This window comes from Cricetulus griseus (assembly GCF_003668045.3).
Source record: "Cricetulus griseus strain 17A/GY chromosome 1 unlocalized genomic scaffold, alternate assembly CriGri-PICRH-1.0 chr1_0, whole genome shotgun sequence".
NCBI lineage: Eukaryota > Metazoa > Chordata > Mammalia > Rodentia > Cricetidae > Cricetulus > Cricetulus griseus.
This window is the reverse complement of record NW_023276806.1, coordinates 55,506,491-55,577,799: the sequence shown is the minus strand read 5'-3', so window position 1 is coordinate 55,577,799 and position 71,309 is coordinate 55,506,491. Positions and strand designations below refer to the sequence as shown.

At 47.2% G+C, this 71,309-nt stretch overlaps 1 protein-coding gene across 1 annotated transcript; it reads left to right on the top strand.

The window, feature by feature from the left end:
• Window positions 1-22,722: 22,722 nt before the first annotated feature.
• On the top strand, window positions 22,723-59,608 carry Igsf3 (immunoglobulin superfamily member 3). Its single transcript, XM_035451309.1, has 11 exons — window positions 22,723-22,780; window positions 23,543-23,920; window positions 26,201-26,611; window positions 31,742-32,131; window positions 33,506-33,565; window positions 35,851-36,252; window positions 39,933-40,337; window positions 51,669-52,079; window positions 54,874-55,281; window positions 57,818-58,291; window positions 59,358-59,608. Exons 1-11 carry the CDS (start codon window positions 22,723-22,725, stop codon window positions 59,606-59,608), a joined length of 3,648 nt encoding a protein of 1,215 aa, XP_035307200.1.
• Window positions 59,609-71,309: the final 11,701 nt, after the last annotated feature.

The window sequence follows — 71,309 nt, the reverse complement described above, 5'->3', positions numbered from 1 at the left end:
AGTAGGTATATTAGTGCACACCTGTGATCTGATCTGTTATGTAGAGACTCAGGCTCCAAGATCATCTGGACCTACACAGTGAGTTCCTGGCCAGCCTGGGATACCAGAGATCCTATTTTTAAAAATGCAAAGCCTTGAGTGTCCAGAGAAGTTTGTACCTGATGTGGTTCACCATGGGTGGACCTGTCTAGCAGTGGTTGGTAGGGTGGATTGATGGAGCCAGTGCAGACAGTGGCAGTGATACTGCTTCCAAAATACAGAAAAACCTTGAAGACTCTTGGTGTGTTGAGGGATTCTGTCCTTAACTGCATTTTCCTAGTGAGTTTGATGAAAGTAGGGATTACACTAATCTGAGGGTGTGTGTGTGTGTGTGTGTGTGTGTGTGTGTGTGTGTGTCTGTCTGTCTGTCTGTCTGTCTGTCTGTCTGTCTGTCTGTTTTCGTGGCCTTGGGAATTAAACTTAGAGTGTCACCATGCCGTTGAGTGTTCTACCACCAGGCTGCATTCCCGAGCCCTTACGAGTATGATTGTAATGCAAGAAGGGCAGCAGGTGTACAGGCTGGCAAGTAAGGAGAAAGGCTGACAGTTTGGGTCTGTTGGACTATGACTCCAGATGCACACTGTATGTGGGGTGGAGACTGATGGGATAGATAGAGGGTTTTACTTGGCAGACATCGGCTATGCAATGAGGCCCCCAAACAAAGCTGTCTTGTATCCCTGGATCTGCTTGCTCCATCCTGGTCAGACCTGAAGAAAAACAGCATGCAGTTCTGACAACACACTGAGGGCCATCGACAGACTGGAGCCTGTTTGCAAGAAGTGGGGAGCGGAACTGGCCCATCAGCCAGCAGACTGTGCCCATGAATGTCCTGGAGTCTCAGTGCCAGTGCCAGCATCCTGTTGATGGTATGCACTCAGCTGCTACCCATTGAATAGATACATGAGATTGTGCTTGTCCCATTTCCAAGATCTCAGAGCCCCGGTGGTGTCTGTTCAAAAGAGGACTTTCTTTTCTCCTCTCCTCTCCTCTCCTCTCCTCTCCTCTCCTCTCCTCTCCTCTCCTCTCCTCTCCTCCTCCCTCCCTCCTCCCCCCCTCTCCTCTCCTCCCTCCTCTCTCCTCCCCTCCCCTCTCCTCTCCTCCCCTCCTCTCCCCTTTCCTCTTTCCCTTCCCTTCCTTCCCTCTTTCTCATCTTTCCCCCTCTCCCCTTGCATTCCTTTCTCTCCTCTCCCCTTCCATCCTTTCTCCTCCTCGTCCTTCCCTCCTTCTCTCCCTGGCTGGAACCAGGATCTTACACATGCTAACCAAGCTCCCTACCACTGAGCAATATCCCCAGCCCCAAAGGAAGAGCTTCCCCCCAGGGCTGTTGTCAATAGAGACCTCAGCTTCATGGAGTGATGATAATAGAGACAGGGCAGCCAAGCTTGGATGGTAGTTCCAACCCTACACCTCAGAAACCCATCCCTTCTCCACTTTGGGGCTTTTTGGTCAGGGAACATAAAGGAGAGTAAGAGAACTCTTTGATCAGTGAGGGCAACTGGCAAACTTACAGGTGTAATCCCACCCCCAAACAATGCTTTTTTTTTTTTTTTGTAACATTTCTAGGTAAAATGCCCTAATTTGAAACAGCACTAGATAGAATTTAAGCTAGTAGTGTGAATTGCAGTCCCATCTGCTCTGTTCCATGGCCCAGTAGATCTGCAGAGCCATTTGTCACAATTTGTTTTAAAGCCTGGAAGATAAATAGTCCTGGAAGCTGTCCAGAGCCTCCCATGGAACCCTACATTTGGACCTGGAAGGGGCGGGCAGTGAGAAACCCGGGGTTGGACAGAGGAGGGTGCTATGTTGCCAGAAAGAGGTACCTGGTATCTCCTTATGGGCTTGCTGGTGATTGCCATGGTGCCTGGTGCAGAGGGGTCTGGGCAGACCCCATCCTTTCTAAAACAGGGTGATGATTTGTTTGTTCATTTGTTCATTCATTCATTCAAGTGACGTTTTTGTTTGCTTGCTTGTTTGAGTTCTTATTATGTGGGACACTACATTCTAGGGACTGGGAAACTAGTACCAGTATTTCTTTCTAGCCTTATGACCTAAGATGCCACATGTATCACCGTTATTTTATCAATGTTGCTTCAGCAAAGCAATTCTTTAGACGTGAGGACCTGAGCTCAGAAATCTCTAGGCTTTGCTCTTGATGCCTAAACAGGAAGATGAGAAGAATTCATGAGGGCACGGATAGCAGAACAGGTGTATGGTGACAGTCAGAGAAGGGTAGAGCTGGCTGCTGGACTGGGCTCTGGGGACAGGGGTTTTGTTTGATGGGATGCCTTCTGGGAGGACCTGTGATGGGGTGCTGGAGTTTGCACTGCTGTGTACTGGGCTGGGCTGCTGGTGATTTTCTCAAAAGCATTTATATTGGGCATCTGCCTCCTGGGACACAGAGGGGACAATAGGACGAGGCAAGATAAGGCTCTGGATGGTGGTGGCCCTCAGCCCAGGGAGGAAGGTGGGTATGGGGGGGGGGTTTATGTGGTGTGGACTCACAACATAGGAGGACTTGCTGATGAAGGAGGTGAGGGTGGTTTGTTTCCTGGCAGAGCAGACAAAGGGGCTTTAAATTGGAACTAGCTGGGAGCTAGGGTCAGGGTGGAGAACAAGCCTTCTCCCAGGTGAAGACCTCAGGGGCTTTGAGGCCTCTGTGGATGCAGGCCAGAGACTCATGGGCTGATGTCCATTTAATTCTTGGAAAGATGGGTCAGTATTTCATTGCCCCTTACCCCCAAGATGGTCATTGTTGTGTTTAAAGAGGAGAATTCTTGGTGCTTGAGCTATTGCCTTAAGTCTTTACTGGAGCATTGTGGGTGGGAAATAAAAAATAGCCCTGTTCTGTCTGTGTGGGGAGTTGGAGAGGGTGATGTTCTGGGAGGCAGTGGCCGCAGCCCCAGGTGCAGGGGTCTGGCTGGGGAAGTGGCCACACTGAGGCAGGGGGATGGAGAAGAGGGCCAGGGCCAAAGGTATCAGGACTGAGCAAAACCCGGGGATGACTCCTGAGTGAGGGTCAAGTTAGGAAAGAACAGACTTTTGAAGGCCAGTGGGTGGGGGAGAGTCGGGGAACCACAATAGTGGGACTGTCTGGAGGGACAGGCAGAGCAGACTAAAGTGGTGAATTTATCTAAGTAGGTGTCTGGAATTGGTGGCTCAAGGCCTTGAAACCAGTAAGCAATAATCAGTGAAGGGAGTCAGGAAGGGGCTAGGTTTCTTGGTCCACTGTGTAGAGGCAAAGGCTGCAGTTACCTAGTACTACTTTAAGTCTTAGTGACTTTCATGAATTCTGAATAAGACTTGAGGAAAGTACTGGTTCTGGCTCCAGTGGCAGACAGGTGTGGGAACACTGGGAACTGGATTTGGGTGCTGGCCCAGGGTTCTTCAGCGTATGGTGAGCTTAGAGCAGTCAGTGTACGAAGCAGCACCTGGTGTCAGATGAGCATCCCAGATTGCCTGTAGAAGTTGTATAGCTTTTATTATCTAGGCTTGAAGTCCCAGAATATGAGTCTATGCTAGAGTCATAGCTCATCAGGTTAAAGAGGAGGGAAACACAGAGCCCACTCCTGCAGTGGAAATCAATGTCCTTTGTCAGGTGGGTGAGGAAGGGTGTTTGTTGTTGCTACTGGCCTGGGAAGCACTGGGTCCAGGTGGGGAAAAGACGATGAGCTGCCTCATTGCATAGTTGGGGTGGAGGAGAGCACCAGGCATTGCCCGAGGATTGGTGGCAGCCAAGAGACAGGAATGAAGGCAGCAGATAACTGAGGGCTCTGCAGGGGGTTGGAGGAGGAAAACCAGGAGGTCTTCTGGGCACAAGTTAGGCTAGATATGGTTACTTATAGGTTACTTATGGTTACTTATAGAGCAAGTGAGGATGGTAGGAGATGGGCTTGGGCAGGACCATGTGCTCTTGTTTTCTAGTGTTTTCTCTGCTTGCTCCAACCACCCCCTCACCTCATTTTTTTTATTACCCAAAGATTTTTAAGCAGTATTTTATTAGGAAAGAGTTTAAATTTATCTTTGTCTGTTTTTACCATCTCCATATATTACTTTAGCTTGAATTTTTATTCATTTATTGAGTAGGCAGTGCCTAAAAGGTACAAGAAAGAGTCGGGTGGGATGGCACATGACTTTAATCCCAGCGTGTGGGAGGTAGAGGCAGGTGGATCTCTCTGACTTTGAAGCTAGCCTGGTCTACTTACTTCCAGGACAGCCAGGGGCTACATAGTAAGACCATGCCTCAAAAGAAAAAAAAAGTACAAAATAGGCAGTCAGCACAGATTAAGTCAGCTTCTCATGACTCCCTCCCCCTTTCCCTAATCCTACCCACCTCCTTGTTTCTACACATATCCTTCATCGGCTTTAACTCTTTGATGTTGATGTGAACTGCCCACGTCTGCAGAGCTGATCTGATCTTGACCCTTTAGGTTCAGCTCCATAGCATGGAGGCCTTGCACGGCCATGGGCATCCACTCCAGACTGGGCTACTTACCTTCAGAGAAGGCACAGCCTGCAGGCTCAGGAATAACCTTGGTTCTGGATTCTGTCCAGGCTTTCCTAAACCTTCAATTTTAAGTGCTGCTTCTAATTCCAGTCAGATCCTTCCTTCAACGATGCTCTTCATCCTGGCTTTCTATGGTTTCTCAGTGTTGTTTTGATCCTGAGCTCATGATTCTGCAGTTTTTCCCCCTCCCATCACTTAAGGGAGCGCCTTTTCCTGGCATAGAGGAGTGTATAAGTTAGGGAAACGCAGGTGCTTTGAATTGCACAGTTCAATTCCTGGAATTACACAATCGTAGAGCTGAGAAGAGATTTTAAGGATTACCTCTCTTCCTTTTTCCGTTTTTTAAAATTGGTATATACAGAATTCATCCCTAGAAAGGAAGTTATAATATCAAATCCCTGTACCCGAAATACAGAATGCCCTTAAACCCAAAGGAACCTTGCTGAACATTGTAGAGTAGATGGTGACATTCTGTGACTGTCCCCTCCCCCAACCAACACTGGAGTAGGAGGAGGGAAACACTTGATTCAGCTATGACAGGAATGTTTGAGCCAGGGCATCTTCAATGGTTGGATTGTGGGACAGTGTGCCCTGCCTAGGCCTGGGGCTGATTTCTTAGCTGGCCTTCAAAGGGACAGATTGCCACTGAACTCTGGGTAATACCCAGATGTAGTTCGAGGAAGCCGAGAGCTGTGTCTCTGCAGTGCGCATCATCGATCCATAGCATTTGAAGCTATTTTTCTCTGCAAGCGTCCACAAAATTCATTACTTTACAATGAGCCTGGCAGGGATCACAGCAGTGGGAAACTCTACACGGCTCCCAGGTTCTCTTTCTTCTGGAATTTTGCCTTGGCAAGTAAATCAAATACACAGTAAACATACTTGTGTCACCATCCCTCAACGGGAGAGATTTAGAACTTCTCCAAAGGGTAGCCTTGTCTGTTCCCCACTGTGGCCTTTGACTTTCCAAGGCTGGGCCTGCTTCCCCCATGTACTGGATCTGGGCCCTGTAGCTGTACAGGTATGGCCAGCTAATCCTGCCAGACAAGGCCAACAACAATTAATGGGCATAATCTCTCCACCTCCACCCCCCAGAGCCAGAACTTCCTTTGATGGTTTGCCTAAATCTTGAAAAGGATTGAGTGGGGAATTGACTTCAGACCCACATACCCATTCATTGCTCTGTGAGTTTGCCCTGTCTGTCCCTGACTCCTAGGGCTGCTCATTCGGAATGCAGAAGCCTTAGGTAGCAGTTATCTTGAAGCTGCTGCCTGAGATGCTGCTTAAATCCTAGTGCTCATGTCACCACCTGATTGCAGTCTGCCTTGCTGTGGAGGGATACTGGTCCCCTTCTCAGATCCCTATCTTACCTTGCTGTACACAGAAGAGCTCTGAAACCTTTTTTTTCCCCCCAGCAGTAGATAGAGTGGGAGTCCTCCAGGGGTGCTGATTGGTTCTGAGTTTTGGTTTCCAGGAAGGCATTTCAAATGTGCTGCCCCATCAGAATGTCGACCTTTATAGCTGCCAGTCATTGATGGGATGGTTTTCTCTCCTGGTCCTGTTTTTTTTTTTTGGGGGGGGGGTGTATGTATGTGTGTTTCTGGAAATGGAACCTGGTCCCCTCCCCTAGGCTAGGCACATGGCCTGCCATTGAGGCCAACCCCCCACTATCCCTCAGCGTCAGCGTTATTTTCCAGCATGAATGTCTCCTTTGTCCTTTCCCTCTCCTCTCTGCCAGCTTTCTGAGTCCTTCCTTGATTGAATGTGTAAATTTGGAGTCCACTGCTTTCCAGGAATGGACTCTGCCTTGGTGACTTTGGCTCTGTCTTGACCTTTGTGGCCAGCAATGCTTATTTGGGAGCTTCAGGGTGTGCAGCTGATAGGGACTGTGAGGGGATCGAATGGCAGGTATTTTAGAGCAGCCTTGAGTTAACTGTCTCCTGGCATCCTTCTGCAATCGATGGACAGGTTATTGTGGCCCGTGAAGGCACCAACTGTCAGGATGCTTGCCATCCTGTCAGCTCTATGATTGTTGCCTCTGCTCCCTCTGTGTTGTTGAGCACTGGCTGCAGGCGAAGAGCTACAAGGCAGGGTGGATTTCTTCCCTGCAGCAGTCAGTCACTCAAGACCTGGGAGGAGGTGGCCCTCAGGACATCCTCTGTACTCCTGTCCACATGAATCTCTCTTGCCCCACTGCCTACCACTATCCCCAGTTCCAGCCTGAGCAGCTCTAGACTTGATCATTTCTTCTAGATCCATCTTCTGAGACACAGTTTGAAGTGCACACCCCACACCTTTCCTCCTCAGTGGCCTTTCACTGTGCACGGCTGAAGCTCCAATTGTCAGGCAGCCCCCTGGGCCCCACATGGATCTGGCTGCTCTCTGCTCTTGCTTCATGGTTTTCCTCTGCCTGTGTGCACCTGCCACTCAACAATGCAAGCCACTGTCCTCTGGACCTCCAGTTCCCCACTGTGGCTCTTTTGTCTTTAGGCCGCCTCTGGTGAGATCCTGTGTCCCTGTGTGGAAATACCAGTTTCCTGAATTTGAATTTAAGCCTGGCACATGTCATTCCCCCCTCCCCCTTACTTCTGTGAAGTCTTTCCTGACTCCTATTCCATCCCTCCTTTATGTCACCTGTAAAATGGGAACAGCATACTTTCCCACAAGATGCTATGCAGCTGCCTGAGGCAGGCCCCCGGGGAACTGGTAATGTAGTAGGTTTGGATGGTGTCTGCAAAGACAGGGACTCAGCCCCATTTCTCCTTCTGGTGAAAAACCTGGCAAAAAGCTGGGAGAAGCGGGGACATGCCTCTGGGGAGCCGGTGACGTGTTGAATGAATGTGTTTGCTTACTTGAGCATTACCATGTCAAGGACAACCCCCTCCCCCATCTCTTCAGACCCATGAGTATGGCAAAGCCTTCCTTTGTTCTCTGTATAGCTACTGACAGTGTGTGGGGGAAATGTCACTGTATCTTCCCCCTCCAAGACACCCATTCCTGAGATGAGCTAAACCTGCTTCCTCACTCCCTGTCTAAAATAAATCCAAATCCATCTCCTCCATTCATCGTAAACTTGATGAGTTTCTGAGATGCTGCCAGTGTGTCTCCATCAGAGCTCAGCACTCACCCTACCCCAGCTCTTCTGTTCATGTCTGTACCTGTCCTTTTTTCATCCCAGTGTTCCCCATGTCTGGTTTCCAGGATCCAGCTTCATGGTTCATTAATCCCAGCACTCAGGAGGCTGAGGCAGGCTGATTTCTGTGAGTAGGACAGCATGGTTTACATACAGTGTTTCAGGCTAGCCAGGGCTAGTAATAGCCTCTCTCAATCCCCACCCCCCAAAACAAAGACAAACAACCCACCAGGAACAAAGTCATGTCCAGATGGCCATATGATAATGCCTTTCATATCTTTTGTTGTCTTCCAAAGAAGGCTTAATTTACCTGAAATTGTAGAGCACAATTTGGGAAGCCCCTGTCAGAGTCTGAACTGCTGCTGCATCGTGGTGGGTGGAGGCTTTGAACCCTCACTGTTAGGTCTGCCCCTGCTGCAGATGTTCACAACCCAAATCTGGCCGTCTCAGTTGCTACAGGGCCCTCATGCTCACCTGGGGTTTAGAAACAGCCTGCACTGTGTGTCACATCCTTGGCCCTGTCACAGTCAGCCAGAGGAAGCCTGCTTTCTCAGGGCTCCTCGGGCCATCTGCCATTCAGGTGCCCTCTTTATTGTCCTGGAAGGCTGATCTGAATCCTGGCTCCTGGTGTCTGTTGATGCTGCTTGGAGACATCCGATTGGGAGATGCCAGCAGCAGAGCTGTGTTACAAGGCTCAGAATGGATCAACGTGGAATTGAAAGTTTAATAACTCAGAAAATAAGGAGTTTCAGGAAAGTGACTGAGCTTAAAAAATATAAGTAATGAGGTCATATCTGTTCATACAGGCCCCTGAGCAGTTAGAATCCGGGCAGAAGGCAACGGACATGCCTAGCTTATCTGGCCAGGCTGGCTCCAGCCATCCTTTTTTTTATTTTTAAGATTTTATTAATTATTATGTATACAACATTCTGCTTCCATGTATATCTGCACACCAGAAGAGGGCACCAGATCTCATAAAGGATGGTTGTGAGCCACCATGTGGTTGCTGGGAATTGTGCTCAGGACCTCTGGAAGAGCAGGCAGTGAGTGCTCTTCACCTCTGAGCATCTCTCCAGCCCCCAGCCATCCTTTTCCTAGCTCTGCTCTCCTGTCCTACCTCAAGCCTTTGGTCACAATTCCCGTCACATTTTCACAACTTCAGGGTAGTCTGCATCAAAATACTGCCCTCTGACTCCTTTCGTGGGTTCTACAAAGCAAGTGATTTGAGAAACTGGCTATGGTCCATTGTTGTGAATTAGAAAACACCGTGCAAGGAAGAAGCCCATCCTTCCTTACTCATTCCTTTCCCTGCAGATGCTAAAAGCCCAGTACTTCCTCCATCATGCATTTGGAGGTGGGGGAGTGGTTTTTTTTTTTTTTTAAATACTTTCAAGTCTTTTTATAGCTTCTTTTCTTTCCCTTCTACTTGGTAACATGACTTAAGCATTGTCAGATGTTTATATTTTCTCTATTTTTTGTTTTTTTTTTTGTGGGGGAGTGGGTACTGGCGACTGAACCTAGGGCATGCTGGGCAAGCACCCTGCTACAGTCAGAGCTAAACCCCCAGTATTTTTTCTGTGATTTTAATGGCCAGATCACTAGTGAAGAGATGCTGTGAGTTACTTAATATGTTCTCTGGCTTGCTTTTTTTTGTTCCAAGGAGTTGAGACAAGGTCTCACTGTGCAGCCCAGGCTGGCTTCAAACTCTTGATCCTTCTGCCTCTGTCTTTGAAGTGCCAGGCTTCCAGGTGTGTACCACCAAGCCTGTCTGAACTGTTGTTTCTTAGTGTGAAGGGACAAGCTCCCCTTTCGGCAGCCATAACGGCCGAACACGTGCTTGTCTGACTTTGTCCTAGACACTAGAAAGTCAGATGCCTGCCTCATGACAAGGAACCAATCAGAAGTTAGCTGGTGGCACAATGCTTTACGACCCTGGGTGTACTTTACGGACAAGCACACAGCAATGATGCACAGAGCATAGCAACCACCCTGGGAGGGACTATGGGCCATAACAACCAGTTGGCCAATCAACACAGGGCAAGTCTGGAGGCACACCAATCATGAGCCTGTGTGTACCCCTAGACACTCCCCTTACGCTGCCCTGCAAGATCTCTATGCAGCCCCTTCGAGCTGTCTTTGCTAGCCATCCGCCATGGCGGGTGGGTGAAAGACCTGCGCTAACATAGGGTTAGCTCGTTAAAAAAAAAACAAAAAAACAAAAAAACAAAAAAAAACAATAAAGCCTCATGCAGTTTGCAGCAAGCTCTCGAATCCCCCTGGTGATTGGGGTGATGGCGGTTGTGGCCTGGGACCCCGGATACCTGAGTTTTCCGGGGGTCTAACAAGTGGACCTCTGCTTTCTCTTGTGAGCTCCTCCCATGGTGTAGTCTGATACTTTCACCCCATGTATCCACCGCTGTCTTGTCTGGATTGCTGCAGACTTCATCTCTGCCCCAGGGCTACTTTGCATGTCTATGATGCTGACTACTTTCTGTCCCTCAGAAGAACAAGCCAGATGGGCCCACAGCTCACTACCTATGTGTAGTCACGCTCAAATCTTCCTTGAATTGTGTGACCCCAGGGCTTCTCACAGATGAGGGCGGTGTGCAACAGCCTGCACCACTAACAGCAGACACCAGGGATGAGGGAAAGGGAAGAATGATGAATGTCACCATAAGCAACAGGTGTGTGGGAAGTCCCCGAGGATCTGTATCAGTGCCTGAGACTATTTTTCTGTTGAGTGCAGAGATTGCTCTCTGGAAAATGCTAAATGTGTTTCAGGGGCCTAACCATCCGTGCTTAAATCCCTGCCCTAAGCAGTTAAGTCTGGTTGACAAGACTCCAGGTGCCCATCTGACCACACACTGCTTGACTTGGGTAGAACAAATACATGCCATAATGGATCCATGGTTTGGAGGACCATTTTAAAAGAAAAAGCTTGGGGAAACCCCCAAAACTGAGCCATTGAGATGGCTCAGTGGGTTACGGCTCCTACTGCACAGCTTAGAGATCTGGAAGACACGGTGGAGGAGAGAACAGACTCCAAAAAGTTGCCCCATTATTTCCACACATGTGCCATAATACACCTGCCCACATAATCACGCACACATTAATACATGCACTAATAAAAACAACTACTAATGGCCATGTTGAAGCTGTCTGGATACCTGAGCTTGGCCTAGAGAATTTGTAGATACAACAGTCACAGCAGTGAGCATGTGTGAGCAGAGCCCTTGGAGCTCACACTGGCTGGGTGAAGGACATGCCCTAGAGGACAGAGTGTCAGGGAGGCCCTGCAAGCCTCACTGTTGGTGGGGGAAACAATTATTTTAAGGTAAAGAATGAAATGTGGGTCGGGGTACTTTAGCAGGACCAGGTCAAATATGCAGAGTTTGACCTTGTGGTTTATTTCTTGAGCATAATAAAACTTTGGAAAGAGGTTTCCATGCAACAGTTATCACAAAGCTTTAGGCATTGCTACATAAACTCCCTAGCAAAGCACCTTCCACCTTTACAATAAGAATGGGTTGTATTGGCTGATCAACAGAGCTCAGGGCAAAGGCCTAAGGAAGATTTTTAATAAGTACAGAGATAGATTTTTGTTTATGGAGGATGCAAAGTGCAGTGGGCCTCTTTCTTAAGGGTGGGATCTACTCAATGAGAGACAAAGCTCTGGATCCCGGCCTAAATGATGCTCAGGATTTGGGGGGCTTCAGGAAGGCTGGCTCTATAGAATAGCAGAAAGATCACTAGGTTATACAACAGCCACTCCAGCCTTCCCAGTGACTGGGCCTCCGTCATTTTCTTCCTTTGAAGAAAATAGGTCCATGTGTTTAACAAGCCTGGTTCCTCCAATGCTTTCTCGAAATTGTACCTTCTACAGCACAGACGCTTGGCTGAGCAGGGATCCGAGCTCTAGAACTTTTCTCTTGTTATCCTTTGGGCTGCTCTGAGATTGCCATGCATTGACTCATGTGCACTGTCTGCTGTTTGTCCTCTGTGTTTTTCCCCTCACCTCAGACACTAAATGGTTATCAGTATGGGCCCATCCTTGGTCATTCCACCCAACTACCGGGAGGCCCAGTGCAGCGCTTCCAGGGCACCAGAGGGACCTTGTCAGGAAGGCACTGTCTAGCAGAGTCTACCATGGAGTGCAAAGAGCACTGGAGATTTGCACAGGGGAATCTTTGAGAGCTAGAGGGGCTTTCTGGAGTAGGAAATGCTCCGCTCCTCTGACCATCCCTCCTGAGAGCCTATGCATTCCTTGAGGGCTATATACCTCATTTTCTTGGTACCAGGGGACAGAATGAAGACTGTGTTGATGAATGTGGCAGACTTAGTTCCCCTTGGTTTCCTGGAGCAGTGTACACCTCTTCATAGCCAGGCCTTGTTCCTGAGGCCATTGGAGAAGCCCTTCCCAGCCTGCTGCCTGCCTCTGGTGCCTGAGTGAGTGACCTTTTGACACTGCCCAGGGAGACTGCCCACCAGTCTGTTTTCAGCAAGGGCCAGGTCTAGCTTCAAGTGGCCACACTGGGCATCCTGCATTAGGGACCTGCAGATAACACCCTGAATCTTTTGGGAGGGCACACAGGAAGTACTAAAAGGCAGAAGCTGAGGAGGGGTTAGTTCTTCTGAGGCTCCTTGTTTAGGTGGGGTGGTGGGGCCAGTGAAGGAACAGAAACACAGCAGGGACTTTGCCAGACTGGGGATATTGAAGTCCAAAGCCTGAAAGAGTGACAGCAGGAGTTGTGTATGACCTGTGACAGGGAGTCTGACTTGTGCTGGTTCTCTGGGCAGTCCTTTACAGGAAGTCACACAAAGCTTGTGGTCCATGACTCCCAGATAGTGGTGCCACGAGGCTGCCCTTTGCAAACCCAGCCCATTTCCGTCATTTCTGAGACTAGAGAAAGAGTGGGCAGGGTAATTATAAGGCGCACATTTACAGGCAAGTAATCTGATCCATCTGTTAATTCCCCCATCTAGAAAATAGAAAGCATTCAGATACAGAAGCATCCAGCATATAGATATATTCGGACAGAAACACTGCGGTTGTCTGTAAGTGGGGTGGAGGGAAGTGTCTGCCCTGTAGCTGTAGGCACTGGGTTGGCAACAGACTGCAGATTGTTCACTGCTTCCCATCCTTCTGGAAGCTTCTTTCCTGCCGTCTTTAGCATGGGTGTGAGGGGGAGAGAGGGATGGAAGGAAGTAGAACTCTGAGCTACTTCCCTTACCTCTTCAGGAGGGGCAGAATTGAGAGTGCAGGAGGTGTGGTCTTTAGGCTGTGTGATGCTCAGCCTGATGTGAGGTCCTCCACCAGGGAGCCTGAGTAGCAGAAAGACAGATGTTGCTTTGGGGATGGTCCTTTACTTGAACTCACACTAAGTGGTCACTGACAAAAGCAGGGGGACCGAATCAATTCAGATGAGGAAAACACACACATACACACAAAAAGGTTTATCAGTAATAAGAAAAAATGCATACATATGTATATGATCTATATACTCATCAATATGAGATGACCCTGTGAAGGAATATTATAGCTATATAAGGAGTGTACACCATTATAAAGTATATTTAATTTTTTAAAAATTTATTTTCCTGTATGTATGTATGTGCATCGCATGTATGCCTGGTGCCTTCGGAGGCAGAAGAGAGTACTGGATCTCTTGGAACTGGAGTCTTGGCCAGTTGTGAGCCACCACATAGGTGCTGGGAATTGACCTCGGGTCCTCTGTAAGAGCAGTCAGTGCTCTTAACCTGCTGAACCATCTCTCCAGTCCCTAAAGTATAATAGTTATGGGAGAATTCTGAGCAATGCTGTATGTTTTCAGTAGTTATATACACACAGCCCTGTATCAAAGGTCTGAGAGTGTTGTCCCTAAGGTACATTTGTGACAATCTGAGAAGATGAAGAACAGGATCAGTATAGTGATCAGAAGACTTTTGATACTCTGATTTAAAAAAACTAAAAAAGTCAAACCAGTCTTCTGTCTAAGTAAAGAGTGCAGTGTCTCCAGCTGTAGTTTAGCAGCAGCGCAGCGCCAGTGTTCACTCATGATGGACTGAATGCATGGAAGCAGAGACCCTGCCTAAAACAGTAGCTGAGTGCCTGTGTGTGGGAACGGCCATGTGCCAGTCATTCAGCACTTCAGGTGTCATGACACAAAGTCATCTGAGGCAAAATGAGTCATTGGTAGTTATACCTTCTTAGAAATGGTGTTAATAATTTAACATTTATTAATCATCTTTAGGCCATTTCTATTTTAGGCACCATTGGAGGAGATTCACATTTTTTTTTTTTAAGACTGAAAAGATGAATGGATGAAACTTGTGCCCTTGAATCTCTCAGCAGGCCAAGTCTCCTGCTGGTTGCCTTGACTGTTAATTTGGTATCCCTGCTTCTAGCCTTGCCCTCTGCTCTGTCTTCCAGCTGCCCCTAGAGCAATGATTCAGAAATAGGAATCTGCTCTGTCTCCCTATTTACCTTTGTGCCTTCCTCAGTTCTCCAGTCCTGGAGGAAGATTGCCTTTATTAATGTCTCTCAGTGCCCTCTCCTAACTGAAATTGAGGTGCCCCGTAGTCACAGGACAGACCCAGGCCAGCTTCCTGCTCAGCCTGGGACTATAGCTATGCTCTCATGTGGCATGCCCTGCTTTGAAACAATTCAGATGCCACTAAGTCTGTGGAGCTGTTGTGGACCAGGCCACGGTGGTTTCACCTGGGACCTCGCTGCCGCCGTCATGCCCTGTTGGCTGGCAGTCGTCAGTGTCATTTCTGACAGGAATAACAGCTTAGATGAAACCATTTTATTTATTCTTCCCTCACATTGTTGTCTTGGTATCCATCATCTGGTAGGTTCTGAAAGCACAGTGAGTGAAAGAGTAGCATGTGCACTGGTTATCTATGCTGTGTAACAAATCATCCCCAAACCAAGCGACTTAAAACAGTAACTGTGTTGAGCTTACAGAACCAGAACGTGCAGATTGGAAATTTTAGGCCCAGCACAGTGGACTTGGCTAAGGCCCTAGCCAGGGAGGCTCCTACAGCTGGGAGATATATTGCATACTTTGATCATATTTGTCACTCCTAATCTTGTTGTCTTTCCTCCCCCACCTCTGTTCTCTTCTGAAGGGGCCATTTTGATGAAAGTGAGGACTCAGATACATGTCCATGTGCCTGTGGTTTTGCACAGTGAGCCTTGACTATCTTTGCACCCCACATGTCATATCTGGACTTAGTTAGCCTGTTTCTGGGTGGGCATGGCACTGACCAAGCCATAACCTTCATTTTGAATGTACTTTATTTAGTGCAGGTACATTTAGCCCTACTCCTCTCACTCCCTAACCTTCACCTAACCTGCCATAAGGATTAAATCAGGTCATCTGTGCAGAGGATGTAGAACAGTCCCACATACTGTTCAGGGCTCAGTGTGACCAGCTGACAAGCTATGTGTCTGCCTGTCCCCTGACCTGCAAGAGGGTCTGACAAAGGATCAGTTTAGCTTATCCCATTTCCGGTCCTCCCCTGGCTGAAGGCTCACAGTCCGGACTTGCCAGATGCTGTCACTGATGTGTTGGTTGAAATGCCCTTTGGGTCTTTTCTATCTGGAGACTGTCTTGACTCTCTTAGCTGGCCTGGTTTAGGTTCCCCTAGACATCTGGGCTCTCTAGGTTCCCCATCATTTCCTTCAGGCCAACTAGGCTAGGAGGCAGATAGGTGCTTTATCACTCATCTCTGATACTCCTCGAGCCTCGGCGCCAGGGAAAGCCATTAGTCATGTTGTGTGCAATGGAGAAAGTTACTTAACCTCGAAGACCATTTCCTCCTCTGGTAAGTGTAGCTATAATGAAATTGGCCTCATTCAGTCCAGGATGAGTCCAGGTTAGGTCCGCAAACTGTGAGGGCAGGGCCCTTCCCTGGCCTCATTCATCTTCATCTTCAAATGCCATATACTTGCTAAATTTAAAACCTGGAGAAAAATGAGAAAATGGGGAGCAGGAGATGTTTTGGTTTTTGTTAACAGGTGAGAGGCAACCCTGCCCTCACTACTTAGCAACTCAATACAATATTGTGAGTGCTTTGTTATTTTCTAGGGACAGGGTTTCCAGCATATTTCATTGTGTACATATGCTGTTTTGCATCTTTAGCCCAAAGTTAAACATTAATGTTCCTTTTATTATGCCTATACTTAGAGCTGTCATGAGACCCATTTTTAGATCGATATCTCATGCTGGTAGAAGTGAGATGAAATTTTAAAATACTCATTTGTTGGCTTTCCAGTATTATTTGCTCTTCAGGGTTCCCCAGGAGACTGGTACATGGCGCATTACATCATTCCTATACTTCATTTCTATGCATGTATATATGTATGCATATATGTATGTATGTATCTATATATGCATGCATTGGGGTGTGTGTGTGTGTGTGTGTGTGTGTGTGTCTGTGTCTGTGTGTGTGTGTGTCTGTCTGTGTGTGTGTGTGTCTGTGTCTGTGTGTGTGTGTGTGTCTGTGTGTGTGTGTTGTATGCATACATGTGCACACCTGGAAGTCAGAAGTCAACCTTAGGTGTTATTCCAAAAGCACTGTTAACCTATTTATTTATTTATTTATTTATTTATTTATTTATTTATTTTTATTAGTTCAAGTTAGGGAACAAGCTTGTTTCACATGTAAGTCCCTTCTCCCTCTCCCTCCCCTCACCCCATCCCTCCTCCCCACCCCAACCTACCCCCACCCCATCCACCCACCACTCCCCAGGCAGGGTAGGGCCCTCAACAGGGGCTCTGCAAAGTCCACCAAATCTTCCTGTGCTGGGCCTGGGCCCTTCCCCATGTGTCCAGGGCCAGAGTGTAACCCTTCATGTGGGATGGGCTCTCAAAGTCCCTTCTTACACCAGGGAAAAATACTAATCCACTACCAGAGGCTCCCTGGAGTGCAGAGGCCTCCTTATTGACATCCATGTTCAGGGGTCTGGATCAGTTTTGTACTGGCCTCCCAGACAGCATCTGGGGTTGATATGCTTTCCCTTGTTTAGGCCAACTGTTTCTGTGGGTTTCTCCAACCTGGTACAGACCCCTTTGCTCTTCATTCCTCCCTCTCTTCAACTAAATTCCAGATTTCAGCTCAGTGTATATATGTGGATGTCTGTCTCTGCTTCCATCAGCCACTGGATGAGGGCTCTAGGATGGCATAAAGAGTAGTCATCAATCTCATTTTAGGGGAAGGGCTTTTAGGTTATCCTCTCCACCATTGCCTGGATTGTCAGATCGTGTCATCCTTGTAGGTCTCTGGAGATCTCCCTAGTTCCAGATCTCTTCTCAGACCTATAGTTGTTCCATCTAATATGGTATCTCTCATCCTGCTCTCTCTACCTTTTTATTTTTTATTTTAATTTTCATTTATATGTATAGGTGTTGTGGCTTCATGAATGTCTGTGTACCATGTGCATGCCTCATGTCTGCAGAGATTAGAAGAGGTTGTTGGATCCCCTGGAAATAGAGTTAACAGACAGTTGTCAACTAACATGTGGGTGATGGGAATTGAACCAAAATCCTCAGAGAACAGCCAGTGTTCTTAAAACTGATGAGCTAGTTCTCCAACCCATGAACCTTGTGTTTTTGAGATAGAATCTCTCACTGGCCTGCAGCTTCCCAAGTAGGTTAGACTGGCTGGTCAGCAAGGCCCAGGGACCCGCCCATCTCTACCTCCCCAAAGCTGAGGTTACAAGTGGACACTGTCATGCCCAGCTTTTTTTGTTGTTCTGGGCATCAGAATTGAGTCCTCATGCTTACATGTCAAGCATTTTGCTGACTGAGCTGGTGTTTTGGTAAATCAGTGTGCCTGAGTCATGCAGAATCCAGAGTGTTGAGTGAACATTGAAGGGTGGGGCTTGAGCTAAGGTCCTCAGACTTTTGCAATAAAACAGGAACAGGAGGGGGCTAGAATAAGTTCAATGGCCAATAGCCACTGATTTAATGAGGCATGCCCCTAGTGCAGGACCTTTGTGCTTCTCTTGGGCACCATCTCCTGGCATAGTGTATCCATGAACCTAGAAGGCATCCTAATCCACCACCAAGGTGTTCTTTTTCTCATCCATCCATCCATCCATCCATCTATCTATCTATCTATCTATCTATCTATCTATCTATCTAGATATCTATCTAATTTTTAAAGATTTTATTTATTTATTATGTATACAACATTCTGCTTCCTTGTATATCTGCACACCAGAAGAGGGCATCAGATCTCATAACGGATGGTTGTGAGCCACCATGTGGTTGCTGGGAATTGAACTCAGGACCTCTGGAAGAGCAGTCAGTGCTCTTAACCTCTGAGCCATCTCTCCAGCCCCTATTTATTTATTTTTGAGATAGAATTTCACTGTGTAGCTCTGACTGGCCTGGAGCTAGCTGTGTAGATCAGCTGGCCTCGAACTCATGGAGGCTTGCCTGTTTTTGTCTCTGCCTCCTGAGAGTGTTGGGATTAAAGATGTATACCACCATGCCTGGCCATCACTGAGGGTTTCTGTGTAGGGTTTCATTACATGGGCATGCCTCATTAAATCAGTGGCTATTGGCAATTAAACTTACTTTAGCCCCCTCTTGTTCCTGTAGGTCTCAGATGGAGCTGAAATTTCCAACCTGCTACTCATTGCCAACTTATTGAAAACTCTAAGGGCCCACCTTGATTCATTTCATTAGCACAAATTCTGACATGGTTGGAAGAGGCTCATCAGGTATTAGAAGCCTCCTGTCACTAATATTGCAAGGGAGTTAGGAGCTCAGGAATTAGGACTTAAACCAAGGGTATGAAGTCTATGCATATATATCATGTATATGTATATGTATATGTATATATACACACACATATATATGTGCTGCAATATAGATAGTGCATGCAAATGTTTATACTATACTAGTAACTAAAGAGGACATTTTGTACCGCAGTCAGGTATCATTTTTATTTTGGGGTAAAGCTTTGGTTTATACTCCTTGCGGAGGAGTGCAATATAAAAAGGGAAATAAAATCACTTGTCATCCTATTGCCTGGTATTTATTTTCTAGTCCTTTTTATATGACTATATATGACACTCTGTCTTGCTCTTCTCATTGCAGAAGTGGTATTTGCCTATTACAAAGCAATCTGAAGAGTACAGAACACCTGAAGTTGTAATTATTATTTTTTTAAGAATTGTTCCTCATGGGGAGGAACCTGCTGTTGTAGGCTGAGAAGGGTCAGGTGGATGCCATGGGCAGAGTTGGAAGACTGCAGAGTGTGGAAGAGATTAGTCTATTAAGAAAGTTCACTTTATTTCTGTGTTAAGGTGTACTCCCTGCTGTAATCCCAGCATTTGAGAGGCTGAGGCAGGAGGATGGCCAAAGGTTCAAAACTAGCCTTGCTAACTAATGAACAAGACCATATCTGAAAAACAAATATAAACAAACAAACAAACAAAAAACCTTTCTAAGAACAACCCCATTTTCAGGGATGAAGAGCTATTTGTAGGGTGGGAGGGAATTACAGAGTTAATGAACAGGTATGGCTGGTGTGGCTAATTTCCAGGACAGTGTTTGTTTGTTTGTCAGGATTGATTGTAATCTGCTTCCTGTCTGGATGGACGGGTTGTTCTGATCCCGTTGCCTTGCTCATTCAGACACTTAACACTGTTGACCCTTTGTGGGGGTGGGGTATAGGATCTGTGCCTGTGTAAGATCTAGTTAAGCTCATTGTCATATATTGTATCAGCTGGGGCTCAACTGCTTTGTTGGACAAGAAAAGACAAAAGGAGATTGGCACTTGGTGCAATCTTCAAAACCCACTGTTGAGAGTTTTCAGTTAGAATATATTCATTCATTTGGGCACCTGACTGGCTCTATTCAGAAAAGAGACATCTTAAGGCCGACAGTTGTGTGTGTGTGTGAGTGTGTGTGCATGTGCACACACGTGAGTATGCACTTGAGGCCATCATTCAACATCAGATATCTTCCTTGATTGCTTTCAGCTTTATTTCCTTTGAGACAGGATCTCTTACGGAGCCTGGAGCTCACTGATTCTGCTAGATGGGCTGCACCTATCTGCACCTTCCCAGCACTGAGATCACAGGTGTGTGCCCCTGTGTCGGCTTGTACATGGGTAATGGGAATCTGAACTCAGGTCCTTATGCTTGTATGGACAATGAAGTCATCTGCAACCCCAAAGCACACAGTTCTTAAGTCTGATATGCAGAGAACTACTTGGGGACAATTAAAAATCTTGATGCCTATGCCAAACTTCATGGGGCTGATGAGATGGTAAGGACACTTGCCATCAAGCCTTGTGACCTGAGTTCAATCCCTGGAAACCACATGGTACAAGGAGAGCATCAGCTCCCCCAGGCTGCAGCACAGATTGATGACATCATAGGATGCATCAAGGCACTGACTGTTATTTCCTGAAGCTTCTCCTACCTCAGTGCCTCTCTGATTCCATCGTGGGTTCAAAGATGAGCAGCAGTCCAGAAAGGGAGGTGTTAGAGTTCTCTGACCTGCCCCGTCCCTGTTCTTTGCAACGGGCAGGGCATGTTTGTAGCTTTTCAGGGGCAGATCATACAAAGCAGACTGAAGTACAAGGAGCCTAAGGTTATGATTGTAGTCAAGTCGTTTTCATACTGTTGTGCATTCCAGGAGTGCTCAAGTGTTTGATTGGACTGTCACAATGTATGTGTATGTGCGTATTTAAGTTTCATAAAAGTACCCAAAACTTGCTGGGAGGTGGTGCATAAGCCTTTAATCCCAGCACTTGGGAGGTAGAGGCAGAGGCAGGTGGATCTCTGTGAGTTTGAGGCCAGCCTGATCTACAAATCAAGTTCCAGGACAGTCAGGATTGTTACACAGAGAAACTTTCTGTCTTGAAAAACAAAACAACAAAAATGTACCTAATAGGTGCCAAATTTTAACATTGAAAATTTGTCTTCTCTGTGGCTTTAAATATAGTAATGACTGTCACCAAGCAGATTTACATGTTACTTTGTCCTGCTTAGGTAGTCTCTTCCCGTGTGTGTGTGTGTGTGTGTGTGTGTGTGTGTGTGTGTGTGTGTGTGTGTGTGTGTGTGTGCAGGGGGTGCTGGGGTGGAAGGAGTTTCAGTTCAGGGTGTGTGTGTGCACACGCATAGACATACATGAACATGTATACGGAGGGAAAAGTCTATGATGGGTATCTTCCTTAATCACTTTTTTGTTTTGTTTTGGTTTGGTTTGGTTTTTTGAGACAGGGTTTGTCCTTGTAGCTTTGGAGCCTATTCTGGCACTATCTCTATAGGCCAGGCTGGCCTCAAACTCACAGAAATCTGCCTGCCTCTGCCTCCTGAGTGCTGGAATTCAAGGCATGTGCCATCACCGCCTGGCTCCTTAATCACCTTTAGACCTTATTCTTTGAGACAAAGTCTCTTATTATATCTGGAGCTACCCTTGCTGTGCCCACACACAGAAGTTGGCTAACTCTGCTGGCCAGCAAGCCCTAGGGCAGCCTCCTAACACTACCTTCCCAGTGCTGGGATTACAGATGTGGGCTATCGTGCCTAGCCAGTGGGTGCTGGAGCTAAATTCAGCTCCCTATTTTCGTGTGGTAACCAACTAAGCTCTCTCCTTAACCCCTCCCTGCCCTTTGTAAAACAAACAAAAACAAATTATTATTTCTTTTTGTTTGCATAGCTGACCTTTGGGAGTCTGTTGTGCTGCAGACTAGAGGCCCTCTCGGCTGGACTGAGCTGTGCCGCTTAGGATTAACGTTATCCCTCCTCTGTAACAGTCGAGTTGGCTTGAGCTAAGTTTCTGCTGGGCAGAAGGAAAGGTTTCATGGCAGTGGGCTGCAGCTTTGGGTAGTGTGAGCAACCATGATGTGCTCATTCATAGGAGGCTACCAGAATGTCCTTGAGTGGTTGTCAAACAAGGTCTGTCTCCAGATCCAGGTCCCTTGTGTGCTTCAGCCACTTTGAGACAGCATCTTTTTATTGAGTACTGATTGGTGAGAGGCTTTATAGACATCCCATCTTTTTCATCTTGCACACGAGGAAACTGAGGATTGGAGGCCTTAAGAAACTGATCCAAGGTTTCAGCTGGTAAGGGACAAAGCCAGTGTTGCAACATTGTCTTCTCTGAAGTCCTTTTGTAAGATGAGACCAAGGTCTGGAGACAAATGCATGCCCACGATGACACGGCTATGTCTGGTCTGAGCTGTGCTGACTTCTGAGGCCAGGTCTCAGATGCTCTTTCTGCCATGCATTGCTGTCTCTGCCATCTGCCACACCCAGCTGCTGCCCAGGGAGCATGCAGAGAGGTGCCTCTCCATGTTTGAGTGGCTCAGGAATGGTCAGCTACAGCAATCCATTTTCCTCCTCCTCCCATCTTAACCCTCCTTCCTCTTCTTTTTTAGTTTTTTGAGACAGGGTTTCTCTATGTGTAGCCCTGGCTGTCCTGGAACTTGCTCTGTCTCTAGTCTGAGGCTGGTCTTGAACTCACAGTGATCCACCTGCCTCTGCCTTCTGAGTGCTGGGATCAAAGGTGTCTGCCTCTACCACCCAACTAGCAATCCGTTTTCTACTGTTGTAATAAAATCCCCAAGCGGAATGTTTTATTTTAAAAAGCAGTTTGTTTAGCCCATGCTTTTAGAGAACAAAGGCCAAAGACTGTTTGTTGGCCCTATGTGTTCAGTTTCTGGTGAGGACCCACTTGACTGTGTCACAATGTGGTGATGGTACCCTGGCAGGAAAATGTAGTGTGCAAGAGTGAGGAACCATCTTATAGTGAGGTAGGAAGCCACAGATGGAGGATTTGGGTTTTTTGCTTGTTTGCTTGTTTTTCAATAATAGTGCACCCTTGTGGAAGCTAACTCATCCCAGCTATTTGCATTGATCCCTTCCAGTGTTCCCCTGACCTCTTGACCTTGCCCTAGTTCCCAGCTCTTAAAGGTTCCAAACCACTCTCTTCTCCCTGCAAAGGCTCAGCTTCCAGCATATGAACCCCTTCCTTGTGGAGTACATTCAGACCCTGTCAGAAGCATAGCAGATGGCATGGGCCGAGAAACTTCAGTCTCCATGTTTAACTTCTGCCCCTGCAAGAGGATACAATGTGAGGGGCATAGAGGGGGTAGGCAGAGTCAGAAGTGACCTTGGGGAGCTATGCCAGAACCAGGAGGCAGGGGCTTGGTGGGCCAGTCAGAGCTAAGGGCCCAAGGGCAGCTAACTGTGTTTCTAGTCTTCCCATGCCCTGTCCCTCTCTGCTTTGTCAGCTGGTGGGAGTCTACTCAGTTTCACATTCCTCATTCCCTATAAACCAGCAGCCATCGCAGGATCTGCTTGCCTCCATCTGTATAGGGAAAAGGAGATGCTCCTTGGGATGAGCTGGAAATAAAGAACGCAGCCAAAGAAAGACTCAATGACTTTCTTGGGCCAGCCCTGCTAATCATGGGAGAAACATTTAATTTCAGCCAGATTACAAGACAGTTGCTTTTATTTGTTTTTGGCTGGATTTGTGCCAAGGATTCAACTTTTCCTGTTCATTTTATTAAAAACTTTATAAACAGCATTAATAAATAGATATAAAACTGCCTTATAAATGACAGAGAGACCAAATGAAATTCACAAGGGTCAGTGTTGAATAAGTAACAGAGCCTCGTCCTTGTGCGATCAAATTCTCATATATGCAAATTAGATACAGAGCTTTACTACAGTGTTTTAATTAATATTTATAAATCACAGAGTGCCTTAGAAAGGGCCAGTAACCTATTTATATTGCCATAATGTCACACAAATAACAAATCCTCTGGGGACTGTGGTCTGTTTTGCATTTGGTCAGAAAAGTAAACATATTGTTGTGTCTGTCTCCCCTTAGGTGCGGTGTCAGCACAGCGACAGGTCACCGTCCAGGAGGGACCCTTGTATCGCACAGAGGGCTCCCACATCACCATTTGGTGCAATGTGAGTGGCTACCAGGGCCCCTCTGAGCAGAACTTCCAGTGGTCCATTTACCTGCCCTCTGCCCCTGAACGCGAAGTGCAGATTGTTAGCACAGTGGACTCCTCCTTCCCTTATGCTATCTACACCCAACGAGTCCTAGGTGGGAAGATCTACGTGGAGAGAATCCAGGGGAACTCAGCCTTACTTCACATCACAGAGCTGCAAGCCCGGGATGCAGGGGAGTATGAATGTCACACCCCTAACACTGATGAGCGCTACTTTGGAAGTTACAGTGCCAAGATGAACCTAGTGGGTAAGGAAACACTACTTCTGGGTGGCCAGTGTCAGGCCTGAGTTCCTTCTGTTGCCATACACCTTTGCTACCTACTGTATGAATAAAAAAAAAAAAAAATTCCCTAAATATCTTAGAATGCATTAGGAAGCATAAGTGAATACAGTTTCTGTGTACACTTGTGAACACTGTTTTAAGGCTGGCACTTGGGAAAGTTCTCATGCAAACATTAAGAACTTCAGTAGTTAACCAGACCTTTCCTGGTGAAAGGCAACATGAGTATATAAAGGCAAGATCCGAGTGTGGTGCTGCATGCCTATAACCTCAGCATCCAGGACTGCCCTGTAGCAAGGACGTTTGTGGGTGACATTTTGGATGCATGGCTTGAAGGTAAAGTGGGTGAGATCAGCAGGAAGGAGGCAAAGCCCCTGTAGAGCAAGGGCAAAGCTCCCACCCCTGCAGAAGGAAGCGACGGTAGATCTAACAGGAAGATCACAACAGGAGTGCAGTAATGTGTATGAGGGAAATCTCAGGGGAGTTTCTGCTCACATACTGTGAGTTCCAGATGCTCAGAGGGGAGAGAGAGTGAGAAGGGAATGAGACTATTTTGAGGTACAGTAAATGATTTTAGTGGACAGCCTGGGTGGATTCTCAGACAGTCGTAGTAATGGTTCTTTTAGGAACCAAGTGGATTTCAGAGACAGACAGTAGCTTGTGACTGAAGCTGACCAAGAGCAGGTGTGTTTTTTAAATTTCTGCCCTGTCGATATGCGTTTAATAGCAAATCCAGACAAGAAATAGTAAGAGCTTTAGCAGGCCTGATGTTTGGGCAGACAGGCACTGGAATATCGCTGCTTGAAGCATCTACCACTATCCAGAGGGCCTTACTTTGATATGAGGTAATCGGAACACTCAATTTTGGGTCCTTACTTCGGGGTGAAATGGCCTGGACTCCATCTCTCAGAAATGATGAGCAAAAAGGACAGGTTTTGAGGTGCAGGGCGAGAGTAGGGCTCCAGGTACCCAGAGCTCCCTGGCTGCATGCTAAGAAGCTGTGAACTGCCAGTCTCTCTCAATGCTCTCTGTATGCTGGAGAAGATGTAAGCTGGAAGAGAGGGGAACATTTAGTGTGGACAGCCCTGGCTACCCAGTGCTGGTGAGAAAGGACAGCCAACAGCAAGGCTGCTCTGGTTTGTACCCACGTCCTGATCTCTACTTTTCATTTTCATGGTGAAGCAGCATGTGTCGGTAGGTCTTTTGTCAATAAGGACACTACCTTTGCTTATGTTTTACTTCTGTAATGAGCCTGTATCTTTGTAAGAGGACTTTAAGCCTCAATCTTGGGACAGGCATAGGGAGGAAAACCTACCTTGTCATGACTGGAGCGCCTTTATCAGAGTGGGGGTGGCAGTTAATCTTCAGAAAGATAAAAGGTCGGAATAAAACTCCAGTGATGGGACCCAGCAGTGGCTTCATTCGCCTGAGTCCTCTGAGTGCTGTGGCTTCCTTCTGCTGTGGGCCACATTGATGAATCATGAGAAGGCACAGGGGAACAGGCCAAGCTTAGTGGTGCCCATTTGTAATCCAGCCGCTTGGAAGGTTGACACTGGAAGATCACAAGTTCAAGGCCACCTTGGACAACATAGTGAGACTTTGTCTACAAATTGAAGAGGCAGAGTCTGGGTTGTAGCTCAGTGGTGGCGCACTTGCCTGTTAGGCATGAAGTCCTAGGTTCTATTCCCCTGCCCCTGTACAAGGGGAAAATAGGGAACGTTGATGGCTTTCTGTGTTCCCACTCCCCATTGTCGTTCTGAGCACCATGAATTGATGAAGTAAAGTGGGAGATGGGATGGAGAGTGGGCCAAGAAGGGAAAAGGGAAGGTTAGTATGGGAATGAAAGGCAAAAGGCCCAGGAGCCGTTCCCAGTCAGAAGTGAGATTAAGGTATCTCAAAGCAATACCCAAATCAACAATGCAGATCTCAGCGATTACTCTTATACCATATTCTCAGGGAGTTCTTTGTTGTATACATTTTCAAAATAAAATCCATCTTTTCTCTGAGTGTCATTAAAATATTAAGCAGGCATCAGCCAATGCCAAAAATATTGGCTATCATACAAAAGGGTATTTAGGTTTATATGCCTTTTGGGGTTGTCTGTGGCCTTGAATTGATTGTCAGAGCTGCCTCTGTTGAGGCAGTAACAGTGGTTTCTGTGTGAAGTAGGGCCCTCACCTCTTGGAAAGTAAGTCTCAGATTCTGTAGCCTTGTAACTATCCTCTGTGGGAACATTCTATGTTACAGTGATCCCAGATTCCCTGCAGACCACAGCTGTCCCCCAGACTCTGCACAAAGTGGAACACGACCCATTGGAGCTCAGTTGCGAAGTGGCCACTGAGAGCGAACAGCACAGCCACCTCTCAGTATCCTGGCTTCGGCGGAAGGGTGGCGAGAAGCCTGTGGAGGTCATTGCCCTGAGCCGAGACTTCATCCTACACTCCAGCAGCGAATATGCCCAGAGGCAGAGCCTCGGGGAGGTGCGGCTGGACAAGCTAGGGAGAACCACCTTCCGCCTCACCATCTTCCACCTGCAGCCTTCGGACCAGGGCGAGTTCTACTGCGAGGCTGCTGAGTGGATCCAGGACCCAGATGGCTCTTGGTACGCCATGACCAGGAAGCGCTCTGAGGGTGCTGTCGTCAACATCCAGCCTACCGGTCAGTCACTCTCAGCTTCTCATCCTTTACCTGGTGGGGAGTTAGACACGAGGAGGGTGTGGGGACACCTTGTCTGGGTGACATGACCAGGTAGCAGGGTTTTTCGTGAGGTTAGAGATGGTTGTAATGTCAACTGGAGAAAACAAGCATACACAGACCTAACTTGCCATGAGCCACAGACAGCTGCCCATACTGGGTCCCTGCTCATTGCCATGTTTCTTTACTATATGGCATCATACATTATTTTTAATAAGAAATTTGTTTTTTACCAAATAAGAGATTTTGCAGAAAAATGTGGCTGGAGAGAAGGCTGGAGAGTGGCCCAGAGCACTTAGTGCTCTTGTAGAGGACCCAGGTTCACTTCCTAGCTCCGACTTAGTTGTTCACAACTATTCCTAACTTCAGTTCAGGGGATCCTTTGCCCTCTTTTGATCTCCAAGAACACATGTGATATACACATACACATGTAGACAAGACACTCACATGTAAAATAAAATGAGTAAACCTTTTTAATAATTTTTCTTTTAAATGAGAGATTTCACAGAAAATCTTTGTGTCCCATTCCTGTTAGCCATGAATGCCACTCAGTTTGATGATGTTTCGATTGTAGAGGACATTTGAGGTGAAAAGCCTTCTGTTGGATGTGTGAAATGACAAACAAGGGAGATGTTAGTATATTATTATTTTTATATGAATATTCCTGCCATTTTTTTTTTTTAGAACTTGTAAAATGTTTTAAGGCATATTGTCATGTCTGTGAGGCGAATTATATGGCTTCCTCACACTGTAGGTGAACATAGTGAATGCAGAACATGCTGTGTGGTGTGACCCGGGGAATAATCAGATTGTGTGCCATGAGGCCGGTGTAGAGTATTAGGTTCTGCTGTGGACATTTTGTCAAGGGAAGGCCTGGGTAGGGTCCCTGAGGTGGAAGATTGGTGTTCTTAGGGCTGAGGTAGTGATGGTGGCCTGGCAAGCCGAAGTCCTCCACAGCTTCTCCTGGTGTTTCCTGAGACTCCAGGTTCTACTCCAGGTTCTTGCCCCTGCAGAGTTCCAGTTAGAATGGATGTGTTGTCAGCTGCATTGGCCGAGCTGGGGCAGGCTCTCCTGTGGGCTTGGCTTTGGTTGGAGGATGGTCATCGTGTTGTCACTGGGGTGGTGGAGGACCTTTTCTCCTCTTTCTGCTGAGGGCTGTTGGTCCTGATGAGGAGAGGAAGTTTCTGCATCACAGGTGGTGGCGCTCTTGTCAGAACCTGCCTCTTGTCCCCCTGTCCTGGTGGTCACTTACCTTGGTCCTTGCACGGTGCTGTGGCATTTGAGAGCAATGCTTCAGAGTCACCTAATACCAAACCCTCCTCAGAGACTGCTGGGGGTGGGGCTGGGAAGCTGTGTTTCTGATGTACTGACTTCCCACATTGTTCTTTACCTGTCTCCTGTTGTAATTTAAAAACAGTAGCTTGAGAGAGAGAAGGACACCGTCTGACAGGATTCAAACAGAGCGGTTTTTTTTTTTTTTTTTTTAATTAGGGAAAGAGATCATATAAAATGGAAAGGGGAGGGGGGAGACTGTCCCCTGAACAGGTGGTTGGTTCTCTTGATGGCTGCAGCTGAGGGTGTATCCTGCCAGAACCCCAAGGACAGGCCAGTACAGATGCCTGAACACTAACAGCTACATTTTGTCTTGCACAGCTCTAGAGGAAGCAGGGCAAAGAGCATCCTTTGGACACCTAGTGGGTATGAAAGAAAGCAAAAGAAGGTTGGATTCTTGGTGAGAAGGGCACACTTGATCCATACTTAGGACCAGGGCTCTTAGTGGCTTCTGGATCTTCTAATATTAAATTTATCCAAGAGGCTTTAGTTCCTGTTTATCATTTTCCTTCCTGGTTGGTTTTAAGGTCAGTGTCAAAAAAGTCTGGGCCTAATTTCAGGACTTAATGCTTTTAAATTAGGTTGCATCAGCTAATCTTCTTTATTTTAATCTTACCAATTTAGAATTAGGATAGTTTGAATTTGTCCTGCAAATATTTCCAGACTAAGCCAGCAAAGGAAAATATTAATGGAAAAAAATGTTGATAACTTCACTGTGTGTTTCTGTACAGGCTCCAGGAGTTTCACTCCAGTCTTTTTCTTCATGTTTATTTTCACAGACATTAGTCTTTATTGCATTGAAGGTGTGGTGCGAGCATCGGGGGATGCCAAGGTGAATGACATTGCTCTGTGCACTTAGGGTGCTAAGTGCTGGGTGAATAGTGAAAGCTGTTTCTGCTCTATGTTTTCTTTGCATAAGGTGGCTGTTATAGCAAATCTGGGAATTCCAGTTTCTCTGGTGACTTGATCTGTGTCAAGGTTGAGCAGACAGCAGCAGGAAATGTGGGAGGGAATAGGTCGTTTGGTAGGTGGCGGGCAGAAGAAAGTCAAGTGACCAGATGTTGAGATCTAGATTGAGCAGTAGGGAAGGGAAGGGAGGGTACTTGCAGCTATGTGCTATGAAGTAGAGCATGGACTTGACACTGGATCAGGCGTTGTCAAGCAATTCTTGGAACTATAGGGGGTCACATGCACGTGTGGGAACTAATGGGTAGAGGACAAGAACCTGTCTACCCCTCTTTTGCTTTAGCCAAATGTTTGCCCTATTGATCAGTAGAAGATTTTACATGAAGAACCTCTTGAAGTTTGAAAACTCTCACTGCAGGGAATAGAGATTTTGACCAGGAATTGACCACCTGATTCGGTAATTTAGAAGGAAGAGCTCAGGCTTGTGTGTGTGTGGGTCATGTGTAAAGTTATTAGAAAGGGTGGTTATGAAGTCAAGAGACAGGGTTGTGAAGAACTCATAGGGCCAGGCTGTGGTGGTCTGGGAGGGGGGACCTGGTGTTAGAGGCAGAAGGAAAGAGAGGCGATGAAGGAATTGTCTGTGATTCACTGAACTGTGGGAAGAAAAAGCAGATGAAGGGTCATGAGGACAAGCAGAGCCCTGCTGGGAGGTCTGCTTACTTGTTAGTGGCAGCACTGGTTGTCTTAGTAACCAAGTAGAGGGATCTACCTTGTAAGCAGACTCTCAGAGACATTCACAGCACCACATAGCCGTTGTGTCATTGGACATGCACATCTGGAGCTGTTAAAGACAGAACCTGCAAGTGAGGAGGGCTCTGAAAAGCTCATGGGGCAAGAATAGGAACAAGCTAGAGAGATCCATGGCAGTAGGAGGTGGTCAGAGAACAGGCCCCATTGTGAATGGAGCAGAACGGTCAGGCAAGGCAGGGGAAAGGCAGAAGGGACATGTCTTGGAACTGAGGGAGGAGAGCAATCCCAGAGGCTGGAGCTTGCTCTTGGGGGGGTGAGGATCAGGTCAACCATTGACATCGCTCACTAGGTCAGTGGCCAAGGGACCAGGAAGCCGGATTTCAGTAGGCTAGGAAAAAGGGATATAGAATAGCTTAACATATTCCATAGTCAATTGGGCATAAGCAAGAGCAAATTGCTCTGCAGAAAGGGGGTTTGCATCTATAGCCAGGGTTGTGAAAGCTACATGGAACATGGGGCATTCTCATGGGATAAGCAGTGTCTAGGGCTGCCAAAAGAGGAAATCCAGAGTGATAACCCACTTTGCCTAGGACAAAGGAGAAGATCTGAGGTTCTGGGATCCCCTGGTATACCATTCTGGCAGGCACCTGGATTTAGGGTTACTGGTGGATTATTAATTACTATATTTTATTGATCAGAGGCCTAATGACAATGGATAACATGGATACCGTCTTACCTGGGTGTGTCCCCCTAGCAGACAGTAGTAGAATAAAACCTGCTGCTTTTTGCTGTTCTCTCCCAGGACTGTTTTGTTTGAGATGGGGAGGAGGCCACAGCTGACATATCTGAGGTGTTGTTGAGAGGGCTTTGCTCTGTCAAGAAATTTGGGTAATACAGGGAAAAATTAGTCACTGGCAAGAAATGGTGTCTGGCTCAAGAGACTGACCTGTGTGAGCTGGACTGGAGTAGAGAAGTACTTGCTTGGTTCACACAATCCATTTCCACAGGGAAAGTGGACTCTCACATGCTTCGAGAGCATGGAGGATGGGTTGGAGATGCCTGAGGCGTGGATCTTGAATATGGTAGTGATGGCCTGGAAATGCCCCAGAGAGAAGGCCATTGTGGTGTGGAATCCTTCCTTAGAAAGTTCACACACCACTGTAATGTGATTTCCTCCCATAGTCTGTCTCTACAAGAACATAGCTAGAACTGGAAGGAGCTAGGAGCTACAGGCTCCCACAGCAAGGGGAGATGATGCCACTTCCTCCCAGTCTTAACTTCTCTTCCTATCCCCTCACTTCCACCATGAGTGTGCCTCCTGATACAAGGTGATGTTTCTTGAGTCGACCATGTACTGTTTCTTGGAGATGTGTGATGCTGTTTGCAGTGATGATACCTGCCCCCCCCCCGCCCCCCGCCCCGTGCGCTACTAGATAGATGGAGCTCTTGGAAGAATTCCTGCCTTGATCCTTGGCCATTTTCAGAGGTGCCTGGCTGTTAGTGGCAGTAGATTCTTTCTGCTGTCTTCTTAAAGTCATGACCTGGCAGGTTGTAGGCTAGTACAAAGACATTCTGTGTGATACAGCTAGTTTGCCTTGCCCATATTTAGTTTTCAGTGTTCTTGTTAGAGTGGTAGAGAGAAGAAGCTCAATCAATTCATCTGACTGTTGACTAAAATTGGGGTCAGCACCTAGACCACTCTAATTTTGTCTCATAGACCTCTGTGAGGTATCTGCTGAACAAACAGACATACATGTAATCATGTTTCTCTAGCAGAGCTTAGGCCTGACCTTTTCTGCCTGCCACCTAAGTGAGGCTAGGCTTGTCTTCAGGCACTGAAGGGTGTAATCTAGTAACATACTCCTTGACAAAGCTTTATTGGTCTAGATGGAAGCAGTAAGCTCCTAAGACTGCCTGGGTTTGGCTGGGACTCTGGTATTTAAGGATTTGTATGGCTGGATTTGGATTTTCTCTCAAGATGAATACTGAGTCATCTCTGTGGTTAGTATCATGAAGAAGTTCAGGGGAATGAGGATTTCCTGAAGCAGTTTGGTGGACTGCAGCCCTCATTTGCCCAGAATGCATCCAGTTTGTTTGTGTTCCCAGACAAAGAGTTTACTGTGCGTCTGGAGACCGATAAGAGGCTGCACACAGTGGGTGAGCCGGTGGAGTTCAGATGTATCCTAGAGGCTCAGAACATTCCCGACCGCTACTTTGCCGTTTCCTGGGCCTTCAACAGCTCACTCATCGCCACCATGGGACCTAATGCTGTGCCAGTCCTCAACAGTGAATTTGCCCACCGTGAAGCCAAAGGACAGCTTAAAGTAGCCAAAGAGAGTGATGGTGTCTTTGTGCTGAAGATATACCACCTCCGCCAGGAAGATAGTGGCAAATACAACTGCCGGGTGACTGAGCGAGAGAAGACTGTCACTGGCGAGTTCATCGACAAGGAAAGCAAGCGCCCCAAGAACATCCCCATTGTCGTCCTTCCTCTCAGTAAGTAGAAGTGCGTCGCTTTCTAGTTCCCAGTGCAGTGGCTAGTGACATCTTGGAGAAGTTATGGGAGAGAGGATAGCTTTAGGGACAAGGGGCAGAATTTGGGCTAAAGATGACCAGAGAGAGGGGCCTCTCCATCTCCTTCAGGCCCAGGTCTACAAAACCTGGAGCTGAAGATGTCTTGGCTGGAGATGGTACCTGCAGACTTGAGCTCAAACAGCTTGGTGTAAAACATCAGCCTTGCCAGCTCAGCTTGGAGGAAGACCAGGAAGTCATTTGCTTCTCTGGGGGAATTAAATCCCAGAAGAAGTTGGGCAGAGGCCTGCCTTGAAATCTCACTTAAGGAGAGCTCATCTCTTACGGGAGGATTTGGGTATCATCTACTGCATTACTAAGAAGGATTTGCTGTCTGGGCTTTTCCAGGTATCAAGGCAGGTATTTCCCTAATTGTCTCTTCTGCACTGAAATTGCATTGCTAAAAGTCAGTGGGTGGTAGATCACTCGCCAGCACAGATGAATTGTTAGGTTCATCCTAATGTGACGAAGTTTGTCAGTGGACGGGGGTCTCTGTCTTCCTGGAATATGCTTCGAGAGCTTGGACCTCTCAGGGCAGTCCCAGGGACTCTGCCTCCATGCACACTGACAGTGTCAGGATGGGTGGTACTCTTCTGGGAACTCCAGAGAACAACAGTGTATGCATGCCGAGTTTAAATGTTCATAGTGTCAAGACGTTCTTATTAATCTCTTTCCTCTCACAGTTCTGTTTTTAGCAAAAAGTTAATCAAAACTTAACAATGCTCTGATTTTAAACAAGATGGTCTAGTTTAAGAACTAACCTTTAACTTTTCTTAGCTCCCAGGACTGTTCCTCCTCTTAGCTTTGTAATGATTTCCTTTACATTTTTATTTACACATCTGTGTATTCAAAATGTTCTGTTAAGTGTGAAGTCCAGAGCAGATGGAGGGGGGCTGTCACCCTTCTTTCTTTTTTCATCAGTGGGATTGTACTTTGAACACACACACAGACACACACACACACACACACACACACACACACACACACACACACACACACACACCCCTTGAACTCTTGTGCTTTCCTCGCAGTTGCATGGTGCTTTGCATAGAGTAGGTGCTTGCTAAATATATGTACAGTTGGAACTATCAAATTGAATGCCCACACTCTTTATCCTGTTGTCCTGTGCTTGCCCTAACCACAGACTCAATACTTTCAACTAATCATTCATTGTTTCGTAAGGATGGCATGAAGGGCAGCCACACTGTTTGCTTCCTTTATCTTTTGTACTAAAAGATTTCCCCCAGCCCTTCCAAGAACTTGTTTGATGATCTGTGGCCTGCTATATTGCTTTTCCAGCAGATAACTGGGTAGTTAAAGTCCCCCAGCAGCACCAGATCCTGCCCCAAGGCCACTTGGGTAAGTCTACTGAAGAACAACAATCAATCGGTAATGGTGATAATGCCCTGGACTTTAATGGCACCTTTCCTCCTAAGAACCCAAAGTGCTTCTGCATAAATGATCTCTCTGCTCTCAAGCCTCCAATCCCTGTAGAAGCTAGTGTTACATCCATCTTGTGAACGGAGACGTCAGAACACACACAGGGAAGTGTCTGATCCGGTTGTTCAGTTAGTGGTTGAGCTTGCAATTGCATTAGGAACATTTGCTCTAACTCCAAACCCGCTGCTCTGCGCTTAGCCTGTGCTCCGCTAGCAGCCTCCTGAATGGAAATTTCATTTATGAACACACATTCAGATTTTCATTAGTTCTGTCTTAGTTTTCATTCAGTGTGGAGGATTTTAACTTGTTGGCTACCTTGTTATAAACCTGGGAACCTGTATAAATTGTTACAAAGGGCAGTGCAGCACCAGATCTGTGTTTGCCCATGCTGTGGCTGCCAGAAGGCTCTTCTTCTCTCCAGGTTTATAGCCTTTCTCCAAAAAGCCATCCAGAATGTCCTTAAGAGTTCATTGGGGTGACAGTAGGGCATACAACTGATGTCCTACAGGTCATTCTGTATAAGACAGACAGAAGGTTTTCTTCCTTGATGCTGAAGTGGCCTTTTTCGTCTCCCACCTTGAGTTGAAAGTAGTGAGGAAAAGTGTTGACAATGACAAATAAAGCACAGGGCTGTAACTCAGTAGTAGAATGGCTGCAGAGCACTGTTCAGCCCTCAGTTCTGCCCACCTCCCCGTTCCATTCTCTCTGTGTCATGACGCTAAGTAGGCACTAGTAGAATTCCAGCTGTGCACATGAGAAATTGACTCTTGGGAGGAACACCAAGATTCCACAGTCAAAAGGTGGCGCAGCCAGCTCTGAACCACCAGTGCTATGGACAATGGCTCTATAAGAGCCTTGTCCTGGGCATCTGTCCTCCTGAAGACTGCTGTTCCCACCTTGTCCAGACCCCCCTTTGTGGGAAACAAGCACAGCACACCCACTATGACAAAAGCTAGGCTCGGAGGCCTGGTGCTCTTCTCTTCTGTTTCTGTCTGTGGGGGAAATGACGGGGAGAAGAATAAAGTGGATCAAAGGCTGCAGTAATCGGGTGTGCTTCTTGATCTGGGGTTTGACTTAATCGATTGTCAGTGGTGCCTAGAAAATTGAATCCAAATTGATTATGACACCATGTTTTGTGTTGGTTAATTCTTATGAGCTCATTGAACTCAATATAGGTAATTATACAGAATAATATATGCATGATTAAGAAAGTGTTAGCCATCCTGTTTATGAAAGGGAATAAGTAAAATCAGTCATGATTGTGGGTAGCGCCTTTGAAAAAGTACTGTGTGTGTTACACAATCTGTGTGCATTGTCTTATTTGTCTTTTAATCTTTTGTAAGTTAAAAATGCTATCTTAGAAAGCTGAGGCTTATAGAGTTTAAATTATCCCCTTGACTGAGACTAGCTATACAAAGGAGCGGCAAAGGCTAGACCAAGCTAGCCCGGGAGTGGGGTTCTTACCCCCAAGCTTTGCTTGGCAGACTGTCAGGGTGGAGAGCAGAGGTACCCCAAGCCTGAGGGAGCGAGTATAATAGGAGAACGGTAGATGGTGAGCCACTGGCTGGGGCTCTTTCTTCTGTGTAAATGAAAGTGTGACACTCTGCTCTCCACGCACTCTGTGAGACTAAACCATCTGTGTCCCATTTCCACTCGCAAGCACATGCCATCTTCCAAATACTTCCTGACATTTTTTCCTACTTCCTAATATTTCCCTGAAGGATTCAAATGGCACGCTAAGGATGTTTATAGCTTTTGTTTGACTGCTGTAGCTCCAAGTTGTGGAAGATTGAGGTGCAGTAGGATTTGGAAGTTATTCTTCACACCGAAACTCCAAGCCCAAAGCCCTGAACTGCATCTGAACAGGTCACCCATGAATCGTTTTATGCTAGCAACATCCTGTCATTATATTATATTTCTCAGGTTCTGATTTACTCTTAGCATTTAGGACCTCATTATCCCATTACACTACCCAAAGCAAAGAACAGTCTAGGCTACCTGATCTAGGGAGCAGTGCTCAGTTTGAACCATCCAGATCTTATAACAGTAAGTTGTGTTTCAGAACAAATCACAGTGTTTTGAATCTTTTGGGCTTCCCTGTCAGGATCATGGGATTTGGTCTGCGCCCTTCTTCCTGTGTCATCTGTAAGGTAGTCACCATGGAGACTGTAAACCCCCAGTGTGGCACTCTCTCTTCTCCTCAGAAAGCAGCATCTCTGTGGAGGTGGCCAGCAATGCCAGCGTCATCCTTGAGGGTGAGGACCTGCACTTCTCCTGTAGTGTTCGCACAGTGGGCAGATTGCAGGGCCGCTTCTCTGTCATCTGGCAGCTTGTGGACAGGCAGAACCGCCGCAGCAACGTCATGTGGCTAGACCGGGATGGCACCGTGCAGCCAGGCTCATCCTATTGGGAGCGCAGCAGCTTTGGGGGCATCCAGATGGAGCAGGTGCAGCCCAACTCCTTCAGCCTGGGCATCTTCAACAGCAGGAAGGAAGATGAGGGCCAGTATGAATGCCATGTGACGGAGTGGGTACGGGCCGTGGATGGAGAATGGCAGATCGTGGGAGAACGCCGTGCCAGTACCCTTGTCTCCATCACAGCTCTTGGTGAGTGAGCAGTGGGACCATGTCAGATGCTTTTGTGTCAGGCTCCTTCTCTTCTTAGCAGTGTTCTGGTTGGAGGGAGGGCCTGGGGAGATGCCTCAGTGGTTAAAGTGTTTATTCTGTAAGCATGGAGATCTGGAATTCAGGTTCACAGAACCCCAGTAAAGTGTTGAGTGGGCTGGACATCATGCCTGTAATTCCAGCCTCAGAAGCAGACATGGGCTCCTTACAGCAAGCTAGTTATCGAGAGCAGCCATACCAGTGAACTCTGGGTTTGATTAACAGACCCTGCCTCAACGAATAAGGGGAAAGAACAATTGAGGATTCCTGACATCAATCTCAGGCCTGTGCATGCATGCATATACACATACAACCACATACAAACATACATATACTCATATATGCATCTCAACACACACACACACACACACACACACACACACACACACACACACACACACACACACACACACAGTAAAAAGGGAAACAAGTTCTGACTGGAGATAATGGTATCTTCTAGAGGTTTTCCTTGAAGGGACTCTAGGTGAGTATGTGCAGAGCTGAGGAAACTAACAGTAGATGGGGGGTGACATACGGGCTAGTGACTCCTGTAGGCTGTTACCACCCCTGGAGCTGGGGGTGTCAGGATTCTAGCCAGATTAGTGTCAGCAACTAGCAGGACATGGCTGTGGCAAAACTGGCCTGGAAGACAGAAATGACCAGGTACAGTGACGAGTTTCTTCTGTCTGTAGGGTGTCTTGCCCAGCTGCTCACAGCCCAGCCCTCCCAAAAGTGGCTGAACAGGATGGAAATCCCATTGCCAACAATACAGCATTTGCCCTGTGTCTCAGCACTCATCTCAGTTGTCCCATTTAGTGTGTTTTTATCTCCTCCTCTGTAAAGCCCCCCACTTAAGAAAAAAACATTTCCTCATTTGCACGGAGCGAAAAGATACCTTGAGATTTGCAGAAACCAAGTAATATTAGATTTGCTTCTCACGGGGTATCCAAAACGGCTTCTACCCGTGTTATCTGCCAGATGTAATCGGTCTATCACATTTTAAAAGACCAGCCTGCTACTTTGCTGGGAAGATAACTTATTTTGTCAGGCCTTCTGTTTGTCAAGAAGCTTTGTCAGTCCCCATTCCCTCAGGTAAGGCTGGTGATGCTGTTGAGCACCCAATAAAGATGACAGCACAAGGTAGAGCTGCTCACAATCAAGTCCGTGTTCTCCCTTCCAAGATTAGGATTGCATTTCCTTTATTCTTAAATGTCTGTTTTCAATTGTCTGGTAATAAAACTTTTTCCATTCGATCTTTAAACCCCCCATGTCAGGGCTTCCTTCAGGCTGCCTCGAAAAGGGGAAAGCTACATGCCACATGGATCCTTGAGCTTTTCAGGGTAGCAAGGTGTCTCCTCAAACAAGACATTCAGTAAAAAGAAAGAAACACGCAGTAGGGAAAACAGTAAGCTGCTCTAGACCCCTGGTGTTCTGTGGTGCCGTTTGGTCAGACTGGCTTGCTGTCTGGGACTTGGAATGGACACAGCATCATGTAAACCCAGATGCAGCCTGTGTCTTCATCCACCTCACTGCGATTGCATCTGCTTTCTGAAAGCTTCATACGAAAGATGGGCTTGCCTTCTGCAGTCATGAGGCAGCTCAGATTCCTGTTTCTGGAAACTTCCTCCAGTGATGATTGCAGTGTCTGTTGCCTATGTTTGGCACTGCTGTGGACTCAGACAGGGTAACTTGCGAGATGGTTCTGGGATCTGCTACATGTAGTGTTTTTGTTTTTGTTTTTTTTTTCCATCCTGGGAGGTTAGGGGTATCAAGGCGAGGGTGATTCAGGGTTCTTTCCCTGGAAGTAATTTTTACACTTTTAGTTTATTTGTCCTGGGAGTATTCTTAAACTCCTCCCACAGCCAGGGCAGGCTGAATAGTCTTGTTCCCCAGAATCCGGAGGCTGGATCTGCTCACTTGACAGTCTCTCTAGATCCCCTTTGGAACTGGGACCATGGTTGTCCTGCCAGCCATAGTCTTTTATCTAAATTAAACAGAGACACATAAAAATTTCTGTGTTGCTACAATTAGGTATGGATCTCCCTCAGTGGTGACAGATGTGTGGATGAACTAATAGGGTGCCCGCACCACAGAGCATTGTGTCTGTGGAGGGTTACCTCAGCCACGTGCACTGTGGTCTGTGTCCACAGTGTAGGCCTGTGTTGGGCCTGGGCACCATGGCTTCATATGTGAAGCCAGGAACACCCAGTGCAGGGCCTGTTCCCTGGCATCTCTAACCTGCACCACTCTTGTGGCATGTGTGCTACACACCACTGCCTAAGTGACCGTCACAGCCACACAGGGTCAGTCTCTGTGTCTTCAATTTTTAAATTGAAGATCCATAGAGTTCAGCAATTTTTGACAGCCTATTCTCTAACAATTCCCTGGGGAAATCCTGAAGACTCTTTGTATGCCTCGTGTTTCATCGGCAGACTTTACAGTATTTCATCCCTTTGGTTTCTTAAACAAGCTACATATTTTCTAGACAATATACAGTGTGCTGCATATTCTTTCAACCTTCACAAGGGCCCTTTATGGAAAGGAAAACAGAGGCAGAGGGGGTTATTTGCTTAATGTCACGCAGCTAGGAAGTGTCCCAAGAAGCTGACTGCCTACAGAGTTGGTGCCTTTGACCAGGCAAAGCAACCCCAGGTAGCCCTGGAGTGAGGTGCACATAGGTCTGTGGCCTGACTCTACCATTTACTACACTCAATATCAGGTAGTTTACTTGACTTCTCTGCACCTGTAAAAGGGGTGGGTGGAAAGCCTGTCTGAACTATAAGTGTTGATCCAGTGAGAGGGGTAAAGGTGGAGCCTTCGACACCAGGCTTGGCATGCAGCATTCAGCACATACTGCCACCCTTACTGCTTTGATCATAGCCGAAGTGTTCATCCACACTGAAGGAACTGTGAGTCCTTGCACTGGAAAATGAGTGTTAGAGGCCAGAGATGCTTTCCCATCAGTAAGGAATATTGAGAGGCCACAGCCCACTGAGACTGCAGGGACCTTAATTTAGGAATGATGCCTCACTCTACCTCAGGTGTCCATCTGCTGAAGACCAGGCCCTCCTGTCCTTTGTCCCTTACTACCTTTCTAAACCTAGGTTTTGTTGGGGAATTAGAGGAGGGGTTGGCAGGCTTCTCCACCTGCCTGTTTCAGGATGTCATGCACTAGAGGACCAGGGACAGGTATCTGTTGGGTACGTGCAATAAAGGAAATTGGCTATGGAAGGTTTTTGTTTCCTTCCAGTTTTGCACAGAATCCTGGGATTGCTAGGAATGATCCTGGCTGTGTGGTATGAGCCCTGGGAGGGCTCTGGTGTCTCACCCTAGAGGAGGATGTACTGTAAACCCACATGAGGATCTTAGGTGTCACTGGGAGGAAATAGGGCTGGGTTGCTCAGAAGAATAGGCCAGTCCCTCTTTGCATGAAGTCTTAAGAAGAATCGTGAGTTGGGTCTCAACACAGTACCTAAAGAAATAGCTTGCTCATGACAAGCAAGCTTGAGAACTTGCAGCCTCTGCTCTGACTGCCAGCTTTGCCAGGAGGCCCATATTTGATGACACACTGCCCCAGAAAAGCAAGATGCTGTCTCTTCTTCATTTCTCTGCTCTTCCTGCAGAAACGGGCTTTGCGGTCACAGCCATCTCCCGGACGCCAGGAGTGACCTACAGCGACTCCTTTGACTTGCAGTGCATCATCAAACCCCACTACCCTTCCCGAGTCCCCGTGTCAGTGACATGGCGGTTCCAGCCAGTGGGCACACTTGAGTTCCATGATCTGGTGACCTTTACTCGGGATGGAGGGGTTCAGTGGGGAGACAGGTCATCCACTTTCCGGACTCGGACTGCCATCGAGAAGGCTGAGTCCAGTAACAATGTCCGCCTGAGCATCAGTCGGGCCAGTGACACAGAGGCAGGCAAGTACCAGTGTGTGGCAGAGCTGTGGCGGAGGAACTACAACAACACCTGGACAAGGCTGGCCGAGAGGACCTCCAACCTGCTGGAGATTCGGGTACTGCAACCAGGTAGGTGTTCAGGCTCCAGGGTCTCCCTGCTGTAGGGCCTATGTGTATCTACACAGTGTGGTGAGACACTTGGGTGTGTGCTTATGTGATCTGGTGGGACTGTGAGGATGTATGCTTATGTGGTAGGAGACATGATATATTGTGGAGTGACAGAGTGAGGCAGGGGGATGGCTGCTTATGTGATACAGTGAGACACAGGGATGTGTGCTTACATGACACAAGACATGAAGTTGTGTGCTCATATGACATGAGATACTAATGTTCTTACCTGACATAGTATAGTATGTGAAGGCATGTTCTTCCATGATACATGAGCCATGAGGATGCCTGTTTATGTGATATGGTAAGGCATGAAGGGCATATGCTTGCAGTACTGGGAGATGTGAAGAAAGAAGGAATGTTCTGAGCCCTGGTGCAGCATCTGTTTCCCAGCCCTGAGAAATTTAGTCACAGGGACTCCTTTCCTTGGTGGACAGGTCATGTCTTACTGTACATGTTTTCTGCTTGCTGTGTATACCCCCCCTCCCTTGCATTCCAGAGTAGGTGGAGGGCACTAGGACATTTCATAGATCCTCCAGCATGTGACCCGTAAGAACAGGACATTGTCCTACCCAGCCACAACCCCATTGTCGTACTCTGGAATTCAGCATTGGTACAGTTTTATTACCCACAATTCCCTAGTTGTCTCATCAGTGTTCTTCAGGGTAACCCCCCACCTCCAAGAAGACCTCAGTTAGGGATCATATGGCACTTTGAGTTATATTATCTCTTTGCACTTTTCTTAATCTAGAATGGTCACCAGCACCCTCTTCCCCCTGTGTTAAGAGATTGGCATTAAAACATGGGCAGCCACTTCAGTTTTTAAACCGGTCTCTTATCCTGGCAGTAACTTTGTGGGGTAGGTTTCCTTGTCTGCTATTTAGATAGAGGAACTTAGAGGAAAAAAGGAAGGCAGTGGCATTTGTTGAGCTTCTTTGCCCCATAGAGAAGAACAGCCCTTTGATTAGAATTTCATATTCCCTAGAAGAATTAAGGGGCTAGCCTGAAGTTGTGGGGCTGGTCGCTGAAGGAACCATGTGGTCTTTTTCTGTAGTCTTCTTTTGGCTGAGTTTGAATTTCTTTGTCTTCTGGGAGCCCGTTCATCCTGAAGGCACTAACTTGAGGAGTGTTCTGCAGTGGGGGTTCCTCCAGACACCTTTATTAGATTGTCATATGGTTTGAGGAGTAACTTGAATTTTTCTGTCTGTCCTTGTGGCTGGCTAGGTTGGAACCTGATGGAACAGCCCGCCCAGTCTAGGATACTGCACCCCCAGAATAGAAGAGGCACCCACACAGCCAATGGTGGTGGATAGACCCTATACATAGTTTTTTTTTTTCCCCTGTCTTTCTGACCCACTCACTTTGCAAACATGGTTTGGACCTGTCCTACTGTGATTAGTGCCCACCAGGTCACTGCAGAGGGCCACAGATGGGGGGAAGTTTGCAGCAGTGTGAGGTTAAAACGTGGTAAGTTCTGAGCTTCCCCTTCTCCTTGCCTGACCCCATCACAGAGGCCTCTTCGTTACCACATTTGGAACAAATGGGCTTTCTAAATGTTGAGTCTGTATCTGGCCAATTAGAGTTGAACTGGGCCAACAGGATGCTGAGGAAGAGGCCGTTCTTCAGTGGATGTTCAGGTTAATGGAGGGTTAATCGGAGACCCCATTTGCTGTAAGCACTTGTGGAAGATGTGGAGATACATACCAGCTGCCTTACGGAGCAGAGTACTTATGGATGGTAATTGTGCATTTTTGTTGTCTGTCATTCAAGGTCAGTGTTCTGAGCAGCAGTACCTGTCACGTGATTTTGCAGCTTGGGGAGGTAGCAGAGACAGTGACCCTCAGGCCTGGCTTACCATTGCCCCTGTGAATAAGCCCCTACTGTTTGCTTGTTTCTGTTACTACTTGGAATCAACTAGAGCCCCAAAGCACATGTGTACACTTAGTTCATTAAGTTTCTCATTGCTTGGATTCTGATTCAAATTTATGGTGACCTCTTTGACCACTATGAGCGTGACAAAGGCTAGTTAAGTGGCGGAGCTGAGTCTCAGCCTGAGATGAGAGCCCAGATCCCTTTGACTCCACATATCTGCCTTTTCCATCTTACCATCTTATTGGCTCCCATCACTGCAGGGTTAGGACTGCCTTCATGTCACATACACATGGGAGTGAGGGGCAAGTCCTACTTTCCAAACTTGGACTGCCATTGAGAAGGCTGAATCCAGCAACAGCCTCTGCCTGAGCATCAACATTCCACTGAGACTACTTGTGGTTTCCCTGGGAAGTGACTACAAGTAGTGGTTGACACTGGGGACTTTTGAGCATTCCAAACTGCCACCATCTTTAGGAGGCTGCTGGGCCTACCTGCAAAAGGTAGCTATACCTGGGCTTGTTGGCGCTTGACTTTGCCTCATTGAATGAGGGCCAGGAAGGGGTCATGGGACCCTCACCTGAGTTTCCAGGAACCCCTCCCAACTAGTTGTATTGCAGTTCTGCATTGATTGCCAGTGGTCCCATGGGCAGGCTAGAGTAGACTACATCTACACAGGTGTGGTAAACCACCATCCCTTCGGAGTACAGACCTTCCAGTGTGACTGCTCTGCAGTTGTCCCTGCTCCTGTCTTTAACCCCTCACCTACTGCTCTGTAAGTAAGTTGAATAAAATCACTAATTCTTCCAGGTGAGCTTTGGTAGTGTTGGATTCTGATTTGTTATTGGGACCTTAAGGTGAGGGGGAGAAGTGTCACTTTGTCCTTCCTAGGGCAAAGGTTCTGGCCATAGCTGTCACAAGGCCCACTCTTATAGGTAGACAGAAGCATATATGCTGGCCCTCTGGAGACTGGGAAGAGCAAAGGGAAGCCATGGAGCAGCGTGTGGTTCCCAGTGTGGCTAAGGCGCCACAGAGTGCATCTTGTAAGTGGTAATTATTTATGCACTTATCACTGAATACTTGCAGAGAGCTTCTCCCTAAAATGCACCAGCTAGTGCAGTTTTGTTCATTTGGGGACAAGGAGACTGTGTGCTGGAGACAGTATTGGGGCCTTGGCGTGTGCTCTCTTACTGGGTCTTTGTGTCAGTAACCCCAGGAGGAAAGTATTTAGTTTCCATTTGATGAGTGAACAGTCAAACAGTGCCCCGCCCCCAACTTCACCACCATCAGCAGTGAGTGGGAGATTGAAGTTTGAACCCAGGTATGACTTAAGGAAAAGCACTGGTAGTGGAAAGACTGCCCTTTTTTGGAACAGCGTAATCACATCTTGCTCCTTCTGCATTCAACCTCATGACATCCTTTATGGAGGATATTTTTCCTTGCAGGTCCCTTGTGTGTGGAAGCAGCACACTAGGTAGGATTAATAACAGTAGCAGGGTGTGGCTGTCACCATTGTAAACGCCTTACTTCTGATAACTTACTTCATTCTTCCTTAACCCATGTAGGGTCAGTGTGTGGGTGCCTGACACAGCTTACAAAGGAGGACTCTGCCACCCAGGGTGAATAAGTTGCCCAGTGATTCATGAGTGGCAGAGCCAGGATTCAAGCCTAAACAGGCAGTCTGGCTGCAGAGCTAAATTTTGAATTTTATTATATTATGTACTTTGTAGACAATGAGCCAAATTTATACTTGTTTTCTTCTCCCTCCTGGCATCCTTTAGTACAATGTGTGTGCGCGTGCGCATGTGTTGTGTGTGTGTGTGTGTGTGTGTGTGTGTGTGTGTGTGTGTAATGCAGGACTTGGTGTGTACTAAGCATTTTACTCCCAGGCTGCACTCAGCACCAGGCACTTTCTATGGGTCCCCTGTCTGGTTTTGCCATCCAGATTCCCTGGATCTTTGCTTTGTAAAATTAAGGTCACAAAGCATTTGGAGCTTCCTTGAGTTGAAGACAAAAGGTTCCTTTATTCTAACTTCTGCCACAAGGTGGCTCTAGGACCAAGGGGTCACCAGTGCCAGACTCCTTCCTCCCACCCTCCCCATGGAGCCTTCCCCTCCAAGCCTGGGTTAGCATCTTCCAAAGTGATGCTATCCACCCCTAAAGACTATTTTAGTGAATGTTCTTATCTGAGGAGAATCAACAAGAACCCAGGCACTGGTGACTGGTACAGTCCATTTATCATCAGCTTCCACCGCTGCCAAGTCCTTTGTCTGAGTAAGTGACAAAGTACCCAGACTGCTTCCTTCTAGAGCCACTGGTGGTGATCACATCACTGCTGTTTACTTCACCCAGCTCCCTGGTTAACTGGCATGGGTGACTTGCTGTCAGAAGTGAGTTGCCATGGCTTTATCATTGGCCACTTCCAATCCATTGGCATGCTTAGGATCCTGTGATCCCCAAGGCAATTGTTAGCCTCCCTTTCTGTCCTCTATTTTAGTGGAGTCTTACCTGAATGATCCCATACTGTGATCCCATGGGGCATTTAGGCAAGACTTGGCCAATCCAGTGCGCTCCATTCTCGTTCAGGTTTTTTTTTTTTTTTTTTTTTTCTTTCGACTGTGAAGCATCATCTTGCTTCCTTTTGATTTCCTTCAGTTCCAAAAACACCCTCCAATTTCACATGGCTAAATACAGAAGCAATAAGGGAAATGTCAGCATTCACTTTGCGAATGTTTATGACTATCCCTTGGTCTGGCTATTAAATATTGTGCATTAAAATTGACAAAGCAATAAACAAGCCTCCAGGCGGACAGCGTCCGGTGGTAGAAGGCTGCTTGTCAGTGGGTGTATTCTGCTGGGATCGGACTGATGGGCAGGTGGATGAATATTTAATGCCCTCTGCATGTTGCCAAATCCGTTTTCTTTGCATTTGCGTTGCTGACCTGGCAGATTGGGCTAGCTGAGGGCCCTTTCTCTGACTGTGGGAGTCGGGGTATGTGAACATGGGCTGTCCTTGTCAGATAAGTGGCTCTGCATTTTCCCAGGGCAGCCTCGGTTCTCATCCTTCCTCTCCACACAGCTTCTGCCTACTTGTTGTCTATGTAGGACGGAGCAAGCGTTGAGTATAAGAGCCCAAGAGTTCTCAGTGTGTCATTCATGCTTCAGCATTGTTGCCATTGTGGCAGCAGGTGTCTACCTGATATTTGTTACTGGTGTCAGCTAGTTAGGGTCACTGCTCTGTCTGCTGACAGTCAGGCAGGGAAGGGTGTGCCTGGGTTTCTCCTAATTAGCTGTTTCACCTCCCAACCCTTGCTGCTTTCCCTTTGCCTCACCCCTCCAATACCCCCGTGGGCATTTTGAGCATGTGCTGGGACCGCAGAAGTGGGTGTCACACAGGACTCCAGTTCAGACTGTCTGGAAGAGTTTACAAGTGGGAGTAGGCAGTGCATTCAGATCTTCCGGATGTGGACTTGAGCCAGCACAGGGAATGGACGTGTGGGGGTGGGGCATGCATACTTTTTAAAAGTGAGGATGAACCAGATGGCCTGAGTGGAGTTCCAGGTCTACCAGATCACTGTGACTGAGAAAGAATCTTTGTAGAGATGGGACTAATACTTACTTGATAGGCTGAGCAAGGAGCACATAGTTAATATTTGTAAAGAGCTTAGGGTAGAAGGTAGCATGGGATGAGTTTGTTAAGTGGGAGTGCCCTAAACTGGGGAATTAGGCATTTGGTCATATGTAGACCATATACCCCTATTAAACATTTCCTTTTTACTGTGTGTGTTTATATGTCTATGTGTGTGCACCTAGGAATATAGGTACCCGGAGAATCCAGAAGATGTTGTCAGATCCCTTGGAGCTGGAGTTCAGGTGGTTGTGAACTGCCTGACCTGTGCTGGGAACTGAGCTAAGGTTCTCTGCAAGAACAGTATGCACTCTTAATTGCTGAGCCGCCTTGCCAGCCTTCATGTACCCCCTTTTAGATGACAGTTTGTCTTACTAACCTGAAATGAAGTTAAATGAATTCAGTGTAACATTTCTAGTCACATAACTTTTAAACAGGGTCAGGTTCCCCAGTGGTGCTCTTTGTTTGTTCGGTTTGGCTGGCCTCAAATGTGTGATCCTCCTGCCTCAGCCTCCCAAGTTCCAGAACTATAGGTATGTGCCACCACATGTGGCTAGGAGGAATATATATGTATGTGTGCATGTATGTGTGTATATATATATATATATTAAAGTTTTTGTAGCAAAATGCATCTCAGCATAAATAAGTACCCAAAGACAGTGGCAAGGGGGAGCACAGTCCTGGCCAGAGGGGCTGTGAATGCTGCCCTTAACTGCAGAGTGAGTGACAGCCACTATAAAGGGGTGACTGAAGAAGATGAAGATCTCTCCTGGCTGACCCTATATATTAAAAACCTGGGGGAAAGAGAGTGCTGTGTTTACTGCAAAAGTGAAGTAGCCTTAGGCTCAAAGGCAGAATTCTCACTCTTATGAATGTCATTTGAAAGTGATGCAGGACACAGGACAGAGCTTTCCTGGAGAAAATTTGAGCCATTAAATATCTCCCACTCCCTAAAACAGTTTGCCACTCAAAAGACTTGCTGCCTCCAGCTTCCTGTGAATATGTGCTTTGTGCAGAGTTGTCTGCCCTGTGGAGAACTGCTGTCCTTGGGAGTGGCTACTCCCCTGCTTACCCTTTGGAAAGATGTCCCTGGCTGAGGCAGAGCTGGCAGGCTGAGGAAGAGCTTATTAGGGACTGGATAGGTGACGGCTGTGCAGAGGGAGAATAGCAGTAACTGGGGCATGACAGGGACAGTGGCACTTCAACTGCAGTAACTTCATGAGTGGCAGCTGCTTTTGCTGCTTGCTTCCCAGGTTGTGCGTGCATGTGTTCGTGTGTGTCGAGGGAGGGATGCTGTCCCCAGAGCTCTCCATTCTCCCCTAGTCTCCTGGGTGACATGTTTCCATGCATGTGGGGCATCTCTCCTGCCCCAGCCACTGGCTCCCTCCATCCCTGGAATTCCTGTCAGATGATTTAGAGAGAACGGAGTCTCCCTTCCTCATCTCATTCTCTACACATCCCTCCTCACCTCTCTCCTGCTCTCTCCTTGTTTGCTGCACAGAATCTGCCATGCTGTTTCAACTATGGCTTCTCACACCTGAATGCACTAGAAGAGCCTTCAGGCTCGTAAACCCACAGGTCCCTGGGTATCCCTCTTCCACGTTTCTGACCCATTATAGTTCTAGCAAGTTCCCAGGTAGCTTTGTTACTTATGCACCAATTCCTCTCTGAGAGCTACAGGTGGGCAGGATCAAGAACCAGTCCTGGGACCCCCACAGTCTCGGCCACTCCTGCACCACCGTGCCTGACCACTGGCTCTTCCCTGACCAGCACCCGGAGAAGTTGGCCTCGTTGCCTGCTCTGCATGCCCTTTCCCTTTGGATTTTCACCTGTTGAACACTTGCTCATTTGTTTTTCAGGGCCCAGCTCACAGGGATTGCAGTTTTTTGCAAGGTTCTCTCTCTTTCATCACAGTCAGAATTAATGAAGCCTCTTTTAAAAGATTAATTGGGTTTTTATTCAATCACCCATTTATTAATGTGATTAGCAATGATTGGTTCTTAGCTCTTTTGCCCAGCCATCTGCAAAAAGAGAGGCCCTTTTAAAAATGACCCTTGGTGTAAGGCAGCTATGGTTGCGTTTAAGGAGAATCGTTTACTGATGGAGTAAGTACATTTTGTGTAAGCAGTACATGTGTAAAGCCAGTCAAAAGGATGGGTAGGTAGTCTGGGAAGCAGCTGCTACTCTCTGCCACTGAGCCCTCCGCTTTCACGCTCCTTCCTCCATGTAGCGCTGTTCTCATGGCTCGGCAGCCTGTCCTTTCCTGGACTGACAGACTCTCCTAGCTTTGATCCAAAGCCTGGGGTGAAAACTTTCCAGCTGCAGCAAGAAAGGGCATTCCTGGGAATGATGGGAGCAGCTGGACGGCAGCTGCTGCTGGTGTGTGAGTGTGCTGCATGGCCAGCCATCCGGCAGGCCATCGACATCCGGCCCCCCCGACCCTTCTCCTGCTTCCTGCTGCATCTTCTCTTCTCCCGCTGATTGACTGGGGGGTTAACTGAGCCTCACTTCTGAGTCTTTACTTTTGCCTCTGCATTTGTGGGCTCTCCAAGTCCATTTGCTGAGCAGCCAGGCCCAGCATTTCTCTGGTTGAAGGCAAGTCTGAATCTCCTCCCAAGGATGGAGATTCTGACTTAATGGGCCTGAGTCTGTTTCTGAGAAACCCCCACCCACTTGATCTCATGCTACTGGTCCACAGCACTTAGAATTTTTTGTATATAATTATTTTATGTATATTGTTGTTTTGCCTGCATGTATGTCTATGTACCATGTGTATACCTGGTGCCAGAAGAGGGTGTTGGATCTCTTGGACCTGGAGTTGTAGCAGTTGTGAGCCTCCTTGTAGGTTCTAGGAATTGAACCCAGGCCCTCTAGAAGAGCAGTCAGTGCTCTTAACCACTAAACCAGCCACCTCTCCAGACTTATGATTTATTTTAGTGTATGTGTCTGTCTGTCGGTGTGTGTGCGTGTGCATGTGTGTATGGGGTAGAGAAAGTAGGTATGTGACATAGCACACCCGTGGAGGTTGGACAACTGATGGGAGTCAGTTCTTTGCAACCTTGGGTTTGAACTCAGGTCTCCAGGTTTGGTAGCAGGTGCCCTTATCCTCTTAGCAACTTGATGACACTATCTACAGCACTTTTTAAAAAGTTCAGTTGCCACTTATATCAGTGTCCCATCTAATTATGAGCTTTGATATTGGGACCAGAAATAGAAACCAGAAGGGAATAAGAAGAGCTAAAACTTCCCTAGTATTCAGGGGACACCCAGCCTGGTACTAAACTCTATAGCTACTGCATTTAATCTGTGGGCCACTCAGGGTGAATTAGATGCACACTTCTGGTGCTCTTATTTGCACATGAAAACACTGGTCCTTAAAAAGTCCAGGCTGTCCTAACTGTGGAGAGAGATGAGGCTGGCAGACGCACCTTGCCCTGGGCAATGCTGAAACAGGCTTGTGAATGCTTCCTAATTAGCTGTGGAGAGTCCTAGCTCCTCCAGGCTTCAGGACATGTCCCCATACCCCTGAAATATGGGAGGAAATACAGAGCTTACAGTAAGAGCTGACCCCCTGCCCATAGTCAGACATTCACCAGATTTCAAAAGGGCCCCTCTTTTAAGCTCCCCAACACTTCATAATATTTTGACATGGGATGGCAAAAAAAGAAAAATTGGAAATGCTTTGAAATATTTCTCTTCTTTGGCTTCTGGTTTTCTGACCATGTGACTGAACTGAAGTTGAGTCATAGGATTCCAGTTTAACATATGCGGTTACTATAGCAATTGAGGTTTCCTTAGTAACAGTTGCAAAAATAATCTGGCCCCAATTAATAATACATTTTAAAGCTCTTTCTACTCCACACAGAACAACCCAGTTCATTTGGCCACACACCAGCTAATTCAGGTGGTGTTGTCTGCACTGATTGAGATACCATTTGCATGTGGTGAATTGGGTCGGAAAGGGATGAAAGGGAACAGGTTGTTTCAGGCCTCACAGGAGTCCACTCAGAAAAGTTGACCAGCAGGCTGATGCCAGCCCAGTCTCCAGGATTCCCAGTGTGCCCCGAAGGACTTTGTATTTGAAGAAAGGAGAAAGTGGAAGACTGGAGAAAATAGATTTAACTAGAGCATGAGGCCATGGCCCATCTTGATGAGTTCTCCATGGCTCGAGGTCTGTGTGTGAATTCAAAGGTCCTTCATGAGGAGAAAGTCCACCTCAGCAACACAAGACAGATCCTCAGAGATGCTTTTGTAGTAATGGTGCTTGTGTGGGACCCTGCTATTCCTTCTCATCAAAGCCTCAAATCCATCCTGAATATTTGTCTGTGTGTTACCCGACACAGAGGAGCCGTTTATGGATGTCAAAGCTCTCTTTCCTCACATACGGGACTCAGCCCTTGAAACCTCTAATGAAACAGGCCAGATAGCTGGTCTGAATCCCAGGGACACAACCCTGGGCAGTTTCTGTGAATTCTAACTGCTGGACTCAAACCTTGAGGAAACAGGCTGCCCAGCCTGGCTTGGAGGTGGGCCTGGCCAGTCAGCAGAGGCCCTAGCTGTTTCCTTGCTGTTCGTCCTGTACTGTACCCTGTTTTTCTCAGCTGGCAAAGTGGTCTAGAACCAAGGGTGAAGAGAGGAGTAGGGTGAACCCCTGCTTTCATTATCAGTTCACTGAGAGAATTGCCTTGTCTTTTCTTCTTTTTGTTGTATTCTGTTTTTAGTAGGAAGAAGTAGGTTGTAGGGTAAGATTCTCCAGTTATCATCCTTAGATATATTCTACTAGAGTTTGGCTTCTTGGCATCTTAAAGGTGAATATCGTCTCTATTATCGAGCAGGGATATCTGAAGTTGGCCATCCCTATTACTATTATATAAAGTTAGCCAGATAATTCCTATTGCTTCTGGACTGAGATAGTAAGGGAAGTGAGGCTGGTGCTGGCTTGGCTCTGTCCATTACTGTCCTCTGAACTAACCTCCCATAACTGTAGCTACATTTCCAATATCCTAGCAAACATCAAGGGAGGGCTTTTTGCTTTCCAAAGCCTAGACACTGCTAGGCTTTGGGATACAGAAATGAGGAATTCCACCAGCAGTTAGCACTGTGAGGCTGGGACTATCCTACTCTCAGGGTGTACTCAGCTTTTTCAGCTTTACTGGGACAGTGGGTAATGGAAAATATCAGCTGGCTGAATGGAAAAGCCTGGTCTCTGTTTCTGGGAGCTTGGTCTAGGGGAAAGGAGAGATGGGGGTTGAGGGGGATACCAGCATGGGTATCAGAGGACAGCAAGAAAGGACCTTGCCTGGTGGGATGGGAGACAGAAAAGGTCAAGAGATTGAGTGGAGAGAAGAGTCTGGCAGGAAGGTAGCAGAAAAGACAGAACAACAGGGGCAGTGGCCAGAACTCAGGGTAAAGGGGGGGTCAGGGGAGCCAGAGGGTGGGGGGGGGCTGAGTCCTAGGAGATGAGTCAAGACAGTTAGACAGGGTCAAGTTCTGGAGGTGCTTTGTGCTGGCCAGACTTTTATTCTTTAGAGTCTATAGGCAATTGGGAGCCATTACACTTTTTAAGCAAGGTCAAGGTATGGGCAGATTGGCTTCTTAGCTGGGGGTGGGCAGTGGTGCAAGAAGAATGGACAGGGCACGGGAGGTGACAGGAGGCTAACACTGGGTGAGGTTTTGAAGGATGTTCATGGTATATTCCCTGTTGGACAGACCCAGTCTTTCAGCAAATGATCTTGGGATGGGCCTCATTTCCAGGACTGTGTCAGTCCTTCTAAGTTGCCTTCTTCCCTTCACAGTGACAAAGCTACAGGTGAGCAAGTCAAAGAGAACGCTCACACTGGTGGAAAACCGGCCAATTCAGCTGAACTGCTCAGTTAAGTCCCAGACCAGCCAGAACTCACACTTTGCCGTGCTGTGGTATGTTCACAAGCCCTCAGACGCAGATGGCAAGCTCATTCTCAAGACCACGCACAGCTCAGCCTTTGAGTATGGAACCTATGCTGAGGAGGAGGGCCTGAGAGGCCGGCTGCAGTTCGAGAGGCATGCATCCGGGGGCCTGTTCAGCCTCACTGTGCAGAGAGCTGAGGTCAGCGACAGTGGTAGCTACTACTGCCACGTGGAGGAATGGCTGCTGAGCCCCAACTATGCCTGGTACAAGCTGGCCGAGGAGGTTTCAGGGCGCACAGAGGTCACTGTGAAGCAGCCAGGTAAGAATGGGGAGAGTGGCTATCGTGGACATGTTGATTTCCTGTAGAGACCCCAGGGCCTGGGGAGCTCTCTACCACCCCCTTCCACTCCCACCCCCAGCACACACACACACACACACACACACACACACACACACACACACACACACACACACACACACACACACACACAGAGGCTGCCCTGGGTATGGTTGCAGGTACACAGACTGTCAATTCTGGTGCCCTGCAGGCCGTGTACTAGATCTGCTATGGTCCTGCTCCTGATGCTGATGGGATTCAAGAGCATCCTCAACTCTCTCATAGGAGCTTCTTCAATGAGATACTGAGGCCATCAAAGCAGTGGGACCAGGGATAGAAGTCCATATGTGGTCTGATACATTCCGGATGCAAGGACACCATTCCCTTCCTTTCCCTGAGGATGTCCTGTGTTCTGGGATCTGTCTGATCACACAGTGACATGTTCTAACTGTGCCACTGGTGCATAAAGCAGGAAGTCCATCATTGAGTGACTTGTGTGACTGTCACCATGGTCTGGGTTCTGACTGCCTGCCAGGTCACATTCTGATCATCTAAATTACTCAAGGTGCACTCAGACCCACTATGTAAACCAGGCAGGCCTTGACCTTGAAACCTTCTTGCTTCAGCCTCCCAAGTAGCTGTGATCGCAGCCTATGCTGCAGTGTGTCACTGGGAAGGGTCTTCTGAGAGTTGACTGACAGCTGCTGCCAGGCCCACCCGAGCTCTTACTTGCTCTGCCTCTGCCTTCTATCCCATCTTGTCTCCATTAGGATAATGTTACTTTTGCCCCTCTGATCCCTACCTCCCAAGGATGATGTTATTTTTGCCCCTCTGATCCCCACCTCCCAAGATCTCTTCTCTAGTCACCAGTCTTTTTCCTTTCCTCCTTTGGTTTGATGCCAAGAAGGTCTTCGTAGGTCCTAAATATATTGAAGGAGTTTTGCTATCTAAGGCTGCTGTTAAGCTAAGTGAGAAGATACAAAAGGGCCACAAGGATCTCTGTCAACAAGCACAGTGTCATCTCTCCTATAGTGAATATTAGTACAGAAAACTCACAGGATGATGACCACAACAGCTTTTGCTTTTTCAGTTGGTTTTATGGTTTGCATCTCTTTCTTCCTTCCTTCCTTCCTTCCTTTCTTCCTTCCTTCCTTCCTTCCTTCCTTTCTTTCTTTCTTTCTTTCTTTCTTTCTTTCTTTTTGTTTCTTGTCCCTGTCCCCTTTTTCCTGATGAGAAAGCATACATTACTGAATCTTTGAAGGGGACCCACAATGGAAAACATCATAGTCTTGCAACTCAGATATAGTGCCAGCATTAAATCTTATGTGTATTTTGGCCAAACGGTTTAAAAATAGAATCATTTTGATTTTTAGCCTTTTCTTTGCAACAGCAATCTTCTGTGTGGTAGAAAACACTTCAGACAACACTGTAGTGAGGGTGAATGTGTCAGGCTCTCTTTCTCTTTACAAGTCACTCAGGGATGCTGGTCCCAAGGCTCTTTTGTGTGTTTATAGTCATGACTATTAGCATCTTCTGGTACAGAGGTTCATTGGGTCCTTTGTGAAGCTGCAGGGACACTATTGGCAAGAGGGATGGTTCTGACACATCTACCATGTAGGGAAACCTGTTTGTGGCTGTGTGCACCCCCAGCCCATCATAGCATCCTTTCTGTGCTGATGTCTCATTGTCCTCTCTCTGCCATGAAAACAAAGTGATTCGGAGGCCCATTGTCTGTGCATATTAAACTGAGTTTTCCTTGCCAGTTCCTTTATGGTTTTGGCTCTCTGCGTAGTCCTTCTATCATGTGGTCAGACTTAAAAGTTTACTCCTATCACAGGCCTGATGGTGTGGGCCTATAATCCTAGGTTCTCAGACAGCTGAGGTAGGAGGATCCCGAGTTCAAGGCCTATCAGGCTACAGAAGCTCACGGCTGGCATGGACAATGTAGTGAAACCTTGTCTCAAAACACAGTTTTCAAAGGGTTGGTGATTGTCCTACTTACTGTTCTATTGTGGTAAAGAGACACTGTGACCAAGGCAACTTACAAAGGAAAGCATTTAATTGGGAGCTTGTTTACAGTTTCAGAGAGTAAGTTCATGACAATCATGTTAGGGGAGCATGGCAGCAGGCAGACAGGCATGGTGCTGGAGCAGTAGGTGAAAGCTTACATCTGATCCACAAACCCCAGGCAGAGAGAGAGACTGGGAATGGTATAGGGTTTTGAAACCTCAGAGACCACACCCAGTGACACACCTCCTCTAGCAAGGACACCCCTCCTAATCTTTCTCAAATAATCCTACCGACTGGGAACCAAACATTCAAATATATAAGCCTATGGGTGCCATTTCCATTCAAAACACCAGAGTGTTATTTTGGTAGTATAGTACATGCTTAGCATGTATGGAACCCTGGATTCAACTTCAAGTTTACTTCTGCTGGGAGAGGGCTGTCACTCTGCCTTTGCCTGCCCCTTCTCTTGCTAGCTACCTCTTCAGTCAACCACACATTTTGAGGTCTGTGTTGTTAGACTTTTATTGCTCATTTGTCCTCCCCCAAACATCTAAACCCCTTAGGGAAGGGTTCTGAACCAGAGACAGACAATGTTGCTGAACATTGGACTCTCACAGCACCAGGGATTCAATGCATTTAGGGTGCCATGTTTGAGATATATGTATAAGATACTCTCTGTGATCCAAGGGCACCTGTTCAACCACCCTCTCGAGGGTGCTGTGACCTGCTTCCAGTTATGTCTCAGTGTCTTTTTCTCCCTGTTCAGACAGCCGCCTGAAGCTCAGCCAAGCCCAGGGGAACCTGTCTATTCTGGAGACCCGGCAGATACAGCTGGAGTGTGTGGTCCTGAACCGTACCAGCATGGCCTCCCAGCTCATGGTGGAATGGTTTGTATGGAAGCCCAACCATCCAGAGCGGGAAATAGTGGCCCACCTGAGCCGAGATGCTACCTTCCACTATGGTGAACAGGCCGCCAAAAACAACCTGAAGGGGCGGCTGCACCTGGAAAGCCCGTCTTCTGGCGTGTACAGGCTCTTCATCCAGAATGTGGCGGTCCAGGACAGTGGGACCTACAGCTGCCGAGTAGAGGAGTGGCTGCCCAGCCCCAGTGGTGTGTGGTATAAACGGGCTGAGGACACAGCTGGGCAGACAGTCGTCACAGTCATGCGACCTGGTAAGGCCCCTAGCCTTCCTTGTTTCCCTGTTAAAAATATTTTGGATGTTTGTATAGATCCTTATCTCATCACAGTGACCAAAGAAGCAGTTGAAGGAAGGAAGGGTTGGTTTGACAGAGACAGCCTGTCATGGTGGCATGTCATGATGGCAGGAGTATGAGGCAGCTGGTCCATTTCCATCAAGTTAGGAAGCTGAGGAACATGAATGCTGCTGCTTAGCTGGCACTCTCCCTTTTTACCTTTTGTCCACCAGGACCCCAGCCTGGAGGGTGGTGCTGCCCACATTCAGGGTAGGTGGGTCTTCCCTTCTTGGTGATCCTCTCTGGAAATGCCCTCTCAGACATGCTCAAAGGTGTGTCTCCTAAGTGATTCCAGATACAGTCAAGAATAAAGGTTAACTATACGGTCCCAAATAAAATTAGTTTATTTAAGAAATTATTTGTAGGGGCTGGAGAGATGGCTTAGCGGTTAACAGCACTGGTTGCTCTTCCAGAGGACCCAGGTTCAGTTCCCAGCACCCACGTGGCAGCTCACAGCTGTCTGTAACTCCAGATCCAGGGGGAGTCAGCACTCTCACACAAACAATGCACATAAAATAAAAATGAATAAATCCTTTTATTAAAAAAGGAAGAAATTACTTGCATTGAAGCATATGAACATTTATATTGTATATTCGTATTCTAAATTCTCTCAACTTGTTTTTCCTATGAATGGGAAATTGCACATCAGGCTTTCTCCTCAAGTGATTAGATTTCTTAATTAGAACAAAAGCCAGCAGTTAATTATTCTAGGTCATAAGAATATTTTCCTTTTAAAGCATCCATTCAGATTGGAACAGGTGGCTAATACGACAGAAACCTTGAAACAGTAGCTGTGAGTTCAGAAGTTATGCTGGTGGGTTTTCAGTGCAAAAGACTAGACTCTTTAAGCAGAAAGCAGCAAGTACCTCTAGCCTCCACCCTCACTTCTAGTCATTTTATTGGCACTAATGACTTTTCCATGTGGCCTTTTGTTCCTCTTGTCTCTATTGCCATTTCTAAAGTGTGTAAACGCATATAATTACTGGGTGCAATTATTGCTACATTTAACACATAATTAAGGCTAAGATGTGCAGAGTCCCCATGCCTCCTGCAGCATCATAGTGACACTGAACCTTATCAGAGCAAAGAGTCAACCATCCCTTAAGGACATGGCACGGAATTGAACTTGCAACATGTCTGTCAGTGCGAACGCCTAGCCTCGTATCTTCTGGGCATTTTGATGTTCACTCTCATGATCCTTGTACCATTGCCAGTTCTTCTCCTTGTGTCACATCTAATTTGGGCTGATGTTGGAGAGTCACAGCTGTGTTGTGCCCCATTCTGTCTCAGGAGAGGGGCATTGACTGACCTCACCTGTGTTGGTCTATGCTGGAGGAGAAATCCTCTCTGAGTTTCTGTTTTTTATGTACATAGTTTTGCTGCTGCTGCTGCTGCTGCTGCTGTTTGAAACCTTGCCTGGAGGCTGGTACTTGTCTTTCCCTGGAAGTAAAGCATAGAGAATGGCAGCTGAACACACTTCCCCCAACTCCCACCCATTTGGCAGATCACTGGGGAAGCCCCCTGTGGAGTGGGAGGAGACAGACATTTATGGAGAACCAGCTAGATCCCTGCCCATTAGATTGATGTTTAGTCTTTGTAAAACCCCAGTGGTAGATTTCTCTAACAAGGGAAATGAAGCCAGAAGGAAATTTCAGCACAGCTGATGAGAGCAGACAGAGTGGACACAAGTTTCCGTCCTGCCACATGAGTGATCCCAGTGTGGTCCCTGAGCCTGAGAGGTACACGGCTAGATCCCCCTCCACCTTCCCTCCTTCCTCCCCTCTCTCTCCCTTGCTTGTTTATGCATTTATTCAACTAACTTCCTTATGGAAGTGGTGAGACAAGGTCTCACTATGTAGCCCTGGCTGTCCTGGAATTCTTAGACCAGGCTAGCCTTGAATTTATAGAAATCTGCCTGCCTTTGCCTCCCAAGTGCAGGGATTAAAGATGTGGGCCACCATGCCCTACAAGAAAAATTTGTAATTTTATTTTCTGTGTATGAGTATTTTGTCTGTGTGTGTGTGTGTGTGTGTGTGTGTGTGTGTGAGAGAGAGAGAGAGAGAGAGAGAGAGAGAGAGAGAGAGAGAGAGAGAGAGAGAGAGAGAGAGAGAACTACATGTGTGCCTGGTACCCGCAGAGGTCAGCAGAAGGTATTGGATTTCCTGGAACTGTAGTTAAGGATGGCTGTAGGCCACCATGTATCTCCTGGAAATTGGGTCCCAGTCCTCCGCAAGAGCATCAAGTGTTCTTAACTATGGAGCCATCTCTCCAGCACCCCCCCTGCTTCTCCTGCAAACCCATGGCGTTTGCTTATTGGCATGAGTTCTGGGCAGCTTGAACTCAGGTCTGTGTGGCAAGCCCTTTCACCCTCTGAGCCACCTTCCTGGCCTGTCTTGCTTGTTTTGGGTAAATGAACCACCCTTTTCTCCCTTCTCTGTCCCTTGTCCCTCCCCAGATGCTGCCCTGCAGGTGGACACAGTAGTCCCCAATGCCACAGTGACTGAGAAGGCAGCCTTTCAACTAGACTGCAGCATTCTGTCTCGGTCAAGTCAGGACTCCCGCTTTGCTGTGGCCTGGTATTCTCTCAGGACTAAAGATGGAGGAAAAAGAGGCAGTCTTGGCATTGAAGAACAAGAGGAGGAGGAGGTATCGGAAGAGGAGGACAGTGAAGACGAAACAGAGAGGATAGCCCTGCTGAGCGTGGGTCCTGATGCTGTCTTTGGTCCTGAAGGCAGCCCTTGGGAGGGCAGGCTGCGTTTCCAGAGGCTCTCGCCCCTGTTGTACCGGCTCACGGTGCTTGAGGCAAGTCCCCATGACACAGGCAACTACTCCTGCCATGTGGAGGAGTGGCTGCCCAGCCCACAGAAGGAATGGTACCGGCTAACAGAGGAGGAGTCGGCCCCCATCGGCATCCGGGTTCTGGACACAAGTGAGTTTCTCCAGTTACAGAAGAGGCGTGTCACTGTTGTCCCTGCAGTGCCTAGAAAATAAATTTAGAGTGTAGTTGTGGGCTAATAGCACTTTTCCTAACTGCGGTGGGCATTTACTAGTAGGGTTTGAGATGTGGTAGAATTTGACACCCTCAGTTACCCATGGGGGAAAACAAACAAACAAGAAAAAACAGGGCTAGGAATTAGTGATGAGACACCATGTGGCTTTCATGATCAACTGACCTCTACCCGAGTCTGTCTCATTGTGCGAGTGTCTTGCTTGGCGTTTCTTTGTTACACATTAGAATGCCAAATCTGTCTGCAGTGACTTAGCAAGTGTTTCCAGGTTCACAGGCGGGAGCAAAGAAATAAAGCCTGCCAATCATGCCTTCCCTCATTTTTCTGGGCTACGTTTATTTTGGAGGCTGACTTAGGGGTGGCGTGGTCAATTTTGCCTGGTCACTGGGACTAGCTTAGGACAGAGCTGGGAGCGTTTGGAGACACAACAGCAGCCCGTTGCCTCAGAATGGCTCTGAACAGTTTCCTTTCTGTGAGAGCCTGGCTTCATTCTCTTCCATGTCCACCCTATGCAGCCAGACATTAACACTGGCAATGGCCCACAATGGTATGTGAGTTCATAGTGTTAAGCAAGTGTCTTTTCTAGTACAACTGTTCCCTGAAACAAGCAGGAAGGGAATGTGCTAGATTCCCCAAGATAGAAGTCTACAGTAGAACTAGGCACAGAAGACACAATACTCTTTTTACCATGAAAGAGGGTAAGAATGAATGCGAGTCAGCTTCTCTATCACCCTAGACACTGTCAAGTTCACGGTCAACAAGGTCAACTTTAGTGCATGGCTTTCCCAGCAGATGTAAGGGATCTCAGTGGAAATGGAGGCACTGCATCATTTGAACATAAGACGCATGAATACTTGGGGTGTTGTGAGGAAAATAAGAGGGGAAAAGCCTCCCAGTTTGGTGGCTAGGAGAATGTCTGGGGTTGCATCATCAGGGCAGGCCCATGTAGTCCAGGCTCTACCCTCATGGTTCCTTGTTGCCTTTCAGGTTCTACCCTGCAGTCGCTCATCTGCTCCAACGATGCACTCTTCTACTTCGTCTTCTTCTACCCTTTCCCCATCTTTGGCATCCTCATCATTACCATTCTGCTGGTGCGTTTCAAAAGCCGGAACTCCAGCAAGAACTCAGAGGGGAAGAATGGGGTGCCCCTGTTGTGGATCAAGGAGCCGCACCTCAACTATTCTCCAACTTGCCTGGAGCCCCCTGTGCTCAGCATCCATCCTGGAGCCATAGACTAAGGAGGGTGACCCCCAGCAGATGGTGCCCATGGCAGGGTCGGGTCAGAGGAGCCTCATTGCTTCGCGCTCTGTGATTAGACAGGTGACAGCACCCGAACTCTGCAGTTTCTCTGCAGGAACCAGTCAGACCTGGAACGTGTTGGAAGATCCAGTCACGGAGATGACTGCCTCCAGGCAGCAGTCCTGGTTAGCTGCTTGTAGCCAGGTGTTGTGATCCCAACGTCCTAGGTTTCTAGTTTTTGGTTTTGGTAATGTAGTGCGTAGCTCCAGGTGCCGCATCTACTCACCAGTCTGTGTAGTGTTTTCAGATCGGTGCTACGGGGTTTCCTGTTCTGTGTAATGTACTCTTTTAAGCCCCTTTGGTCCTCTCCATGTGGATCTCATAATGTTGTGGAAGAGTTTCTCTCACAACTGAAAAGCAACAGGAAGACGACTTTATAGTAACAAGAAATCTCTTCCAAGACATTTTTTTTTTTTTGTACATTTGAAAATGCCACCCATGGATCAAAATACACCCAAACTTTTTTTTTCTTTTTTTTTTTTTACTTTCTTAGCAAGACTTGAAAAATATGTGTAGCGTGGGCCCAATTTGTATCTTATCTTTTCCCTCAGCTGGAGTTGTTGGAGCCACTTTATAGTCAAGATGAAAGCATTGAATTTTGCTTCAAAGAACTGCACATGTGCAGAAGAAATCCTGCGGAACCTGGTTAGGATTAGATGGTGTCCAGCCAACCAGTCTGCTGGGGAGGTGAAAGGAGATCCTGTCCTTGCCAAAAGGAAAGAAAGAGAGAAAGAAAGAAGCAAGGCAATCTGGAGGATGGGTGGAGGGCTCCAGACAGTGCCCAGTGTCTGAGATTTGCCCTTAGCATAAGTATGTTTGTAGTGGCCAAAGCAGTGACTGGGGGAGGCGGGTGAGAAGCTGCCTATTGGCTTGACCGATGCCCCTGAGCAGGTAGCTTTCATCTGCAGGTGCTTTGCCAAATCTTAAAGGGGACGTGTCCAGTGACCCTGGAAGGGGCTTCCCTGAGTGGAGCACTGTGGCAAAATGCCCACTGTGCGTGGCCCCATGGAGGGTGCTGAGCTCTCATACTGAGCTTGGGAGGAGTGGATGCGGCCAGGGGAGGGGCTGTCTCTAGAGCCTGATGTTGGAGAGGCTGGAGGAATTCTTACCTCTCTCTGTCTTCCTTCCAGGAGATAATGAGGTCTTTCTTACAATCATTACTCCCCCCCCCCCATCTCACTGCTGTGGGATATTGTCCTAGGAGAGGACCAGGTGCAGCCCTTTGTGACCCTTGCTGTCCCCTAGTCTCAACAGACAAGGTAGCACAGGTGTTGAGTCAGGGGTTGTCCCTTCCCTTTGTTGGAGAGAGAGAGAAAGAGGGAGAGAGAGAAAGAGAGGGGGGAGTGTGTGTGTGTGTGTGTGTGTGTGTGTGTGTGTGTGTGTTTAGGTTGTCTGGTTGTACTGGTGGCTTTTAATTTTCAGCCAACAGTTCCAAAATCAACTGCTTCCACTCAGTTAGGTCAGATGTTTAGCTGCCCTAGAGCTTCATCAATTACAAATCCTTCCCTTTTGCCTTTTGCTCACTCTGAAGATCTTGTGAAGACTGCCCTCTGCCCCCATCCTCACCAGCCATACCTTCCCCTGGGAATTTGCAACCGGAATCCCAAGATAGAGCCCCTTGGAAAAAGGCACCCAAGATTGTGGAAGTAAATCTAACAAGAACAAACAGACAACACAGAGGCTGTTCCAGTGTCTTCCAGGACACTGGGCCATGTGGTTACAGGTCCTTTCAAGGGGTCCACTGGGTGTAAGCTGAGTGCAGGGTGGCAGAGGGGGTGGAGGGGAGGGGAGGCAAGACAAACTTTCCTGTTCCCTTTTGGTCCTCTAGTTCTCTCTCTGAGAAGTTTTTAGGCACCACCACCTTAATCCCTCGGGTGCCTACCCTGCTGATTCTCATTTATGCTGCATCAACACATCAGAGGGACCAAATTGGCTCAGTCACAAAGAAAGAATGTCTTTTGTTCTGTCCCTTCCTTTCGTGGGTGTGGGCTCTTGGTGGGGCTCTTGGTGGGTAATTGCTGACTCCTGGTTTTTAGGCTGAGTCAACCAGGGAGATTGACTCTGCCTCTGAATGGAAAAACAGAAAATGATGCTGCATGGAAATACGTGAAGCAGTTGCAGGAGTTTGCAAGGAGAAAAGAAACCGAAGTCAGTATTTTAACAACTGCTTTGTGTGTGTATGTTCTGCGGGTCTGGGGGATTCAATCAAAGGTTGAACTCTGGGCTTTCTATGAAAAACAAAAAACAAAAAACAAAAACGAACCCGGGGCCTCTCTCTGGCTAGGTCTATGGACATGTGTTGTTAGATGAATGGTGATGGTGCCCTCCAGTGGCTGGAAGACCTCACTGCACATTGTGTGCTGAGGCTTTGGTCTTCCGAGTTCAGAGAGAAAAGGACTCACAGAGAGAGACTCCTGACACCTATCTGCTCCACTGTGCTAGGCATGTCCCAGGACACTATACGACCACACCCTCTCTCACCAGGGTGTTTCTGTAGCAAGTCTTCATATTCGTTTCAAACAATGGTTTCTCTGCATTCATTGTTGGAGAGATGGGGTGAGAAGACTGTCCGTGCATGAAGTAGAGAACTGTTGGTTTGTTTCATTTTTTTAAAAGGAGAAACTTATTTGTAAGCCGCTGCACTAAGACATTTTATATACACTGCAGAGACCTGGAGTAAATTATGTTGACAATACGCTGTTTACATTTTCTGGAGTCTGACGGTCTCCTGCCCCTCACCTCCAGCTGTGGGACTGTGCACGGTGGGTGGCCTGGAGTTCTGCCCTTGGCACTGATGTTCCAGATTCGAGTTTTACAAGCTGTAGCTTTTCTATGCATGCCCTCACCCAGTCTAAATTATGTTTTTGTACAAATGATAAAAAATCTTTCTCAAGACACTTTTGCCACATGCTGAAATGTATTACAACTCTACACCTACACCATTGACGCTGCCCCAGGAGCTGTGACACATTCAGCCTGGGGCCCTGTTAGGCAGACCAAGAAGCTAACATTGCTATGGGTCATGTGACTGGTTTTTCTTTGGTGGGCAATTTATGGTAAAAAGACAACGATGAAAAGAACCTGCCAGCTCACTGGGGCCTCTGCCGCTGACCCCACTGTCCCTTCTCAAGCCCCGTTAGCATCCACGAATGGAAGTGACCAGCAGGCATTTCTTGGGGAAACACAAGTCTGGGAGCTGGACAGTCCCAGGCAGTGAGACTGAGCACCATCGGGCTGTGAGTGACGACAGAGATGCCAGCTGAGAAGCACTGGTGTAATGTAGGCTCCGGCATTGATCACAATTTGTTGGGTTTTTACAATTCATAGAAGATGCGGTGGAGGAGGGGACAGAAGGCTGAAAGCAGCTCCTCCCATGCTCTCCCCTCTTCATCTCCCCTCCCTCCCACCTCCCATTTTCAGTCGCCCTCCCAAGGCTCAGCCATGTGCTTTCCTCTGCTCTTAGTCCCATTTGCTGCGTTCTTATCACCTTTGCGCAGCTGCTAGCTTGGCCGCGGTTAAAACTGTCACTGCTTATCCCTTAGGTGCCCACAATGGTTCCATGTTGAGTCTTACACATTATTTTTGCTTATGAGGTGAAAACGTGACTATTTCTTAGGTACCCACAAATGGTTCCCCGTTAAGTCTTACACATTATTTTTGCATGATCCCCTCCCCCAAATGCCCTCTTTCTACCAGGAACGGAATTTTAAAAAGGCGACTATTATGGAATAAGATTACCCCTATTAAGCCCTGCGGCTAAATGAACACATGTACCGCCCCATGAGGCAAATGATACAAATGACCACCTGTGTGTTTGGGCTTAGGGGCTGTGTCTTGTCACTGTGTCCCAGATTCCAACACTTTAATTCCAAGTATTTGGCAAAAACTGAAGTCCAGAGCAACAGAGAGTGGCATGCCCCAAAGTGTGGTCCAAGCCTCTTGGGCCTTTTTTTTTTTTTCTTTCTTATCCACTATTTCCCACAGTGACAAGAAGGAAAAACAGGACCACACAATGTCAGTCACAGGATGAACACACATCAAGCAATCCTTTTAGAAAGAGAAGTAGAGACATTTTTCAGCATGTGAAGGGAACTTGTTGGCTCTGCCAAATGCATTATGGGTATCCTGAACCACGTTTGATTTCTGAAGTCGGCTAGGCAGAGCCCGTTGGCATATCTAGAGATTCTCAATGAAAACAGCCTTTCTCCTAATAAAAGGGCTGGCACTGGCCTCTGGTCAGAGTGCAATCAAGGAAGGTCTAACAAGTCCACCCTCACCCAGTACGTGGAGACCATGACCCAAGGCACTTCCCCAGCCCTAGATGATGGGGCTGTCTGTTCTGAAGCTTGCCTCTGCCTATACTGACAGCCACTGAAGCTCAGTCCCAAAGCCCCATTCATTTCAGACCTGTGTGGCAGGGCAAAGGGGAGGCTTTGGACTTGGCCCCTCACTGTGTCTTAGGCAAGCCATTTATCTTCTCCAAGCCAGTTTTCTTGAAATAAAGATAGGATCAGAAATCCTGTGAAAACCAGCCAGGTGATATGCTTATCCTACACACACACACACATACACACACACACACACACACACACACACACACCCCACACTCATCGTTCTTCCCCAGCTCCAAGACAGACTTCTGACAGCTGGCTGGCATATGAAGTCTGACCTCTCCTGCCTTCCCAGGTGGGACATTCTGACTGTCAAGGGTGGGGGAGAGAATTTATTTCCTCCCTTTCTGGGCCACACCTTGCACCTGCCTGGTTCCCAGGATCTACAGGTGATATAAAGTAGGTTTCATAGGGTGGGGCTTCAGTCCCAGGAGTTCACTGACAGAAAGACCTTTAAGATTTTATGGCTAGTTTGAGACATGGTTCCCTGAATCCCTGTGTGACTGGGCCCCCACCTGAGGGTAAAGGAGATGATAGCGAGAAGCATGTCACAATTGGTGACATGCTTTGGTGTCTGTTTGGACAGTAGAGAGTCCTACTTACAGGACAAGTGTTCTCTCACTCCTTCAGCTACATAGGATTGGGCTTGTTGCTTCTCTTTGCAAGAATGGGACAGCCAGGAAGGAGGATCTGAAGCCAGGTCTGAGAATAGTAATTTGGCCTGGGATCTGGTGAGTTAGACGAGTCCAAGCCTGTGAAAGGTAAATTAACAGATTGTCTCAGGCAGGGAGTCAGGGGGCCGCTCCCAAGGGAGAGAATGGATGTGACAGCCCGAGCACAGTTGAAGATAAAGGAGCTGGAGATACAGCTCTGTTGACAGTGCTTTCCTACCTTGGGTTCCAGGGAGCACTGAGAAATCAGTCTGTAACCCCAGCACTTGGGAGACAGGAGGATCAGAAATTCAAAGATACCTTTCACGGCATGTCAAGTTCTGGGCTAGCATGGGCTACAAAGGACCTTGTCTGTAAACAGAGAACAAGGGGCTACAGAGATAGCTCTGAGGTTAAGAGTGCTTACTGTTCTTACAGATGACCAAGATCAATTCCTTACACCTACCGGTGGCTCACAAGGGCTTGCGATTCCAGTTCCAGGAAATCTGACACCCTCTTCTGGCCTCCTAGAGCTACTGCATGCACATGGTGCTCATGAACTCACACCAACACACACATAGATGTGGAAATAAATAACCAAATCAACACCCAACAATGGGGCAATGAAAGAGAAAAGCCAAGGCTCCTGGTGGTCCTTGGGAGATTAAGGAAAAGAAGTGCTTGTATGAGGCACTCCAAGGACCTCCCACATTCTAGCAGTTGTCTCAAAGGCCCCCTTCTATCTACTATTTGAGGAAAAGGTAGGAGAAAGATTGTATGGGCTGAGTAATGGGAGAAGAGAAAATGCACCTCTTGATGGAATGAAACCTTTTGGCCTATTGTTCAAGACCAGCCCCACAGGGCGCAGCTTTCTGGGGGTGACAGCCCCAGCCTGACCCTCCAGTTCTAGTTGCCCTCATCAGGTCCGTGTGGCTGTAGGAGGGCCTCACTGAACAGTAGAAGTGATGGTCTGTGTGCATACACTGTGCCTACTATTTAAAACTAAACTCACGTCAGGACCTCCAAAGATGGACTTGGGGGGTCACTGGACCCTTGCATTTGTTCCTCTTCCCAACACAACCACATTGAATCAGTCTCCCTTTGCTTTTCATCAAACTAACTTCCTTCTTCCTTCTGTCCCTCCCTTGCTTCCTTCCTTCCCTCCCTCCCTTCTTCCCTTCCTCCCTTTCCAGCCTTCTATTCTCTTCCCTCCCTCCCCTCTTTCCCTCCTCCCCCTCCCTTCCTCTCTCCCTTTTCTCTTTCTCTCTCTCCTTCCCTCCCTTCCTCCCTCCCTCACTTTCTTCCTTCTTCATTGGCATATTGGGATGAGTGTCTGAACTCCTGTTTTTTGAAACTTCTAGAACCCAGGCTTGTACCTTAAAAGCTCCTGAAATGGTGTCTCCTTGAATCCATGAATCCATCCAGAGGTCATTTCATCTAGCAAAGCTGTGTATAGGATCTGTTCTGCATAGCTGTAAATGAAGTGTGGTTGCAATCGAGTGTGGTAGCACCATTAGAAGTGAGCCCTCTGGGAGCCTAACCTGCATCCCCAGAAACCTGAAAAACATAGTAGTGAACAGTCCTAACTGTAGTTGTGGATCTTGGCTCCCTCTGTATCTCAGTCATGAAATTGAATAAGTTACCCAACAACTTTAACTTCTGTGTCCTTCAGTATCTTCACCTTTGATGAACATAACATTTACATGAAAGAGGGGGTGGAATAGTAATACTTCACAAACATGAATGGAAATCACTTAAAGTAGTAATGTTCGTTGGTGTTTTAACTTCCTCAACTCAGATGGACTGGAGTCACCTGGGAGACACACCTCTGGGTAAGCCTATCAGTGCATTTCCTGAGAGATTGAACAGGGAAGCTCCGTCTTGAGTCCTATTGGGTGTGGTCTCAGACTGAATAAAGAAGAAAAAATGAAGCCAACTGAGTACCCATATTTATCTCCCTAACTCCTCATTGTGGACTCAAGGACACCAAGATTGTAAGGTCTGGAGGAGTGGGAAGTCTGCCCTGCAATTGTGTCTCCTGGCAATGACAGGGAAGCTATTCTCAGGATACTTCAACCATATGGCTGCAGAAGCAAGACCCAAGCAATGACAACACTAGTAAACACTAACCTAATGAAAACACTAGTAAACACGCTAACCTAATGTAGAAAGGGCCCCACCCCAGACAAGGAACTACAGGCGACTAACAACTGTTGAGGGGGAGAATTAGTATTCCCCACAAATGAGTCCCCTAATTGGCTATCCAAAACTATGTGGTCAGCCCTGAAATCAGGCACATACAAGCAACAGTAAACAGATTCAGATGTTGGATTTATATATTTATGCATGCATATACATATGTATGTGAATATATAATGCACATAAATAATAAAGAAAAAGGGGCCACAGATTTGAGAGGACCTGAGGAAAGGACATGGGAGGGACCAGTGAGAGGAAAAGGAACAGGTAATGATGTGAATATTTTAATTGTTTTAAAATATAATCAGGGGTCTGGAGAGATGACTCAGTGGTTACGAGCACTGGCTACTCTTCCAGAGGACCTGGGTTCAATTCCCAGCACCCACATGGCAGTTCACAACTGTCTGTGACTCCAGGTCCAGGGGTTCTGACACCCTTACACAAATACACATGGAGGCGAAACTCCAATGTAATAAAAATTCATTAAAAGACAAATAAAAGACAGTAGGGAGTCCAAATGATACCTAATACAACATAAAAATCTGTTGCATGTGTATTCTGCTTTTACTTTTAAAATATGCTAAATCTTATTCTTTGAAATGTCTAGTATTTTTTAATAAGCAAAAAAAAAAAAAAAAAAAACCAAACCCAAATGCAAGAAGCAAAACAAAAAGCTAACCTGCTCTCCAACTTAGCAGGTTTATTTACTACTGTCCACCACCCTTTGCAGACCTATTTGTTCTGCTGTGATTGTGTTTGAGCCTTGCATTTTCCAGTTGTCTCCCCATCTAGAAATTGAGTTCCTTGTAATCAGGCATTGATTCCTCTCTCTAGAGTTTCCCCTCATTGACTTGCTTTAAATTTTTCCTTCCACACTACAGAGTGTTCAATGGGAGCATTAGAGGATAAAGTTTGTCAGTTGTCTCTCCATCTGTGGTTAGCTCACATTCTCACACGACACATGTCTGCACAATTTGTTACAGTCACATTCAGATAGTCTTATGGTTTTCTTGAGAAATAGTAAAGTCAGATCAAAACTGTTATAGCAGGGTGGGTAAGTAAGTAAGGCTTTGTAACGGCATAATATTATTGTATGCTTTGTGCAGACACCTTTTTCTTTTTTCAATTTATTTTGTTTGTACAGGTGTTTTACCTGCATGTATTTTGCCTTTTTTTTACTTTTAAAATGTGCTAAATCTTATTCTTTGAAATGTTTTATAAAAATGTGTGTTTTCTTTTACTTAAGTGGATACAAGCAATGACTGGTGTCCATGGAGGTCAGAAGAGAGCATCAGATCCCCTGGACCTGGAGTTACAAAGGGTTGTGAGTTGCCATATGGGTGCTGGGTCCTCTGGAAGAAGAACAATGCTCTTAAGCATTGATCCATCTCTACAGCCCCCATCCCCCTTCTCATTTCTTTTCCTTCCTTCGCTCTCCCACCCTTTCCCCCAAAGTCTGACCATGTTATCCAGGCTGGCTTTGAACTTGTGATCTTAAGCAATCCTGTGTCTTAGCCTCCCAAGTAGCTGAGGCTATAAGTGCTTGCCATTGCACCTGGGTATAACACCAGCTTTATTGAGTGAAGACAACAGGCTCAGGCAGGTTAAGTACCTCATCCAAGTTCACACAGTACATAAATGCCATAGTATCTTGATCCTACCTGTGTGTAGCTTTTGCCTCTGCATTCCTGGATATGTGGGAGGAGCAGTCTTAAGACTCACAACTTAGAAGGCTTAGGAAGTGCAGGAAGTCACAGGATTTTTAAGGTCCTGCCCCAAGATTATAAAAACAGAGAGTGCTTGCTGGGAGAGAGGGGCTGCTCTACTAGGGTCACCTGCAGCTTGCCTGAGGAGTGGACAGGGGTCCTCCGATAGTATGAGGTAGACATTTCTTTCCCCAAAGGTTAAGTATTCAGGGGGGTGAGAGGGGAGGTTGTTCACCCAGATCCGTACTCTTTCACCAGCCAGGTGTGGTCAGAGGAAAGGCAAGAGCCATAGTGTTGGCCTGGAGTCTGTCAGATCCAGGTTCAGCACCAGTGGCAGGCACAGTGGGCTAGTCTAAGCAACATAAGCCAGTCCTACTGAGACCAGTAGTGTTGAAGAGAGGCACAGTAGCCCTACAAGAGCAATGGCATAGTAGCCGTACAAAGTAATGGCATACTAGCCCTACAAGAGCAATGAATGGTACTGGGCTTGGGAAGCTGGATGCATTGAGGAGAAAGACTAAATTCAGAAGGCTAGATGGCTGTAATGCCTTTCACCCATTGTTCTTGTGATGAAACACTTGGCCAAAGTGATGGGACCTTGATAACACTTCCTTTTTAAAAAAAAATTTTTTTAATTAGAAGATTATTTTACATGTCAATCCCAGGTTCCCCTCACCCCCCACTGACACCCTACCTATCCTATACCCTTTCTGCTCCCCAGGGAGGGTGAGGCCTTCCTTAGGGGGTCTTCAAAGTCTGTCATATCCTTTGGGATAGGGCCTAAGCCCTCCCCTGTGTGTCTAGGCTCAGAGAGTATCCCTCCATGTGGGATGGGCTCCCAAAGTCCATTCCTATGCTAGGGATAAGTATTAATCCACTCCAAGGGGACCCATAGATTTCTGAAGTCTCCTCACTGACACCCACATTCAGGGGGTCTGGATCAGTTCCATGCTGGTTTCCCAGCTATCAGTCTAGGGACCAAGAGCTCTCCCTTGTTCAGGTCAGCTGTTTCTGTGGGTTTCACCATCCTGGTATGGACCCCTTTGCTCATCATCAGTCTTCCTTCTCTGCAACTGGATTTCAGTTCAGTTCAATAACCCTTCCTTTTTAATATTTCTTTAGCCATGCCAGACCAGCAGGAGCTTCTTTGTCAGACCGGGTGGCCTTCTGTGATCCTGTCTATGCTCCACGAAAGTGTTCCATTATATAACACTAACACTTGAGTACACTGAAGATTTGGAAGCATTTGAAAAACAGTGAAAACAGAAGCTAAAGCATTTGAACAAAGGCATCCTACATGGGTGGGAAGAGGCAGTCTCAAAACCCATACATTTAGGCAAAAAATCACAATGTCAAGGGTGAGTTAACCTCCCTATACATTTTAGCCATGGAGGCCCCCTGAAGTTCCATAAACCATGAACGTTATTGCCACAGTTATTGCTTTTATGCTAGAGCGACTACTGAAGACATTGCATGCTTCAGTTGCAGGAAGTGAAGCCGGGACTCAGCTGATGGCTCCCTTCCTGACGGATAATGGCATCTGTAGTCAGAGAAGGTGTTAGGTGTGCTGCCGGGGAGGGTTGTCACCAACTGTCCTACTTGGTTATGGGCTCTGGCTGCTGTACTACCAACACCCCCCCCCCCCGAAATATGTGCCTGCAAAGTGTGATATCACGCCATCATTAGGAGTGCAGCCGTGGCTTTCTGGTCGGATTTAAGGCCCGCTTCACAGGACGGAACTCATGCCTGGTATGATAAAATGAGGCAGAAGCCATGGCTAGTGAGGTCATAGGCCCCATTAGGGAGGCTGTTACTGCTGTTCAGTTAAATGGGTGTGATGTGCCTGTCAGTATGTCTTCTGATAGTTTGTTTGTACCCATAGATTACAGATGCTGGCGGCTTCCTTTGCTCGGGCAGGGAAACTGCTCCTGTACAGTAGGTGGAGGCTACCATAGAGACTCATAACTAAAAGGAAGGAGATAATCAGATGTCTATATTACCCACTCCATGCCTTAAGGAACACTGTGGAAGAGTGTGTGAGTCAGAGGAAGGGCAGGGGTGTTAGGTAGCTATTTCCTCTGAGCTGAAACTTCCTTCCTGGGAAGAGGAAGGAGGAAAGGAAGTTTGGAAAGTTACAGGATTCACACTCCTCCCGGAAGGGTTACAAAAACAGTACAGCAATTGCTGGAGGTTGGGGTTGGGGCACTCTCTCCTCTGAAACTGAGCAAACCCTCAGGGAGGCAGCTCTCCTGAGTTGTCTCCCATGGTGACGTAAGCAACCCTAGTCAACTCATTGCTGCACTTGGTCACACATGATACTCAAAGGCAGAACATGTGCAAAGCGGGGCAGTTTCTGCAGACGGACTTCCTGCTTCGGAGCAGAGAAACCAATACCTACCTAGACTTTCTAGACACACACATGTACTAGGGATGAGAGGAAGGCGATAAAGCAAATCTACTCTCTTTTCTCTCTCCCCCTTTTTCTTCTTTATTAGAAAAGAAACCTTGGGAATAAATAAAAGCATCACACACTAAAATTAAGCAGACTCAAAGACTATACAACTTAATGAATGGATGTGCAGTTAGAATTAGCACTCAGAGTGGGAGCTATGGAATTTCCCACTAGGTCTTTCACTTTGTTGTTGTTTTGAGACAGGATTTCTCTGTGTATCTTTGGCTGTCCTGAACTCACTC

Coding starts and splice junctions, on each gene's coding strand:
- Igsf3 (XM_035451309.1), top strand. CDS start 22,723: ATGGGCCGAGAAACTTCAGTCTCCATGTTTAACTTCTGCCCCTGCAAG. Junction 22,781..23,542: donor CCCCTGCAAGAGGATACAAT/GTGAGGGGCATA, acceptor GTCTCCCCTTAG/GTGCGGTGTCAGCACAGCGA. Junction 55,282..57,817: donor CGTCACAGTCATGCGACCTG/GTAAGGCCCCTA, acceptor GTCCCTCCCCAG/ATGCTGCCCTGCAGGTGGAC.